Source organism: Coregonus lavaretus, assembly GCF_964263955.1.
Source record: "Coregonus lavaretus genome assembly, chromosome: 24".
Classification (NCBI taxonomy): Eukaryota; Metazoa; Chordata; class Actinopteri; order Salmoniformes; family Salmonidae; genus Coregonus; species Coregonus lavaretus.
The window spans coordinates 23078679-23144154 of NC_140011.1; the positions used below are offsets into that span (position 1 = coordinate 23078679).

General features: G+C 44.0%; 5 protein-coding genes across 6 annotated transcripts in view; 4 read left to right on the plus strand and 1 right to left on the minus strand.

Annotated features, from left to right (window-relative positions):
• The window catches only part of LOC311099348 (cip1-interacting zinc finger protein-like), a gene marked incomplete at its 5' end in the record, with an annotated part of 4588 nt that extends 2160 nt beyond the window's left edge, over window positions 1-2428 (plus strand). Inside the window, one exon of the mRNA XM_084140066.1 lies at window positions 1-2428. This exon is cut by the window's left edge and continues 649 nt beyond it.
• Window positions 2266-3992, minus strand: LOC311099496 (bublin coiled-coil protein-like). 2 transcript variants are annotated; one of them, XM_084140197.1, is made up of 2 exons: window positions 3627-3992; window positions 2266-3403 (listed from the first exon to the last, which is right to left on the minus strand). In XM_084140197.1, exons 1-2 carry the CDS (start codon window positions 3703-3705, stop codon window positions 3171-3173), a joined length of 312 nt encoding a protein of 103 aa, XP_083996323.1. In that variant the 5' UTR covers window positions 3706-3992; the 3' UTR covers window positions 2266-3170. The 2 variants fall into 2 exon arrangements, with proteins under 2 accessions (XP_083996323.1, XP_083996322.1); XM_084140196.1 differs by having other exon boundaries at window positions 3618-3992.
• Window positions 3993-4724: 732 nt separating this feature from the next.
• Window positions 4725-6531, plus strand: LOC311099494 (surfeit locus protein 2-like). The gene is made up of 6 exons (XM_084140194.1): window positions 4725-4876; window positions 5070-5221; window positions 5519-5622; window positions 5822-6007; window positions 6166-6290; window positions 6424-6531. The coding sequence occupies exons 1-6, from the start codon at window positions 4799-4801 to the stop codon at window positions 6514-6516; spliced, it is 738 nt and encodes a 245-aa protein (XP_083996320.1). The 5' UTR covers window positions 4725-4798; the 3' UTR covers window positions 6517-6531.
• Window positions 6532-11978: 5447 nt separating this feature from the next.
• LOC311099493 (surfeit locus protein 4) lies at window positions 11979-18261 on the plus strand. Its single transcript, XM_084140193.1, has 6 exons — window positions 11979-12215; window positions 14592-14778; window positions 15136-15212; window positions 15371-15414; window positions 16539-16725; window positions 17031-18261. The coding sequence occupies exons 1-6, from the start codon at window positions 12168-12170 to the stop codon at window positions 17295-17297; spliced, it is 810 nt and encodes a 269-aa protein (XP_083996319.1). The 5' UTR covers window positions 11979-12167; the 3' UTR covers window positions 17298-18261.
• A 592-nt stretch (window positions 18262-18853) lies between these two features.
• Window positions 18854-53954, plus strand: LOC311099489 (argininosuccinate synthase). Its single transcript, XM_084140189.1, has 15 exons — window positions 18854-19253; window positions 19851-19999; window positions 24817-24885; window positions 31153-31341; window positions 31859-31915; window positions 32060-32134; window positions 34224-34294; window positions 34710-34740; window positions 40972-41062; window positions 44417-44501; window positions 44741-44805; window positions 47580-47711; window positions 50314-50470; window positions 53532-53597; window positions 53728-53954. Exons 2-15 carry the CDS (start codon window positions 19898-19900, stop codon window positions 53774-53776), a joined length of 1239 nt encoding a protein of 412 aa, XP_083996315.1. The 5' UTR covers window positions 18854-19253; window positions 19851-19897; the 3' UTR covers window positions 53777-53954.
• The last annotated feature ends 11522 nt before the right edge of the window (window positions 53955-65476 follow it).

Genomic DNA, 65476 nt, shown 5'->3' on the forward strand with positions numbered 1-65476 from the left:
CCAATAGTTCCTAGGTGTTTTGGTGTTGATTTTTTTTTTATAACACAACCACAACTAGATACAGATCTATTTCTAACAGGCATTCAGTTAAACCTGATTGAAGAGGAGAACCATGGGGAAACAAATTGTGGATGTGTGTGTTGCTATTATAAAGTGTTAAAAGGGTCAAGTGAAAACAAAGGTCAATTGTAGTTCAACAACACGTTGTTGTGTTCAATCTATCTAACTCAATAACATATTGTAGCCAAGTTTATGAAGGGAGTGGTGTTGTTTTAGTCCAGGCATTTCCCACAAAGCTAACAACGGTAGCTCAAGCTTTTAGTGAGACTTAGAATGTAGCATTTTAGCAGGTGACTTTTATCTGGAAGAAGAAAAAATGTGATGGGGTGGGAACTAAACTGTACTTTTGTTTGAATGTCAAGTAACGATGAACCTTGATTTGATTCTAGCTTTGTTGAAGTGTTACTGTCTTTGACATTTTATTGTCTAAGACATTTTTCACACAAACTCTGACCTGTTCTGCAGTTGTCTTGGGATGTGTTCGCAGGTGAGGGGATAGGATAGAGGGGGGTTTCAAAGGGGAAAAGTCCTAACTGCTTTGTCTGTTTTGCTCAGATACGTCCTGAGCTACTGGTTTCCCCTTGTCACTGTATTACTAAAGTCATTCTAACTGACTTGTTTAGCTCTTTAACCCCTTGGTTGCTGAAACTCTGCCTAAATCCCACTGGTATTGCTCCTAAGTCGCACTTGAACCTCCAAAAGGCTCTGCTATAAGCTCATATGGCTTTGTCAAGACTGGAAGAATTTTAGATCAGTAGTGTTTGTGCAATGTTAGGAAGCAGTGCATGCTTTTAGTGAGCCTTAGAATGTAGCTGCTCTTACTGCAACTCTCATAATGTTGTAAAACTGCTGGACTAGACAAGTCCTAAGACCATAAAACTTTCCTTTAGATGTGACTCAGATAGGGAGAACACGTTGGCCTAGAACAGATCCTCTTTGCCATAGTTTGTTCTCAACAGAGATAACCAGTTTTATGTAAAGTTAAGTGATCACTTATATTTTTCCTCACAGTTGGAAGCATTAGGCTTACCTATGGCCAGTTGATACAATTAGTGGATTTCCAAACCCTTTCACCCCATTAATATTTATCATTTCAAATGTCCTGCAATGTTGCATTAACAAGCTTACACATCACAACACAAACATGACACTGTAAGAGTTTAGTAGTTTTGTGCCTGTTTTCCAACCTTTTCAAATGCGTTGTTACTTCATTCTTTTTTTCACACATCTTGTACGCTCCAGTACACTTGACTAGTAGAGTAACTTTCATTGAGTAGAATTGTCTGTACAAGAATTGCATGGCAGAGTTGTCACCTTTCAACTGGGTAACATAATATCAAGGTTATTATCAACACCAATGAAGTGGAACGATAGGACCATGAGACATGACTGGTCAAAACCCAGGGCCCTAACTGGTCAGGAAACAATCTTGGCCCAAGGCATGGAGAATTAAGTGTATTTTCCCCAGTGATAGTCAATGAGTGTAGCAGACTAGCAAAGAAACTGATAACCAGCAGCTCTGCTTTTGAAGAGCACCAATAGAAGGAATGGTATGATTCACCAGCTTGTGATTTCAAATCAAATTTTATTTTTCACATGCGCCGAATACAACAGGTGGAGACTTTACAGTGAAATGCTTACTTACAAACCCTTCCCAACAATGCAGAGTTAAGAATAATAATAATAAAAAGAAAAGTAACAAAAGAATAATAAAATACACAAGAATGGAGATCTATTCATGGACCATCACAAGACATGGATAAGCATTTGTCACTGATCTCCTGGTGAGAGGATACTTCTCTACCTGAATATAGGATCATGTTTATTAAGTTGTAGACAGAACTACACAATACTAAATCAAGTAATGTAACACTCCACAGATAAGTCACCAATCACAGCAAATAGAAATAGCCACCTTATTTTCTTCTTTCAAGGAAAATGTAAGGAATCAATCTTTCCCTCTCCCTGATTATACTTTTAAGTTAGTCGCTCTGGATAAGAGCGTCTGCTAAATGACTTAAATGTAAATGTAAGTGAATGGCCAGTTGTTTTATTAGTTAACTTGCAGAGGAAGAGCAGATGAATATTGGTTTTGATGAAGGCATGCGCAGTTGTCTTCTAGTTCAGCTGGTTCCGGTCCCACTGAAATATTAGAGGACCAGAGCGTGACGAAAGTGGTCATTTAAGAGAAATTTCAAACAAAGCTGTATGTTTCTTAATGTATTTTTATTCAACAAATGACAAACTGAGATGAACAAAATAGTTGTTTTCTAGCAGCTAGAAGTTTAATGTATTTTTTTTGGGATGTTTGTTTTCTGTATTGGGGTCATTTTAATTTATAAATAAAATATTTGACTATTGCCTCACATATTGAATATATCACACCTGTACATTGTTTGAAATGTTTTAGAGAGCTAGTGCTTTAAGTTAGCAATTCTCAAGATGTCACACTCGGTAACATTAAATATACTGTATTTATACCTGGCTAAGAAAAACTGAATAGGAAAAAGTGGAACACAGCACAAAACATAGAAAACATTACAATCTCTTGCACATCACAGAAGAACATTGACCAATGAAAGTCATATGATTTGGAATATTGCATTATTGCTGTATAGGTAGTTGCTCCACAAATATGTAAATATTGATGACTACAAACCACCAGTTATGTCAATCGCTGAGCTCATTCCGCATGCTTTCACCCCATACCAAGCACAGAGATAAATAAGTACTATTGTATCAATTGAGGACTGTATACAGGTAACTAAGCTGAAACATTAGTATACATAGTATGTGGTGGTGGATATGTGTTGGCATAACCTAATCACTTAAACACACAGAATGAACTGTCAGCTTTAGGCTCATTTACTTCACTTAGCAGGAACCATCTAAAGATTTCAACAGCTGAGTATGGATTCAAACTGTATAGTTCAGTGGTGGGGGTTCATAATCACTACATGTAAGGGACAGAAAAGGCCAAACCCCTATTCACTCCTCTTATCTAAGTGTCAACACACCACACAGGAACACTTGAGGAAAGATGCTCATATAGATGGAAGGAATGTTGTTGATTTGTATGAGAAAATCTCTAGTAGTCAAGCTCAGTCCTCTCACTCTCCCTCTTCGCCCTTCTCCCCTTCAGTGGCTGGAGAATCCTTGTCTGGGGAGGGTTGCTCCTCTCCTGGGGCTGTAGCGGTGCTGAGCTGGACTCTAAACTCCTGCCTGGCCTGCAGGTTAGACTCCAACAGTTCATGTAATTTGCCATTCAGGGAGTCGTTGCGTTCCTCCAGGTCATCCAGGCAGGAGTTGATCTGATCCAGCATAGTGTTGATGGCTGCATACTCTGCCAAACGAGAGAGATGTGAGAACAGAGACGATGTGCAAGTCCTAACAGACAAATATAGACACCCTTTTGACTTACCTATGTAGACAGCAGAGAATGAGAACACACACACACACCCACCCACCCACACCCACACCCACACCATGTATCCCTTAGTCACAGCTGAAGAGATGACGCTTCCAGATGGTGCATGACATTGACATCTGAAACATACCAGTATTACCTTCTTCGTTGAATTCATCTTCATCCTCAATGATGCCATCGTCACTTGGGATGTTAGGATCTCCATTTGGTCCAGACATATTGTTGCTTACGTATAATTAACTACACTAAAATGAATTAGGGTAGGATGCGTTAACTAGCTAGGCATTGCCCATACCATAGATAGTAGCTAACTTAACAACAGATGGTAGTTGACTTAAATTACTATGTTCATCACCAGAGCACTTGACATATAAGAGAGGGTTCTAATAGAAAATTCCGCTGAAAAACGAAAAAGTAAAAATGACTAAACCGTAATGCACAAATGTGATTTTTCTTGACTGCTAGCTAACAACGACTAGTGTCTTTGGTTTAACTCTATCCTGTCACGCACTGTCAGCTGACTGATGACAACATTGAGAAATAAGCTGTCGTCACTAGTTACCACAGCCATAAAGTCATAAACCCCTCCCATTTATATGTAGCTTCTTAAAAAGTGATTTTAAACCTAACCTTAACCACCATGTTAACCTTATGCCTAACCCTAACCTTAAATTAAGACCAAAAAGCAAATGTTTGTTTTCATACATTTTTACGATATAGCAATTTTTGACTTTGTGGTTGTGGTAACTAGTGGAAACCGAAATAAGCTGTCAGAAATGATGCCTTGACGCAATGTCCAAACATTGCTTTACAAATACTTCCAACAAATCTACATCTACAATATATTCGTTCTTGTAATTATGAGTTAAAAATCGTCTAATTGTGCATGTGTATCAGATTGGAACACAATATGAGGATCTAAACATTCACATCAGGCAGTTTTGTGGCCAGTTTCGTGATGTAGTTTATCTTGTGATTTATATTAGTATATTATATTTGGCAATTCCCCTCTATCATTCATTCCAACGTCAATGTTTAACTTTTCAGTGTTTAATTTGGTGAATTTTAATGTCACATTTCTATTGATATCTATGCATTACAGACAGTTTTCTTTATTTTGTATTGAGTACTAGGTCCTATCTCAGACTGCTTCATACTGTAATGAACAATAGGTGGCGCCAAATTACTACACATCTGGAAGAAATACGCCAGGGTACCCACGTGGCTCGGACCCTGCATACATGACAGGGACAGTCAGCTAGAAGCTAAAATAAAATAACCTTACCTAGCTAGCCACTTAATTAATCGACCATGGAGGATCTACCTGCAGATATCAAAGCGTTCCTTCTGAATCATCCATTTCTTGAATTTACGGATGACAGTAGAAAGGTTAGTTAGAACCTTTTTATACAAAATATTGTATAAACTAGCCAGCAAACGTTAGCTAGCTAATAATAATAGGCTGCGCAGCTAGCTTGTCAGCTACTAGCTTCTGCTCTGTGAAATGGCTAGCTGTATATGTGAATGATGTGAGCAAGAAGACGTAAAAAATGACAGCGTTTTGTTTTACACCTCTTTTCAGATTAAATGCACACTCAATGGACATGATTTACCTTGCAACCTCAAAGAGCTCCAGAACTTCACGAAAGGGAAGAAATATCAGAAACTAAGTTCTACTGCAGAGTTCAGCTATAGTCAATATGAACCTCATGTTGTTCCCAGCTCGAAGCAACCGTAAGTATTCCCCAAGAGTCATACTTTCAGTAAGTGACCGGTTTAGTGATTGATGGGGAGTGGGGGTTGAGCGCATGCACCACAAAGGTGCATGATCTCTGGACAGAATCCATTGTACACCCAAATACAAGGAGGCTGAACACCCCTCCTCCCCCCTCCTCCAGGTCTGCCCAGAGGTTCTCTCACTGCTACCACCAATGCAACATGGTTACATGACTTGGGTGATTATCAGCAGCCTGTCTGCCTCAACCAGTTATTTTAATTGTTACTGACCAATTCTGTATGTCTGACCTACAGCAATCATCTCTTCTGCAAGTTAACACTCAGACACATCAATCGCCTGCCACACCAGGTCTTACGGCATGTCAATGGCAAGCGGTTCCAAAAAGCAAAGAAGAAATGTCAGTACTTTTCGCCACCCAAAATGTCCTTCCTCCTACCTACACTCAAATGTTGATGCTTCCTTTCCACTTAAAGTTTTAGAGGGTTTTCCATTTAGATTTTTGTTGGGAGAGGTAGATTAGAACTACCTGAAACACCACAGATGGTTGTTTTCACTATTGTCAGTACAGTTCATGAATTGTCTAATCTCTCCCCTAGATGAAGAGTGTGTACAACAGGGGGTGGAGTACATTCCAGCGAGCCTCCGACAGAAGAAGCCCAGAGATAGAGGTGGGGAGGGGGAGAGGGGACGCAACACCCAGAGGGGGAATGGAGCGTGGGCTCCTGACTCCAGCAACGAGGGTGGCAGCGACTCAGAGGACAGCATGAGTGACCTGTACCCATGTTAGTACCTCAGTCATTGAATGTGTAAAACAGTCAATGGTGACAATGTCTGCTGTGGATGAGCAATAACCTGATATGTTGTACATTTTATTTATTTGATCAATCTCCTTCCTTTCTGGAAGGTGAAAACTGATTTCTTGCTTTTTCTTTCCCTACAGCCTCTTTATTTTCTCTGCAAAAGGAGACTGAGGAGGGTATGGAAGAGGGAAAAGAGGTTGACTTTAAAACGGATGACGATGAGGAGATGGAAGTTGATAAACAGGCGCCACAGAAACGCAAGAAGGTCAGACGGCTTAACTCTCACAGCACTGTCTTTACACCAATAGTGTTGAGCGGTCTTCCACACAAACAGGTCTGAATATGTGGTTGTTGAATTACTGAAATTAGTAACACAGCTCTCTTTGTATCCTCAACAGGTTCAGGCTGGTGGTTTCCAGAAGAAATCCAAGAATCATAACTGGAAAAGAAAAGGTTTAAAGACCAATGTGAAAGTAAAAAAAGTAAAATAAAGGTGAATATAAAATGCTGTGTTTCTCAATTCGTACTTTGAATTTGTCGAGTGCTGATAAGTAGATGCAAACATGATAAAAGTCTACTTCTAAAAGCTAATTAACGATTTGTAGATCCTATTTTGAGCATGAGTTGACAGATCAACACTAAATCTGTAATGTTCCACACAAAAGCATTTTCCAGTTATGGCATGGATTCTGCTAATGCCCAGAAGTAAATGTAGTCCTGTTAATCATCTCAACTACAGCATTTGATCATCATATAGCTCCAATTATGAAAACGTCCCAAACGTGCTAGAGTATTCATTTTACCATAGAAGAGATTATGGAAAAGTTTGATACAGTAACTGCCAGCTAAGGTATTTAAGAACTGGGTTGTATTCATTCCGCCGATTCTGTTGCAAAACATTTCTTAAACTAGCAAACGAAATGGAGAGGGACTTACCAGGGGTGTATTCATTCCGCTGATTCTGTTGCAAAATCTAAGCAAACAGAACAAAATGGAGGGAATTAGCTGAATTTGTCTAATAGAAACTCCAAACAGTTGCAAATCTGTCTCTGGACAGATGACATGGTACACCCAAACATGATTACAGGGCTTGTGTGATTATCAGCTGCCTGTCTGCCTCTAAACCAGTTATTTTAATTGTTACTGACATTTACATTTACATTTTAGTCATTTAGCAGACGCTCTTATCCAGAGCGACTTACAGTTAGCACATACATTATTTTATCGAACCCACAACCCTGGCGTTGCAAACACCATGCTCTACCAACTGAGCTACATCCCCTGCTGGCCATTCCCTCCCCTACCCTGGACAACGCTGGGCCAATTGTGCGCCACCCCATGGGTCTCCCGGTCGCGGCCGGCTACGACAGAGCCTGGATTCGAACCAGGATCTCTAGTGGCACAGCTAGCCAATTCTGCATGTCTGACTTACAGCAATCATCTCTTCTGCAAGTTAACATTCAGACACATCAATCGCCTGCCACACCACATCTTACGGCATGTCAATGTCAAGCGGTTGCAAAAACTGAAGAAGAAATGTCAGTACTTTGCCACCCAAAATGTCCTTCCTACACTCAAATGTTGATTAGGCCTATACTGCCATTCATTCCAATTAGACTGGTTTGGATATCTCCATGACTAACATGGCTGCTATTTTCACCCCATTCTGGAACTTTGAGGATTTAGTTTTGTAACTAAAACAAGAGTTTATTTTAGACAAATTCAGGAGTGTACTCATTCAGCTGATTCTGTTGCGCAACGGAATGCTTTGCAACTGTTTGGAGGAATGATTACACCCCTGATGATTGATTGAGAGGAGAACTCATTAGAGATCCTATAAAAATAAAAGTAAGGCATGTGATATATCAGAAATTGTGTAGTAGAACTATTGTCAACCTTAAAGATTCACTATACAGAAATAGCTGCGCCATTTCCTGGTTGCTAAAATTCAAATAGTTCGCCTAGTAGAGTTTTTGTAACAAATCAAGCAAATATAGTGTAGATAATCATTGTACCAGCTAAACCTCTGTGAAATATATTTTCCATAACCAAAAATATTGTATTTTCAGCTGTTTGAAGCTGGTGTACAAAACCGAAAGTAAAAGATGCTAAAATGAAACTTATAAACGGGAAGCATAGAACAGATCTACTGCTTCATGGACTTGTTTTCAATGATAATTACAGATCTATAGCTCACATTTGTTTTCTTGGAATTATTGCTATTATTTGATACAATATCAGTAGTAGAATTTACAACTTGTCCTATCATCAACTGATTTCAGCCAGTGTATGGCTTTGGATTGACTGCATAGTTTGAATGGAATGTTGGTATATTGGCAGTTCATTTGAAAAATTTATGGAATCATTCCTCTAAAACTGGCTGGCTAGCTAACAAACATACAGTGCAGATAAATTAAAATGCATTATTTTACACAATATCTTATCACAGCACTGGCAGGTTGACCAACTCCCTGACCAAAATGGCTGATCTTTATACCATCATAAAAGGTTCATGGGCATTCTAGTATTCTAATTCCTAATTATTCGAGAGACCGTGCAATCGTGGGATCTGGTTGTTACTACAGGATCTTTGCTCTTTAGCTTCTGTCGGACAGAGTATGACGTAGGAGCAACTTTGCAGGACATCTCTACACATTTCCTATATCTTTGCAGATCATAATTTCGAATTAACAACAAAGCAACCCTTTTCAGATTCGATTGGGGTAGGTGTGCGTTCATTGTTCTTGCATATATGGTGTCAAATATGCATAGCTACGTTTTCAATGCATTTTTGTTTACCTTCTAGCTAGCTTGCCTGGCTGGTCTGTGCAACGTCAATATACAAATGGGTGAAGGACCACACAAAGAACACAGTTTAATGAAAATTGTATTCGCATACTGCCTAGTCTACTTTCTTTTCTAAGTGATGTTTATATATATATATATTTTTAAGTATTCTGCCATTTCTTGATAAAATATTAGTGCTTTTGCTTTGCTGCGATGTACTAGCTCTCGAAGCCAGCAGTAGCTCATGACAGCTAGCTAGCTACTGACCAAGCTAGTGAACTAAAAAAATTTTTAAAATATGTGCAATGATGATTAACGTTGATGACCTATGTTGGGCTCATATGGCTATTTATTGTTACAGGGGAGCCAACAATATCAGCCCCACAAATGATCTCCTAAACTGAGAGCATTGGCAGGAGGCATCTTGGGGTCCTTGCTCTCCTCAACAGTTGTTAGCCATGACAACTTCCTCCCTAAGGTTCACGTGGTGTGACTGTGGCAAACACAAGATTCCTGTCAAAGACACCCATGAGCTGTGCCTTCACTGTCTGGGCATCCAACATGCCAAGGAGGCTGTGCTGGAGTATGGCAAATGCCCCCAGTGCTCCAAGATGGACTGGAGCACCTGCATCAACCGCCTTACCAAAGTTCAGAAGATAATGCACTGTGAAAGCCAGCAGAGGACGCACAAGGCAGCACAGTCTGAAGTTCAGCCCAAGCCTGAGACCTCCTCCGCTCCCATCAAGGAACCAAAACCGGAGGAAGACCCAGTCCCCACTCTGCCCCCACCTCGGCTCTCTACTACCACACCTGTCTATTCATCCACCATGCCAGTGTTGTTCACCATTCTCTCCCCGCCCCCAGCGCAGACAGGGCCCAATTCCAGCTTCCCAAAAGACACGTTCCTCACAACTTGCTATTCAGCAGTCAGCTGACTCCACCCCATCCATGAGCCAATCAGGTTCCCACATGCTGACTTCCAGCTCCCGCAAACGACACCATTTCTCATCATGCTGCTCCAAGCACTCCAAACGGAGCCGCAGTAGCCACCGGCGGAGGCGCTCTCCATCCTCCTCGTCTTCCTCCTCCTACTGGACCTCTGAAGATGGCTTCTGCCCCTCGGGAAAGTGGAGGAGGTCTCAGAGGGAGTCGCGGCAGGCTGTCCGGTCAGAGAGGAGACATGGGGAGGTGGTTCAACAGAGACTAGAGGCCCAGCAACAGGCCATCCAGCTACAGTGGGCCATTCTGGAGAAGCGCATTGAGGCTCTGGAGAGGAAAGGTGCAGAAGCTGTTGTGTCGTTCCCCACTTCAGCCCAAACTATACATCTTCATGCCTCCATCCCTCAGGCATCCACCTGCTCTCAGGAAAGCGAGCAGAGAGACTTATCTGGCTCTGTCAGCAAGCAGCTGGTGACTGAATCTATCTCCCGTAACATTGTGAAGCAGGAAGAGGAGCCTTCCTCCATCTCATCTGCCATGAGACCTCTCAGTGATGGAGATGGTGAAGGGGAGGATGCCTCTCTGTCAACTGTAGCCCCCTGTAGCTCAGTTGGTAGAGCATGGCGCTTGCAACGCCAGGGTTGTGGGTTCGTTTCCCACGGGGGGCCAGTATGAAAATGTATGGACTCACTAACTGTAAGTCGCTCTGGATAAGAGCGTCTGCTAAATGACTAAAATTTAAAACTGATGGTCCTATCTCGAAACAGGACTTACTGGCAGCTAAGGAGCTTCAGAGCCTCATAGCACGAGCCGCCAAGTATCTTGTATCTTGGCATAGACTTCATCAGCACACCAACCAGCTCCAGCCCACCAGACCCTACCATGGTTCCATAGTTTGAGGACCTGGTCTAGAGCTCTTGGCCAAACCCTGCCAGCTTGAAGCCGTACAGGGAGCTGTTCTCCAAGATGTACAGGCTTCACGACTGCCAGTCTCCAGCCTACAACCAGATGCCTCAGGTCAACTGCTTTACAAGGAGGCGCCGATCTCGGCTGAGCGATGGTGTTTCCCTGAGACTCTAGTAGAGAGGATGTACCAGACTGCTGGCATGCTTGCCAAGATGGCCAACTACCTGCGCTACCTATCCGACTACCAGAGGAGGCTGCTGCTGGAGATCACTGAGGATCGTTCAGCACAGAGTTTTGTGGCGGTCCTCAATGAGCTGAAGGTCATTGGCCAGTTCACCCTCCAGCTGTCCTCCCACCAGGCTGAACTGTCTGGAAGGGTCCTGGCTTCTTCTGTAGCCATCAGAAGACAGGTCTGGATGGCCAAGAACAACTACACAGACTCTCTGAAAGCCACTGTGGCTGACCTTCCACTTGTGGTCAGTCACACCTTTGGGATCAGCTCAGCTTCAGGCTCTAGCTCGACTGGAATGTTGTGCAAACAGGAACCGTAGTAATGGGTACTTGTTACATGTGTAAAAAGTGTGAGAAGTATGAACTTTTACCTGTGCTAAATGGGTTGAGACCACTAAATGGTTCACTTCTAGATATGCAAATAGGGAAATATTCTCTATAGTCTTAGATAGAATGTTTACTTTATCAAGGAATTTTGCAACTGTTTTTGAACAAAGGTAGTGTAGTGTTTGTGCATTGACTGCCTGTTTGGTACATTTTTTAAAAACTTTTTCCGAGATTATATTGGAAAGTATGTTTCTTGTTCAACATGAGATTTAAGATATCATGCATTATTTTTCTGCCCACTTACTACTTCACTCTTCTCCAGAAATTCTGTGATTAAACAGTACCAATATTCAAAATAGTCCATATTTAGTAACTATAGAATAGTAAAATGTGATCTTATCCTCATAGAGCATGACAATAAAAATCAGTCTGTAACATGCCAATATTGAGTCACATTGAAGATGCTGCATGATACATTACAGTAGGCCATCGTATCTAATGTCAATTAGGAATGGTCTCAGCTAATTGAGCCTACTTGGGTTTACATGCAGACGGACTAACAAATACATTTCATAAAGTCATTTTGCATTACTGAGAACTGTTCTTTTGAAAGTGGGTAACTTTTCCTGGCGTGTGTTGTTGAAAGCTGATGGGTGCCTTGCTGTTGTCTTTGGTGATTATCGGCGTAGTGGGATGCAGGGGGACTGTGCGATGGCACTGAGCAAACATGGCATAACGTCGAACCACCTGGATCAGTATACGTGGCACACAGCGGTCGGTAGAGCAACTACCGGGGCTATCATCGCAACGCGAAGCATTGTGGGGCAGAGGCGGCCTTCTCTTCATTGAGACCGGCAAGAATTGCTGAAGTAAATATCGGAGGCAGAGGACTTCTACATTAGCTAATTAATATTCCCTTGACTTATAGAACTAAGCCTCCGTTTCGTTAGACATGGGGCAGGAGGAGCTCATGAGTCGAGCCGAAGATGTGGCGGACCAGGTAGCTAACTTCGTTGTTTCACAGGCTAAAGTTAGCTAGCTAACGGCTTGCTAGGTTGCTAACTTTTCAGACTGATTCAGAGGAACAGCGGGTTCTAGCTAGGTAGCCACAGCTACTTGAGTTATTAATTTATAGCTTGCTAACTGGCTAATTTACTTGCACAATTAGCTAGTTACACGCATTATTAGCTAGATAACGTTTGGTAGACATTGTTTGCCAACTATCAAACGTTAGCTAGCATGATGTAGTTAGCTAATAGCTAATTACTGCAGCAGAATAAATCCACAGATAATTGCAGTGCTTTCCCTTTTGTGCTTTACCTAGCTACTTGTATTTAGGTAGCTCACTAGCATGCTACATAGTCAGTGAATTTGGAAGCAATGATTCAAATTCATAATTCCCGGTTAACTAGTTAATGATGCAACTCTTGCCACACAGTAGCTGAGAATTCTCAACTCCACGATATATAGCTAGCTAACGTTACCGTCCTAACCACTTCACATCTCATTCTCAATGGAGTTGAGTGGCGTTGAGTTTTGGTGGAGTTGAGAATTCTCAGCTAGCCACACAGTAACACACTATAGTTGACTGTGTCTTTGCAAAGACCTGTGCAAATTCACTCCCCCACAGAGACACCACACTCAACTCTTATAATGAAGTGTGTGTGTAAGAACACAAAATAATAGTGTTGTGTAATGTACAAGACAGAGGCAGAAAATGTGAACATATGTTCTTGTATGCCCCTTTGGTAAGTCTAGCTTTTTGCCCTGTGGTTGAAATTGCAATCCCCTTGGAATTCCGATCTATAAGTGGAACGTGTCAAGAACCCCATAGTTCAGGTTACAGAGCTGTTACCCAGTTTGAAGATTGGACTGGAAGTCATTAATACAAGCCTATAGTGCTGTATTTCAGTCAATAGGAATTCACAATATTTCAAGACCGGGGCTATTTCCTCTCGTTCTATAGCCCAGCTCTATCCATGTGAGCTTTTCTGTTTGCACAGTTTACATACCCTCAGGACAGACATTAAGTAAGGGTGTAACATAGGCCTGCTGCTTTATCGAAAACTGTCTTGAATAAACCCCAGCTGATACCAAATATGTAGTTCACCCCTAGCTGTAAAATAGCAGTTTGGAAATTTCACCTCTTAAATTGCTTTGCCATGAAACATGTCTTAAGGTAGGCCTGTCCTATATGTTAAAGGCACATTTTAACAAGACAGTGCTGAAAATTCCTCACTAATAAGCTGTAGCAAACAGTTCTGATCTAATGTTGGCTACTCCACTAGGCTGTAGCAGCACCTTTTAGGTCCTCTCTGATTGGCCGCTCGGCCCTCCCATTTGTGTGCCTCTATGAATGACGTGGGAGTTGTTGAACTGTGATAGGCCACCTCGAACCAGGCAGTGCTGATGTGGACTGTGTGGTGGGAGGTGTTGTGGGATGGTTACTGTTCTTCTGCTGTACTTTAGTAGGTAGACGATGATCAGTTCCAATGTATTGGAGCGAAGCCAACATATGGAGGTTTAGTGAATGTAGGGCAGTTGGTTAAAGTAAGTGAGTAGGGATTGATTTCACACACACGGTAATTGCAGGTGCTAATAACCTGAAACAGGAGGTATTTCCATTATGCAGAATTGAAAGAATCTGCAGATGTTTGTAACCTAGTACTGTAGTACTTTGAGACTGACACAAAGCAGGGTGCTTTTCTATGAGAGCCTGTATTTGTCCAACTTTCCATTTAAATATACCATCTTCTAGGGCCTCCCGAGTGGCGCAGCGGTCTAAGGCACTGCATCGCAGTGCTAGAGGCGTCACTACAACCGGCCGTGATCGGGAGTCCCATAGGGCAGCGCACAATTTGCCCAGCGTCGTCCGGCTTAGGGGAGGGTTTGGCCGGGGGCCTTTACTTGGCTCATCGCGCTCTAGCGACTCCTTGTGGCGGGCCGGTCGCCTGCAGGCTGACCTCAGTCATCAGGGTGAACAGTGTTTCCTCCAACACATCAGTGCAGCGGGCAGGTGTTAAGAAGCGTGGTTTGGCGGGTCATATTTCGGAGGACGCATGACTCGACCTTCGCCTCCCGAGTCCGTTGGGGGGTTGCAGCGATGAGACAAGATCGAAATTGGGGAGGAAAGGGGGGTACAAAAATATATATTACCTCATTCCCTACTGCAATGCCACCAGCTGGCCTACTCTCTGTCTCTTCTCCCAAATTGCTTCTGGAATGACCTTTCATTTAATATCCTGTAGGTTTTCAGTATATTTATTTAAAGGTCCTCATTCACCCTCTTTTACTGTCAATGCTAGTGTCTTCTGAAATGTAATTGTACTGTATGCCAAATGTAGGCCTAAATGTCCCTTTCCCCTCTCTCTCCCAGTTCTTGCGGGTTACGAAGCAGTACCTGCCTCACCTGGCTCGGCTGTGTCTAATCAGCACCTTCCTGGAGGACGGCATCCGCATGTGGTTCCAGTGGAACGAGCAGAGGGACTACATTGAGGGGACGTGGGGCTGTGGCTACTTCCTGGCCACCTGCTTTGTGCTGCTTAACCTCACAGGACAGCTTGGTGAGCAAGGCTGGGATCATTAGCCTGTTTGTTTCATCAATATAAACATAAAACAATCTGCATGGGTCCATGCATGGATTGAAAAAGCCTGTTCAGTAGAGAGTCAATCTGGGTTTGTGCCAAAGCCACATGATTTGATCATTAATTCACTATCAACTAATTTGAGTGGTTAGTGTGGTGTGGACCTAAGACCGTAGAATGATGACCCCATGCTGTCTTTGAAGGCTGGGGAAAGATACAGGAGTTGTAATAAGTGGGAATGCCACCCCTTTTGGGGAAGATGGGGTACAGTTGTGCCGGTTCAATTGGACGAGTTTCTGCAATCCTAACCTTCTGTTATTTTATTCACTCCAACAGGTGGCTGTGTCCTTATCCTCAGTAGAAATTTTGTACAGTATGCCTGCTTTGGATTATTTGGAATCATAGCTCTACAGGTAAGGAAATATCTAATCTATTGGCATTGCATTTCATGTACCTTTCTGTGATTTTTGGCTGACAACTGAAATGGCTGACAGCCGGACACTGGCTATGTTCATGAATTTCTGGCTGTGTAATATTTAGTGCTGAATTTCTTATACTTTATTTTTTCCAGACGGTTGCGTACAGTATTTTATGGGATATAAAATTTCTGATGAGGTAGGTCTCTTCCAATAAGTTTATGAATAATATTTGTACATATTAAATTGAAAATATGCAATTGACTTTAGTCTGTTTTACATGACCAATTATATTAGTTGTTTTTAAGTGTCTTAAAACCTTAGGTACATTTTCCACTGTCCGTCTGTCCCATTAATTTTATACCCCTATACATTGAACCAGTGTTGTAGTTGAGTCACTAAACCTTGAGGTTGAATCCCAAGTCCCCTATGCTCGAGTCCGAGTCGCGTCATTAGCCCCTATGGCTGAAGTCCGAGTCACCAATGGTCGAGTCACGAGTCCATCAATTTATAGTAGGTCTTATGCAATTGTGTCTAGTAACCACCAGATGACCACTCCCTCATATATTTGTTGCTATTCATCACTAGCTCACAAGTTCTACTCAATACCTGTGTGTCACTACTTATTTACTACATCAATTAATGTTAAGTCAGGCTTTCAGATACCTTTTTTTTTTTTTTATCGGCCACTGATAGTGTAGATTTTTTATTGCAAAGTGAAACCTAAAGGGAGGCTTATCAGAACCTGGCTATGGGATGCAGGGGGGAAAGTGGGCGGGTAGAGCGAGGCAACAAATTCAAAGATGGACTACTTTTCTATACTCAAGGCCAGAGAGAGACAAATGGCTAGACTGTTATTTTACTATTAAACTCAATACTAGTGTTTTCAATTTTGTAAAGCAGTTTGTGTTTCTTAACCAGGCAAAGCTAAATAGTAGACTGGTGGTTACGGGGAAGCAAGAGAGTCGCTTGTGCGATGTGTAGCCTATGATCGGAGCGGAGTCCGCCTGCCCACATTCATCGCTTGCTCTCCCGCAGCTCACCAGCAGATGTAGGCCGGGTGTGGCGCTTCCTTCCCACTGCTACAGAACAGAACCCTCGCTGCTGTGCGCACCCAGTGCTGCTAATATTCTGCTTATCATAGTAGCCTATTCAGTCCAAGTGCAAATACAAGTCACAAGTCATGAAAATTAGGACTCGAGTCGGACTCGAGTACTGCAACACTGCATTGAACTAAGTATGGATCTTATTTCCCCTCTTCTCCTACACAATGTCGTCTCCTCACCTCCCCCCTCCCCCTCCCCTCCTCCATTCCTCTCTCAGGAACCTTGCTCTTGGCGGTGGACTCCTGCTATTACTAGCGGAGTCACGTTCAGAAGGGAAGAGCATGTTCGCTGGCGTCCCCTCGATGGGGGAGAGCTCACCAAAGCAGTACATGCAGCTGGGAGGGAGAGTCCTGTTGGTGCTCATGTTCATGACCTTGCTGCACTTTGACCCTAGCTTCTTCTCGGTGAGTAGCCCACCACCCTGCCTCTATGGTGCCACTCAGGAGGGACTACAGTTAGAGGGGAATAAGCTGTGTAATGCATTTTCTCATGTAAATATGCGGAGATCAAGCTGAGTTTGCATGTGGGGTGTTGACAGTTTTTGTTAAGATTACGCACAATCATGTTAGTATTGTATGGTATTTAGAGATTTGACGGCCTAAGTGCTTCATTCGATTAGACAGGTTCTGGTGCAACAGTTGTACAGTAGCATTGGTGGTTCAGTCTGCAGTCTGAATCCTGACCCATGTGTCCCTCTCCACTCCCCCAGATCCTCCAGAACATGGTGGGCACGGCTCTCATCATCCTGGTGGCCGTTGGCTTCAAGACCAAGCTGGCCGCCCTGACCCTGGTAATATGGCTGCTGGCCATCAACGTCTACTTCAACGCCTTTTGGACGGTGCCCGCCTACAAGCCCATGCACGATTTCCTCAAGTACGACTTCTTCCAGACCACGTCCGTCATCGGAGGGCTGCTGTTGGTCGTAGCACTGGGGCCCGGCGGGGTGTCCATGGACGAGAAGAAGAAGGAGTGGTAGGGAGAGAGAGATACACAAACACCTCTAACCCCAGGACACACAAGGACCCCCAGGGTACACGTCATTATTCTGACCATCCACAGCAACCTCTCCCTCCACTATTCTCTGTCTCGTCCTTTCTTTTCTTTTTTCACATTTTGTTTTCCAGCTGCTGTTTTGTTTTTGAGGTCAATATGGTCGGTACTGAATTATTTTATACACCTATTTATGTCCCCTTATTTTGGTGCCAAGAAAAAGTCAGATTTTGATTAAACTGTGTCAAAGTGCAAAGTAACTCATTCATGAGTGATGGGTGGATAAAAAACATATCTTGGTTCTGTGTTGCAGAGGTATGAATATCACAATGTATTTATGGATGTTACCATAACCTTTCAGAAGAAGAAAAAAACAATTTTTTGTGAACAAGCAAAATGGTGAGTAGGTGTATCAGTTTGGTTGCCAATGAAGACGCTAATCTTTCCCTGCTTGTGTTGGATGTTGGACCATCTGTGACTTGCTCATTATATCAATCCTGAGACCTCAGGCACTGAATACGATACGATTCTCCCTCACTCTCTAGGTTGCCATCTTCCCCGCTTTTCAGAAGCCCCAGGCCTCATCCTTACACACATCCAGTCCCATGGCTGTGACTAATGGATTGTATATTGAGATGAGTTGCGGGGGACGTGTGCATTGTATACTACTATTCAAAATGTTTGATTTTAAGTTGTGCTTGATTGAATATTGAAACAATTGTTAGCACCAGAACTCTTTTTGGGCACTTTGTACTGTACATCTAGGGCAAATGCCTAACTAGTAACTGTATTTTAACAGGGCAGTAGGGGGAGCTCGACATTTATGAAACGCCATATTCTACAATCTAAAGAAGCAAGCAGAACTGGACAGAGTCTGCGATCACCCTGACTTTTTCTTTGCTCAGTGTTTTTGCTCTATACTGAATAAGAAAATAAAAATCTTCAGATTATTGATTTTCAGAAGTTTATATTGTATTTTTGATTATTTGTTTTTCAGAGATCATGGCAAATTGCAAGAAAGCATCTGCTTGCTCTGTCATGTTGACGTCAAAATTGGTATTTTATCGTGTTATCATTCCAATGGATGTATTAGTGTTATTCTTGATGTATTCATCTTTGGCTAAACTCACAACCAGGGTGGGACTTCTTCCCCTTCTGACTCATCACACCCATTCAACACACCCCTCGAAAGGTGGTCGAGTTTTGATTGGCTGTTGGTTGACCCGAATTTTGCAATCACTGCTGCCCTGCAGCAGTCTGTGAGTAACACTAGCCTGTCACTAAAACCAATACTATTGCCATCTACTGGCTGTGTTTAATCCCCACCACATACATGTGAACTTTTCCTTTCCTTTTCTACCTCCCTTTCCTCTCCTCCATCCCTATCTCACTTTCCTTATCTCCTTTCCTAGTTCCTTTCCACCTTTCTTAGCTCCTTTTCCTTGCTTCCTCGTTAATTTTCTTTCCTCTAAAGGGAGTAAAGGAATAAGGAAAGGAACCTAGGAAGGGCATGAGGAATGGAGATAGGGAAGTAGGGAATGAAATGAAATTAAGCTTGTAAAGGAGAAAAAGAAAGGGAACAAGGAAGGGAATCTAGGAAAGGAGTTCGCATGTATGTGTTAGGGATTAACCACGGCCAGTAGATAGGACAGGAAAGGAAGTTAGGAAAGGAATCTAGGAAAGTAAAGGAGTTCACGTGTACAGTATGTGGTAGAGATAAACCACGGCCAGTAGATGGCGATAGCATTGGTTTTAGTGATAGGCTAGTTTTATAGTCACAGGCTGCTGTGGGGCTGCAGCTGTACACATCTCGAATGTTGAGCAAAATCTTGGCCACTGCACAATATATTTGGACACGCGTTCCATACATCGTGGAGACTGGACTGGAGAGAAGACTCGAGAGTTAGAGACCTCTTTATTTCGCCATCAAGCTTTTAGAACGGTAAATACATATATAATTGTAAAATGGCGTCACTATATTTTACATTTATGTGCAAATTTAACTTTACATTTGGCTCGCTATCAAAACATCAAACGAGATAAGGGTCACATCGTGATTGCTGCTGATTATTGAGAAGTCCATTGGCAGCTAACTACTGATTCGAATGCAACAGTTGGCATTTCAGTGAAGCATGTTAGCTAGCTCGCTAGCTAGGTAACAAATAATCAAATGTTAAGTAACATGATTCTTAACAACAGGTGTAGACTAACAGTGAAATACATAGTAGTATAACATGCGTGGTTTACATGTGTGCAGTTATTGAGCGCAAGCATTTGGAACCTGCTCTCCATTGAATTATTTACAGGTGTTTGTAACCATAGTCATTGGAGATTGATACTAGTTTCCATAATGATATTCTTACAGGAATATGGATGGATATCAACATCCTTCCACTTTCCACCCTGCATCCAGTCACAACCTTATGAATAAGCCAGTGTGTTCAGGATAGAAGATGATTGGAGATTTCCGTAACTGTATTACTCCAATGTATTTTCTAAATGAAAGATTCTCTATTTTCTTTGTATAATTCGACCCCAGATACAACAGACCCCTTTGACCGGCATCATTTGGACATAATCCTCATTATGTCTAAAGGCACAGTGGTTCTGGCCTACAGTGGAGGACTGGACACCTCCTGTATCTTGGTGTGGTTGAAGGAAGAAGGATATGATGTCATCACATACTTGGTAAGGAACACACACAAGTAAGAACCTATACTGTATGTGGGACAAGTCTGTGTGTGGGACAGGTGGGGCCAATATAACTTGAGTTCAGACAGCACACAGCCATCCAGTTGGTGCTCTCCTTTATTGTACGTCAACCTGTTAGAGCCTAAATGTGTCACTTGTGCAGCTGAAACCCCAAAGAATGTTCATTTTATGCAGTTTTAGATATTTGTAAAGAAGGGATTAATTCTCCCGAGCAATCAGTTAACCCCCCCAAAAGTGCTATCTGGCTGCATAATGCTGGTGAAAAGCAGTCTGGATTAACTTTTTGCCCATAGGCCAGTTCAGAACTGCACATGATGCAGATTTTTCTCTTGTCTAACTGTTTATTCATTGTCTGGCTAGAGAAAGGGGTGGGGGTGGGGATGCTGAAGGGCTATGGCACGGTACTGTGCCTCCTGTTGGTTTTGGGGTTAATCATTCGGAGGGTGGGAGGGAGGGATAATAACTTTAATAACTCACTTACACTTTAATAACTCTACCTAAATGTACATATTACCTTAATTATCTCGACTATCTGCACATTGACTCGGTACCGGTACCCCCTGTATATAGCCTCGCTATTGTTATTTTACTGCTGCTCTTTAATTATTTGTTACTTTTTTTTAAAATAATTAAGGGCTTGTAAGTAAGCATTTCACTGTAAGGTCTACACCTATTGTATTTGGCGCATGTGACAAATACAATTTGATTTGATTTGAGGGACAACAGAAAGGCACTGTCCCAATCGGCAACCTGTTTTTCTTGTTGAAATCACTGTCTGCTCTTGTGTTATGTTGTGATAGAAAAACCTCTGCCAAGCAAGCATTCAGAATACCACAGAGGCAGACAGACAGGAATAGCTACCTCATTTATGTGGAAGAAGACCACAGAGGCAGAAAAAAACAGGCACAGCTACCTCAGTTGAACCATTTGCATTCTTCAGTTGATTTAATGAGAGAGAGAGAGAGATACAGTGCCTTCGGAAAGTATTCAGACCCCTTGACTTTTTCCACATTTTGTTACATTACAACCTTATTCTAAAATTTATTAAATTGTTTTTTTCCCTCATCAATCTACACACAATATCCCATAATGACAAAGCGAAAACAGGTTTTTAGAAATGTTAGCACATTTATTTTAAAAAATACCTTATTTACATAAGTATTCAGACCCTTTACTCAGTACTTTGTTGAAGCACCTTTGGCAGCGATTACAGCATTGAGTCTTCTTGGGTATGACGCTACAAGTTTGCCACACCTGGCACATCTGCCACGCTGATCCTCAACACGGGGGCACCTCAGGGGTGCGTGCTCAGTCCCCTCCTGTACTCCCTGTTCACCCATGACTGCATGGCCAGACACGACTCCAACACCATCATTAAGTTTGCTGACGACACAGCAGTGGTAGGCCTGATCACCAACAACGATGAGACAACCTATAGGGAGGAGGTCAGAGACCTGGCCATGTGGTGCCAGGATAACAACCCCTCCCTCAACGTTATCAAGACAAAGGAGATGATTGTGGACTACAGGAAAAGAAGGACCGAACATGCCCCCATTCTCATCGGCGGGGCTGTAGTGGAGCAGGTTGAGAGCTTCAAATTCCTTGGTTTCCAAAACACCAACAAACTATCATGGTCCAAACACACCAAGACAGTTGTGAAGAGGGTGCGACAAAGCCTATTCCCCCTCAGGAGACTGAAAAGATTTGCCATGGGTCCTCAGATCCTCAAAAAGTTATACAGCTGCAGGCACTACAAAGGGTAGTGCGTACGGCCCAGTACATCACTGGAGCCAAGCTTCCTGCCATCCAGGACCTCTATACCAGGCGGTGTCAGAGGAAGGCCCTCAAAATTGTCAAAGACTCCAGCCACCCTAGTCATAGACTGTTCTCTCTGCTACCGCGCATCAAACGGTACCGGAGCTCCAAGTCTAGGTCCAAAAGGCTTCTCAACAGCTTCTACCCCCAAGCCATAAGACTCCTGAACAGCTAATCATGGCTACCCGGACTACCCCCACCCCCTCTTTTACGCTGCTGCTACGCTGTTTATTATCTATGCAAAGTCACTTTTAACTATACCTACATGTACATATTACCTGCACATTGACTCTGTACCGGTACCCCCTGTATATAGCCTTGCTACTGTTATTTTTAATGTTATTTTACTGCTTTTATTTTTTACTTAACACTTATTTTTCTTAAAACTACATTGTTGGTTAAGGGCTTGTAAGGAAGCATTTCATTGTAAGGTCTACTACACCTGTTGTATTTGGCGCGTGTGACAAATACAATTTGATTTGATTTTGGGAGTTTCTCCCATTCTTCTCTGCAGATCCTCTCAAGCTCTGTCAGGTTGGATGGGGAGCATTGCTGCGCAGCTAATTTCAGGTCTCTCCAGAGATGTCTGGATCGGGTTCAAGTCCGGGCTCTGGCTGGGCCACTCAAGGACATTCAGAGACTTGTCCCGAAGCAACTCCTGCGTTTTCTTGGCTGTGTGCTTAGGGTCGTTGTCCTGTTGGAAGGTGAACCTTCGCCCCAGTCTGAGGTCCTGAGCACTCTGGTGTAGGTTTTCATCAATGATCTCTCTGTACTTCGCTCTGTTCATCTTTGCCTCAATCCTGACTAGTCTCACAGTCCTTGCAGATGGAAAAACATCCCCACAGCATGATGCTGCCACCACCATGCTTCACCATAGCGATGGTGCCAGGTTTCCTCCAGATGTGATGCTTGGCATTCAGGCCAAAGAATTCAATCTTGGTTTCATCAGACTAGAGAATCTTGTTTCTCATGGTCAGATGCCTTTAGGTGCCTTTGGCAAACTCCAAGCGAGCTGTCATGTGCCTTTTTACTGAGGAGTGGCTTCCGTCTGGCCCCTCTACCATAAAGGCCTGATTGGTGGAGTGCTGCAGAGATGGTCGTCCTTCTGGAAGGTTCTCCCATCTCCACAGAGGAAATCTAGAGCTCTGTCAGAGTGACCATCGGGTTCTTGGTCGCCTCCCTCACCAAGGCCCTTCTCCCCTGATTGCTCAGTTTGGCCGGGCGGCCAGCTCTAGGAAGCGTCTTGGTGGTTCCAAACTTCTTTCATTTAAGAATGATGGAGGCCACTGTGTTCTTGGGGACCTTTAATGCTGCAGACATTTTTTGATACCCTTCCCCAGATCTGTGCCTCGACACAATCGTGTCTCGGAGCTCTATGGACAATTCCTTCGACCTCATGGCTTGGTTTTTGCTCTGACATGCACTGTCAACTGTGGGACCTTATATAGACAGATGTGTGCCTTTCCAAATCATGTCCAATCAATTGAATTTACCACAGGTGGACTCCAATCAAGTTGTAGAAACATCTCAAGGATGATCAATGGAAACAGAATGCACCTGAGCTCAATTTCGAGACTCATCGCAAAGGGTCTGAATACTTATGTAAATAAGGTTTATAATTTTTTATTATTTTAATACATTTGCTAAAATTTATAACCATTTTTTTCGCTTTTTCATTATGCGGTATTGTGTGTAGATTGCTGAGGATTTGTATTTATTTAATCCATTTTAGATTAAGGTTGTAACGCACAAAATGTGGAAAAGGTCAAGGGGTCTGAATACTTTCTGAAGGCACTGTAAGTTGATGTCAGAAACCCTCCGGTTGCCGGCTCACTCCACACCTGATTTTCCCCTCTGAGCTGGGTTTTGTTAAGTCTTAGTTTATGAGTTACCGTTCAAAAGGAAAAAGACATGGTTAATCAACAATCTGTGAATAAATCCCTCTATTATATTCATGGAGCAGCAGTGCACTGCTAGACTGTGCGGAAGCATGTCGGTGTTATCAGGTCATGGATGTGACCTGAATGTTAAAATGGTGGGCAATGGGACTTCAGCAGCCAATCCGTGACAAGCAATGGCTTTGGTCCCTGGCGAGAAGGACCGGGGATGAAGACGTGCCTTTTTTCAATTAGATTTGCTCAACTCCTACGTCCTCTCTCCTCCGTCCTCTCTGGCCTCCTTTTGAAAAAGGTCAAAGGTAATCGAGGAGAGGGAAAGTGGACCAAATTATGCTTGGAATCCCAAAATAAATGTATAAAGTGATCAAAAACTAATTTAGCTAATTGTGCAAGACATTCTATAGATAAAAGGATAAGTAGCATATTGTTTTTAAATGTTTGCATGCTTTTCTCCTTCCAGAAAACAATAGCTGATTCAAAGAGGGTATGGCAGAATTCAAAACAATCTTCCGCAGAGGACTCGGTTAGGATACACTTGTGCTTCCTCGCCAAAAGGGGGCTATCGATGAGGGTAGGACCGTCTTCCGTTTTGGATGACCACTTATTAGTTTCCAGGTCACGGAGTAGAGGGGGCGGGGGATGGACTTTTGCCCAAAGAAGCAAAGGCCACAGGAAATTGTTTGGAGGAGACAGGAAATGAATTATGAACCATCTCATTACGTTTCCGTGCGAAGCTGTGTTGCACAGATGGCGTTTTTGGTTTGCTTTCATGCCAAGAGCACTTAACACCTTACTGGTAATTGGTATTACGGATGCATTTTGGTGCATAGCTGGTTCATGGCTCTTGACAACAGGCTCTTGGGATGTTGACAGGGTTTGCTTTCGATTGAGGCCATGACAAGGTATGGTTCATTAGCATGTTTTCATGGCAACCAGGGTTCTGATGATTTTCTGACTAAGTGCTCTCATAATAAACATGCTAATGAAGTTTGGAGAACATGAAACATTTTCACTGAAACACTGCTGTAGTATGCTATTTTAGGCACCAGTTGATTAGATGTAACTAAAACTCTCTTGCAGGCCAATATTGGACAAGAAGAGGACTTTGATGCTGCAAAGAAGAAAGCAGAGAGTCTTGGAGCAAAGAAGGTAAAAAGCTGAGTCTAAGCGTCATGACATTGGTAAGACAAGGTAGCATAGTGGTGTGGAGGACACGGTAGACCACATTTTGCAATAGCAAAGTTGACTTTGAAAAGGTAAAAGAGGAGGTCCAGGATCTGGTTGAAGTAACAGTGTAGTAGAATCTCTTGCGAATACAATACATATACACAAAAAATATAAACAAGAAATACATAGGCTAATAGTACCAGAGGCTAAAAAGCCAAGGCCAATAGCATGGTGGCTAAAATAAAACATGGCTAAAAGGAGCAAATTCTTCTTCTGAGTCTCAAGATTAGTCATTCTGAATTACATACAGTGCCGTGAAAAATATTTGCCCTTTTCTGATTATCTCTATTTTTGCATATTTTTGATACTGAATGTTATCAGATCTTCAACCAAAACCTAATATTAGATGAAGGGAACCTGAATTTACAAATAACAAATATATATACACTACCGTTCAAAAGTTTGGGGTCACTTAGAAATGGCCTTGTTTTCCATGAAAACATACATCAGGGTTCTTCAATTCCGGTCCTGGAGGGCCGAAACACCTCTGTTTTTCATCCTCTCCTTCTAATCAGGGGCTAATTCAGACCTGGGACACCAGGTGAGTGCAATTAACTACCAGGTAGAAATAAAAAACAGAAGTGTTTTGGCCCTCCAGGACCGGAATTGAAGAACCCTGACATACATGAAATTAGTTTCAATAGGAAATATAGCAAAATGCATAGGAAATGTAGTCATTGACAAGGTTAGAAATAATGACTTTTAATAGAAAGAATAATTGTATCCTTCAAACTTTGCTTTCGTCAAAGAATCCTCCATTTGCAGCAATTACAGCCTTGTAGACCTTTGGCATTCTAGATGTCAATTTGTTGAGGTAATCCGAAGAGGTTTCACCCCATGCTTCCTGAAGCACCTCCCACAAGTTGGATTGGCTTGATGGGCACTTCTTACGTACCATACGGTCAAGCTGCTCCCACAACAGCTCAATAGGGTTGAGATCCGGTGACTGTGCTGGCCACTCCATTATAGACAGAATACCAGCTGACTGCTTCTTCCTTAAATAGTTCTTGCATAGTTTGGAGCTGTGCTTTGGGTCATTGCCCTGTTGTAGGAGGAAATTGGCTCCAATCAAGCGCCGTCCACAGGGTATGGCATGGCGTTGCAAAATGGAGTGATAGCCTTCCTTCTTCAAGATCCCTTTTACCCTGTACAAATCTCCCACTTTACCACCACCAAAGCACCCCCAGACATCACATTGCCTCCACCATGCTTGACAGATGGCATCAAGCACTCCTCCAGCATATTTCCATTTGGTCTGCGTCTCACAAATGTTCTTCTTTGTGATCCGAACCCCTCAGACTTCGATTCGTCTGTCCATAACACCTTTTTCCAATCTTCCTCTGTCCAGTGTCTGTGTTCTTTTGCCCATCTTAATCTTTTCTTTTTATTGGCCAGTCTGAGATATGGCTTTTTCTTTGCAACTCTGCCTAGAAGGTCAGCATCCCGGAGTCGCCTCTTCACTGTTGGCGTTGAGACTGGTGTTTGCGGGTACTATTTAATGAAGCTGCCAGTTGAGGACCTGTGAGGCATCTGTTTCTCAAACTAGACACTAATGTATTTGGCCTCCCACTCCTCTTTCTATTCTGGTTAGAGCCAGTTTGCGCTGTTCTGTGAAGGGAGTAGTACACAGCGTTGTACGAGATCTTCAGTTTCTTGGCAATTTCTCGCATGGAATAGCCTTCATTTCTCAGAACAAGAATAGACTGATGAATTTCAGAAGAAAGTTATTTGTTTCTGGCCATTTTGATTCTGTAATCGAACCCACAATTGCTGATGCTCCAGATACTCAACTAGTCTCAATAAGGCCAGTTTTATTGTTTCTTTAATCAGCACAACAGTTTTCAGCTGTGCTAACATAATTGCAAAAGGGTTTTCTAATGATCAATTAGCCTTTTAAAATGATAAACTTGGATTAGCAAACACAACGTGCCATTGGAGCACAGGACTGATGGTTGCTGATAATGGGCCTCTGTACACCTATTCCATAAAAAATCAGCCGTTTCCAGCTACAATAGCCATTTGCAACATTAACAATGTACACTGTATTTCTGATCAATTTGATATTTTAATGGACAACAAAATTGCTTTTCTTTTGAAAACAGGGACATTTCTAAGTGACCCCAAACTTTTGAACGGTAGTGTGTGTGTGTATGTATGTATATGTGTATATATATATGTATATGTGTGTATATATATATATATATATATATATATATATATATATATATAATTTTTTTAAAAGTTATTTTATTGATTTAATTAACAAAGTTATGCAACACCCAATTCCCCTGTGTGAAAAAGTATTTGCCCCCTTAAACTGGTTGTGCCACCTTTAGCTGCAATGACTGCAACCAAATGCTTCCTGTAGTTGTTGATTACCGTATTTTCCGCACTATAAGGCGCACCGGAGTATAAGCCGCAGCAGCTAAATTGAATGATATTGAATGATGTGTACATATATAAGCCGCACTGGACTATAAGCCGCAGGTGTTTTAATGTTTAATTACCATATGTAAGGGTTCGTGCACAGAGGGGATTGTCGGGAAAGAGACAAACTGTCTCGCTCTCGTAATGTCTGTCTGTCTTGCTCTCGTTCTGTCTCTCGTTCTGTCTCTCGTACCACTCTCGGTTCCACTTTTACTTTTGCGCGCTACCTGTCTCACTCTTTTCCGGCCTCCAGCTTTTCCTGCTGGAGCCCGCCGCTTAAAGGTGGGGGGCGCGGACCGGTCATAGAGCCCATAGAGTTCAAGTTGGTGGACTGTAACCTGTAAAATCCATAGATTTAGGAGGTCTTCTAGTGGCCGTTAGCTGTAAAAATCCATAGATTAGCCGCACCGTTATATAAGCCGCAGGGTCGAAAAATGGGGAAAAAGGCGCAGCGAATTTTGGCCCACTCTTGCGTGCAGAACTGCTTTAACTCAGCGACATTTGTGAGTTTTAAAGCATGAACTGCTTGTTTCAAGTCCTGCCACAACATCTCAATTGGGATTAGGTCTGGACCATTGGTACAAGGTTCTTACTGTGGAATGCAGTGTTTGGTTTTCGCCAGGAATAATGGGACCCATGTCATCCAAAAGGTTGACTGATGTTTGCCAAAAAGCACCTGGATGATCATCAAGACTCTTGGAAGAATGTTCTATGGACAGATTCAAAATTATAACTTTTTGGACAACATGGGTCCCTTCATGCCTGGCGAAAACCAAACACTGCATTCCACAGTAAGAACTTTATATCAACGGTCAAGCATGGTGGTGGTATTGTGATGGTTTGGGGATGCTTTGCTGCCTCAGGACCTGGACGACTTGCCTTAATAGAAGGAACCATGAATTCTGCTCTGTATCAGAGAATTCTACAGGAGAATGTCAGGCCATCCATCTGTGAGCTGAAGCGCAGCTGGGTCATGCAGCAAGACAATGATCCAAAATGCACAATCAAGTCTAAATGAAAATGGGAAAAAAAGCAACAAATTGGAAGTTTTGGAATGGCCTAGTCAAAGTCCAGACCTAATCCCAATTAAGATGTTGTGGCAGGACTTGAAACGAGCAGTTCATGCTTGAAAACCCAAAAAATTGCTGATTTACAGCAGTTCTGCTTGGAAGTGAGCCAAAATTCCTCCACAGCGACGTGAGAGACTGATCAACAACTACAGGAAGCGTTTGGTTGAAGTCATTGCGGTTAAAGGTGGCAGAACCAGTTATTGAGTGTAAAGGGATAATTACTTTTTCACACAGGGACATTGGGTGTTGCCTAACTTTGTTTATGAATTAAGTATGTACTTATTGTGTTATTTGTTCACTCAGGTTCCCTTTATCTAATATTAGGCTTTGGTTGAAGATCTGTTAACATTCAGTATAAAAAAATATGCTAAAGTATAGAAAATTAGGAAGGGTGCAAGTAATTTCACGGTACTGTATGTATGCATCATTACAGACGCTGGTTGATATGAAACTGATATCTTTCAATTGAACAGTGAGAACAGTGAGACATTTGATACTTTGGGTACAGAGTGATGTTGAGCAGCTTGAGTCAGTTCAAGGTTGGATTGTCACTCCCTGAGGTCTAGAATTATGTGTCCTGACATCTGGGTCACAGAGTTATAGGAAATGATTATGCAGGCAAATCGTATTACGTATTATGTGAGGATATGACATCTGGGTTGTCGTCTTCTTAGCAGCTAACATAGCAGGTCCTCACTCTTTCTGCCTTTCTCTTGCCATTTAAGATTTGGAAGCAAAAGTTTGTCAACACAAAGCAAAGCCATTACAAGTGAACTAACTGACATTGCTTGTGTATTAGGATTGTCAAGGGAGCATTTAGTGAAATATTGTTGATGTAAGCTTTAATATGAATGGTTCAAGTGTAACCTCCCTCCATGTAAACAGTGAGGGAAAAAAGTATGTGTTCCACTGCTGATTTTGTATGTTTGCCCACTGACAAAGACATGATCAGTCTATAATTTTAATGGTAGGTTTATTTGAACAGTGAGAGACAGAATAACAACAAGAAATTCCAGAAAAACGCATGTCAAAAATGTTATAAATTGATTTGCATTTTAATGAGGCAAATAAGTATTTGACCCCTCTGCAAAACATGACTTAGTACTTGGTGGCAAAACCCTTGTTGGCAATCACAGAGGTCAGACGTTTATTGTAGTTGGCCACCAGGTTTGCACACATCTCAGGAGGGATTTTGTCCCACTCCTCTTTGCAGATCTTCTCCAAGTCATTAAGGTTTCGAGGCTGACGTTTGGCAACTCAAACCTTCAGCTCCCTCCACAGATTTTCTATGGGATTAAGGTCTGGAGACTGGCTAGGCCACTCCAGGACCTTAATGTGCTTCTTCTTGAGCCACTCCTTTGTTGCCTTGGCCGTGTGTTTTGGGTCATTGTCATGCTGGAATACCCATCCACGACCCATTTTCAATGCCCTGGCTGAGGGAAGGAGGTTCTCACCCAAGATTTGATGGTACATGGCCCCGTCCATCGTCCCTTTGATGCGGTGAAGTTGTCCTGTCCCCTTAGCAGAAAAACACCCCCAAAGCATAATGTTTCCACCTCCATGTTTGACAGTGGGGATGGTGTTCTTGGGGTCATAGGCAGCATTCCTCCTCCTCCAAACACGGCGAGTTGAGTTGATGCCAAAGAGCTCGATTTTGGTCTCATCTGACCACAATACTTTCACCCAGTTCTCCTCTGAATCATTCAGATGTTCATTGGCAAACTTCAGACGGGCCTGTATATGTGCTTTCTTGAGCAGGGGGACCTTGCGGGCGCTGCAGGATTTCAGTCCTTCACGGCGTAGTGTGTTACCAATTGTTTTCTTGGTGACTATGGTCCCAGCTGCCTTGAAATCATTGACAAGATCCTCCCGTGTAGTTCTGGGCTGATTCCTCACTGTTCTCATGATCATTGCAACTCCACGAGGTGAGATCTTGCATGGAGCCCCAGGCAGAGGGAGATTGACAGTTATTTTGTGTTTCTTCCATTTGCGAATAATCGCACCAACTGTTGTCACCTTCTCACCAAGCTGCTTGGCGATGGTCTTGTAGCCCATTCCAGCCTTGTGTAGGTCTACAATCTTGTCCCTGACATCCTTGGAGAGCTCTTTGGTCTTGGCCATGGTGGAGAGTTTGGAATCTGATTGATTGATTGCTTCTGTGGACAGGTGTCTTTTATACAGGTAACAAACTGAAAATTAAGAGTGTGCTCCTAATCTCAGCTCGTTACCTGTATAAAAAGACACATGGGAGCCAAAAATCTTTCTGATTGAGAGGGGGGTCAAATACTTATTTCCCTCATTAAAATGCAAATCAATTTATAACATTTTTGACATGCGTATTTCTGGATTTTTTTGTTGTTATTCTGTCTCTCACTGTTCAAATAAACCTACTATTAAAATGATAGACTGATCATTTCTTTGTCAGTGGGCAAACGTACAAAATCAGCAGGGGATCAAATACTTTTTTCCCTCACTGTACATGGACTCAAATATGAATCCTTAAAGAGATGGGTGGGGCTTAAGAGGGTGTGAACGATGCTGAATGGGTGTAGACACAGAAGAGCTCTCCAGTAGGTGTACCAAAACATTCAAAGGCCATTTTCTCAAAAGTGAGGTTACAAGTTTATCAACTTTCAAAGCAGAATTACTTTCCCATTGTTCTTCAATCAAATACTTTTTTCCCTCACTGTAGGTGTTCATCGAGGACCTGAGGGCAGAGTTTGTGGAGGACTTCATCTGGCCGTCGGTCCAGGCCAACGCCATCTACGAGGACCGCTACCTGCTGGGCACTTCAGTGGCCCGGCCCTGCATCGCCCGCCGCCAGATCCAGATCGCACGCCAGGAGGGTGCCCAGTACGTCTCCCATGGTGCCACGGGAAAGGTGAGGGGTCAATCAACAAGGGGAGAGCAGAGAAGAACCCGGAAGGCTACATGGAACCATTAGCATATTGTTGACATCTGTCAAGGTTCATTTTAGATGTTTGTCTGTTTGTAGAAATCTAAATGGTTTCCCAATTAGCTTTTGGAGTGAGTGGAAAGGTCACATTCAAATAGCCCTCAGCTACCACAATGGCATTCATTAGTCAGCCACAAGTGAACGATACTGTGGGGAGACTGAACTGTGGGGAAATGTAGTGTCCCTGCTCCAACTGTTGATGGAGACAAATGCCACTGAAATGAGCCTTCAACCAACAGTAACTGCAAGAAGTCTCTCACTGAAAGTTTATATCAGTTTATATGCTTTTTCAACTACCATTGGAAGTGATTTTAACCTTACCTTGTCTTGGGTGAGTGAGAAATTACCTGCTTGATTATCTCTGTCTTTGCTAGTAGTTTTCAGATTGTTTCTGGACATGTTACTAGGGTTTTGTGGCTGAATGGTTAACTGTTGCTTTCAGGGCAACGATCAGATCCGATTCGAGCTCACCTGCTATGCCCTCTACCCTGAGGTTGAGGTGAGTTCTGTCTTCCACAGTTCCTCTGCATTAACACATCTGTAACTACACTACATGACTGTCCCATCATCCAATATTACTTCAGATAATGCGCCATACAAAGTACATGCATTACCCTCCCTCCTCTCTCTGTCTCCCGCTCAGATTATTGCTCCATGGAGAATCCCTGAGTTCTACAATCGCTTCCGTGGGAGGAAGGATCTGATGGAGTATGCCGAGGTAACACTTCCACATGATAGGATCACTTCATAACATGTTGCCTGGCAGTGAGTGTGTGATAGGATCTCTTCATACACATTAGGGATGTGACAAATGTAAACATTTTATAGTTTAAACTGCCATTTAAAAAAATGTTTAAATAAGACAGAAAATCATAAAATGACGTGAATTCACAATTCACCTATGGTCCTGTGTGTGACCGCTAGGGGGCAATGCCGTTCAATTTACCGTAGTCCTGGCTACCTAGCAGACCGCGCTCACCTTACTGCTGTCCCCCACCCACTCAACGTTGACGGTAGTTAATGCCATTTTAGGTTGTCTGCTGTGTCCCTCTCCTCCATGTTCTCAGTTGTCAGTACATGGGACTTCATGTCCCACTTCTCATCAATGTGTTGGCTCGCTGCAGTGATGTGTGACAGCGTGTTCATAGACATCCAACAATCTGTTGTTAACGCCACGTATGGTGTTTGAATGCTCGCGCTTTGTACTTGCAGAGCAATCGTACAATTTCTCCATCCGGGCCATCACGTTTTTTTGACTTGGCATCTTGTAGTCTGGTTCTAGATATGCCATCAGTGCATTGAAGCCAACATCTTCTACCATTGACAATGGCTGCATATCAACTGCAATCATTTCTGTAATCAGCGCTGTGATTTTCTCACTGTTCCTTATCGCACTGCTGCCAGCAACGGCTTGGGTCTCACGATGCCTCCCTTTCAGATGGTTAAGCGTTGCACCTGTACTGCCACTGTAGCTCAATTCCACCTCACATTTATTTGCATTTATTTTACCACCTCATTAAACTTCTCAAAGTGTTGCCATACAGGGCTTCGCTGCTGTCGCTTCCCTGTCTCACTCTCTGCCACTTTCCCAACTGTTAACAACGATGACGTGCTGAGCGCATCATATCCGTGGCAAATCATTTGAAAGATGCATATATCCTCCAACAAATGTTACAGCATCGTTGCATTAGGCATTTGTTAAATTGTTATGTTTTCCTTTTTATAATGATGATCGGGACCTGTTAGTGGTAGTTCTCTGTGATAACTGCACTGTGATTTCAATTTTGTTAAAGATGCACTATGCAGAAATTGCTCCGCCATTTCCTGGTTGCTAAAATTCGAGTAGTTCGCCTAATTTCAGTTTAAGTGACAAAACAAGCAAATATAGTGTAGAGCAGGGTTTCCCAAACTCAGTCCTCGAGACCTGAAGGGGTGTATGTTTGGGTTTTTGCCCTAGCACTACACAGCTGATTCAAATAATCAACTAATCATCAAGCTTTGATCATTTGAATCCGCTGTGTAGTGTTAGGGCAAAAACCAAAACGTGCACACCTTGGGGTCCCGAGGACCGAGTTTGGGAAATGCTGGTGTAGTGAATCATTGTACCATCTAAACCGCTGTGAAATATTTTTTTGCATAACCCAAAATATTGTGTTTAAACCTGTTTGACACTGGTGTACAAAAGTGAAAGTAAAAGATGCAAGAAAGAAACTTAAAATGTGAAGCATAGAAATAGCGCACATAGACTTGATTTCATTGAGAATGAAAGACCTATAACTCCCATTTCTATGTGCATTTTGTTGGCTTGCCCAAAAAATTACATATTGTAGCTTTGGAAAAAAAACTGCTAGGGATTTTTGTAAAAAAAAAGTAAGATCCCAATGTCATTTAAACGTTCACACCCCTAATACACATGTTGCCTGGCAGTGAGTCTATGATAGGTTGTCTTCATAACATGTTGCCTGGCGGTGTTTGTCTTTGAGGTGGTGTTCTCCACCCTGCCCACTAGAGGGGGATCATGGCCTTTTAGTGAGCTGAAAGTCCCCTGTGTGCACCACTTTATCAAGCTTTTCTCCCTTCCCATTATTTTATTATACAACGTTGAACTCAAATAAATAACGGAATGACCAGATTTTAAGTCAAATCAACAATCACAATTGTTAAAGAACAGTTGGAGGTGATATGATTGGTTTAACTGTTCAGAACTTAGCAGATAAACATGTATTGCTCAGAGCGGGCTAGGTTAATATTCCCCTATCTGTTCAATGTTGTCATTGACTCTTCTCTGACCTTTCCATCACCCCCAGAAACATGGCATCCCTGTACCCGTCACCCCTAAAGCACCCTGGAGCATGGATGCCAACCTCATGCACATCAGGTGAGAAAAACACCAATGATGCTCACAATACTTCCTGGTTAAATTAAGGTTGAAGAAAATAAAGTTTTACATTCTTCTACAAAAAAAGTTAGTAACTTTAAGGCGCTATTGGCCCTTTTTGGTCATTTGTCTCCCACATTAGCTATATCCTGTAGAGCAGTGCATCCCACCTCCGTTCCTCGATTACCCCCAACGCCACACATTTTTGTTGTCTCCCCGGACAATAAGGCCTGATTCAACTTGTCAAGGGCTTGATGATTAGTTGAAAAGTAGAATTAAGTGTGCTTATCCGGGTCCACAACAAAAACATATACTGTTGGGAGTACTCGAGGACCGGAGTTGCGAACACTGCTGTAGAATGACAAAGGGAATGAATGTGTTCACCAACATACCTTCTCATTGTCTGTTTCAACAGCTACGAGTCTGGAATACTGGAAAATCCCAAGGTAAGATCTTGTTCCTGCTACAGTGTCAGAAACCTAACACCCAACACATTGGTGAATAATGCATGCATGAGCAGGCTGAGGAATCAATTAGGACAATGATGGCACCTTAACCTAACATCTCACCATTCGTCCCAGTGCCAGATTCAACAGGTTGTTACTCTCACCTCCTGCTGTCTCTGAATCACAACAGGAAACTCCTCAAGAGTTCACATTCTGTCTAGGTTCCATTTCATTGACCATACAGTATCTATCACATCCTTTGTCCACCTACTCATATTCAACATTTCTCTCCATAGTCAACCTGCCTGGTAGTTTATAGATTATCCCTGTTTCACCTTCTCTCTTTTTTTTACAGTATAGATTATTGTGTTGTAATATGTACAAAGCAATAGCTGATAGGAGCAGAGTTGTGAAATTCCGCTAACTTTCCCAAAATTCCAAGGTTTTCCAGAAATCCCGGTTTGGGGACTCACTGATTTCCTGCTTATTCCCTCCTGATTCCATGATAACCTCCAACCAGGATTTCTGGAAAACCTGGGAAATTGGGAAAGTTACTGGAATTTTGCAACCCTAGATTGGAGAGTGTATTAAGATAAAGTTAACACAGTGGAGAGCGCAGAGTTGTCGTCGTCCCCCATCTCTTATATTGGCTCCAGCACAGACAAACCAAACCCTGAGCCCACAGTGAGACAGAGATAGTTTGATCTCTTCAGGGGTCAGAGGTCAAGGCTGTACACAAAGGTCACCCTTGACGACTCAAACCTCATCCCTCCTTGTTGTCTCCTCTCACCCTAAACCTTGCCGAGCCTGGGAAGAGCCTTGGACACACAGACACTGACTTGTCATCAGAAACGGCTCGCATAATTCCCGATTTCATGGGAGCCGGGGGAAGGGTTAGGGCAGCGTGCCCAGCTGGGCCTCCTTGGGGGACCATTGTTTCTGGTTGCGCCGCCGCAGGCTGCAACGTGGGAGGGACCCATTTCACCGTGACACCAGAATGTCACCAGTAACAGTAAAGTACAAAGGCGGGCAGACAGATGAGATGGGTGTCAGGGAGGCGAGGGGTCCCCCGCTTTTGGATTGGCGGTGCAGGGGCAGAACTATAACGCAGGCTTTTCTCTCTCCGCTGCTCGCCCTGTGGAGAAATTCATCCTGAAAAGAAACAACTCAATAGCATAGCGATGTGTAGTATGACAGTATTGTGTAATTGATTTAATTCATGGTTTTAGTCCCATTTTACTTTCACAATGAATTTATCAATGGAATTAAATACGATTAAATATTTATGGTGGAGGAGATACAAGTGATAAAAGGGATTTGAATACATTACTCGGGGCGTGTTATGATCCATTTAAGATTGAACAAACTGTAATAATTCTGTTTTTTGCTCAGTTTCTGCTCCCATAGTTATTTTAGATAATACCATTTTTCTAAGTCTACTTTAAACATTTTACTTTTGATTTGTGCCTCAATTTAAAACCATTTCAGGCTTCTAAGAAACCTTACTGTAAATTGAATGTAAAACACTGATGTAATACTACATCACTGTACTATGTAATTATTAACCTCTTATCAACATAAGCACTCAAACATGACAGTCAGTGAGTAGATATTGAAAAGGTAATCGCAACCTTCTAGTTCTCAACTGTGCATCTGCCTCCTAGGAGTCCAGTTACCCCCCAAGGCCTGAGCAGACTCCCTCCATTCACAGTGCCTCTCCGCCCACCTGTAAACACAATGGCTCCACTCTCCCCACACACAGATTAGGAAATGTCCAAATGGTCGCTCATATGTTCCTTCTGAGATAAGGCAGCCAGGGTCAGGTTGCACTGTGATTATTACCACTAGCTGGATTCTCTCCCATTACCCCAGAGGTTAGCCTTTAGCTACACCACTAGACTACATTGTCTTTATCCGCTCACATTTTACATTGTTCTTCTAGCTAGTTTTACTGGATTAGGAGCAACCGGTGGATTGAAGTTTCTATGAATTATGGAATTTTGATGATGTATTTTCTTTAAACACATTGCAATTTAAGGGCAAGCATTTCAACTCTGTAAGTTTAAACCCTATGTAACATATCTATCATTTGCCTTATTGATAACATGTTTTAGCTGATCTGATCATACTTGTATAAATAATGTGAAGCTATTTAACTTGAGAAGGCTAGCTAGTTGTCCTGAAACACAACCCAATATCCTCTGTGTGGTCAGTTGACCGGTCAGGGGCCAGGTCCCTGGGGCAGTGTGACACTCGTCAGCAGTCATTAAAACATCACCTCTGTCTAAATGATAGTCCCTGGCTGTGGCTGGACTTCCCCTGGCCCAGTAGCCCAGTAGGAGTGAAGGCCAACGATGTTGTGTGGGAAACCCTGAGCCCCTTTGATCAGGCCCAGGGCCCACTGGTATTGACTAAAGAGGTAGTAGCGGAACAGACAGGAAATGAAACTTGTTTTCTGTTAGTTTGGGGATGACCCGGCCCATGGCGCAGCTGCCTAGGGGGAAGGATGCCTTGGATGGTGTGTGTGGGTGTCTTTTCAAGCACAGAGGGTTAGATTTGTCATGCAACCTTCTCGCCCCTTGGTCAGATGGATGGGTCTGACCTATGATAGAGCTCTCTGTCAATCAATTCATCTCTACGTTTAAGTTGCTATCTTATAGTTTGTGCTTGTTACTAGTATTGCCTTTTAGGCAAAGCTGTTGGTAGATACTGTAGACAAAGGTTAAGATCGCTTTATTGGTCAATTGCACACAAGTTTCAACCCAAATTTGACTTCTGCTTCCAACCCCCCTGAAATGCACACATACACACACAGATTTTGGAGAGGTGCGGGGGCTGCCACACTGGATGCCTGGGGAGCTGTTGTTGTGAGGGTTTAAGTGCCTTGCTCAAGGGCACAACTGCAGGCAATGGCGTCTAAGATTTGATACAGCAACCCTCCAGTTGTCAGCTCACTTCCCGACAGATTTTTCCCGTCGGATCCGGGATTTGAACTGGCAAGCCTCTCTAACCGCTAGGCTACCTGCCGCCCCATGATAAGGCCAATGATAATGTTAACCAAATGTAGCTGGGTGTTAAACATAAAAAAATGGTCCACACAAATCACTTGTAATACATTCTCAATGTGCCATGTTTGCAAATGGCATTTTAAAGACAAGGCCAGACTTTAGACGTGGTGATTTAAGTGTCAGTTCCAAACCAGTGGGCCAGAGGTTTTTTTTCCATCCTCCTTTCCCCTCTCTCTCCCCTCCTTTGCCTTTTTCTTTGGATGCCACCGGACTCGATTGAAAGGCAATGAGGCAGCTAACGTGTGGAAAGATAGAAATTTACTCACTTTAAGTTCATGCAGCCACAGCCCTCTTTCTAGGGGCCGCATTGAGTGGGACCACAGCAGCACCACAATATGGCAGAACTGGAGAATGGCTGCAAAAGGGAGCTATGCACAGCGACATGATGGCTGAGCTTCACGCCCCATTTGATAGCATTGCTCTCTCTTTCTCTCGCTCCATTTCTATATTTTCCTCTCTTTCAGGGCCAGGGGCTTTGGGACAGGTCCACCTGCGGGGGGCTGGAATTGAAATGCATTGATCTTTAAGTACTGGAAACGATTCCCTCGCTCTTTCCATTTCTCTCTCTCTCACTTTCATTCACTCGCGTCTCGTGAGCATACATGTTTGAATTGATATTCCATGTATTTCCATGTGATGTTGTGTCTGTGTAGAGGTAAGAAGGATAACAGCTTTATCATATAGTGAACTCTTGCCGGCAGAAACAATGCATCTTCATTGGTTAGGATTGTGTAGGCTTTAAACCACTGTAGTAGGTAAGGCAACTCTGTAGAACACTATAGTAACCACTCAACCATACCCAGATTCACAGAGCAAGGCCTACTCAGTCTTCTGTTGTTCAAATGAAATCACGCCATCTTCCTCAGTTCTGTCCCCTTTAATAGTATGCATCAAATGGGTTTTTAGGGGAGTCATTTTGCCCCACTCCTCCTTCCTCTCGTTTGTCGTCTTGGGCGCTGAGGCAGAAAATTAAAAGGGAGAGACGGGAGCCTTCAAAGTCAATGTTGGTGTTTAGTTAAAAGGAAAGAAGCGATTGCACTCGTTCCCTGACGTGAGCAATCTCTCTGCGGCTGAGAGAGATTAGTTATCGTATGATGATTTTTTTCGTCTGGTAAAGGTTTTCATTTAAATGCACCCAGTGGTTATTTTGCATAGTTCCCCTGCAATTTGCCTCAGCTCAGGGGACATTGGCCATCGTCTGGTTGTAATGTGAGGTAATTGGCAGGGGTGTCAGCCCGATTATTCAACAACCAACTCCCCCCAACTGGAAAACAACAAACGTCTGTCTCGCCTCCTACAACTTCATATGGCTCTCAGGATAGGAGGGGTAGGTTGTTGTTGTGTGGTTCCCAGAAAGATGAATTCTTCATCTGAAAATAAATAAAGGAGAAAATGTCAGTCAAAGTCAAGTCCAGAAGATGTGGAAAAGCTTATGGGGAGGGGAGGCTGGATGGCAGAATTGGGAGATTTGCTTGCGCCTTTCCAAACAGCCGGTGAATATTGTGTGGCAGTCGCTTGAGTACATCCTGTCATAGTATCAGTTGTGTTTTGACTTATGAAGTGTCTTCTTTTAGTGGATTGGGGTCTGCCTCACTTTCTCTCTTTGTCTCTCTCTCTCTCTCTCTCTCTCTTCCACTTCTCTCCACCCTCCCCTCTGTGGTGAAAGGCCAAGCAGGGAAAATGAAACCAAATAGAGGAGATAAATAGGACATTGATTTTTGTCTTTTTCTCTCAGATCCTGACAGCTTTTGAAGGTTCTTTTTTTCACGCATCATCCCAGCCCCCCTCCTATTATATTTAGGCCCACAGTACATTTACATTTTAGTTCCAAACTCTCCACCATGACCAAGACCAAAGAGCTCTCCAAGGATGTCAGGGACTGGAATGGGCTACAAGACCATCGCCAACAGCTTGGTGAGAAGGTGACAACAGTTGGTGCGATTATTCGCAAATGGAAGAAACACAAAATAACTGTCAATCTCCCTCGGCCTGGGGCTCCATGCAAGATCTCACCTCGTGGAGTTGTAATGATCATGAGAACGGTGAGGAATCAGCCCAGAACTACACGGGAGGATCTTGTCAATGATCTCAAGGCAGCTGGGACCATAGTCACCAAGAAAACAATTGGTAACACACTACGCCGTGAAGGACTGAAATCCTGTAGCGCCCGCAAGGTCCCCCTGCTCAAGAAAGCACATATACAGGCCCGTCTGAAGTTTGCCAATGAACATCTGAATGATTCAGAGGAGAACTGGGTGAAAGTGTTGTGGTCAGATGAGACCAAAATCGAGCTCTTTGGCATCAACTCAACTCGCCGTGTTTGGAGGAGGAGGAATGCTGCCTATGACCCCAAGAACACCATCCCCACCGTCAAACATGGAGGTGGAAACATTATACTTTGGGGGTGTTTTTCTGCTAAGGGGACAGGACAACTTCACCGCATCAAAGGGACGATGGATGGGGCCATGTACCGTCAAATCTTGGGTGAGAACCTCCTTCCTCAGCCAGGGCATTGAAAATGGGTTGTGGATGGGTATTCCAGCATGACAATGACCCAAAACACACGGCCAAGGCAACAAAGGAGTGGCTCAAGAAGAAGCACATTAAGGTCCTGGAGTGGCCTAGCCAGTCTCCAGACCTTAATCCCATAGAATATCTGTGGAGGGAGCTGAAGGTTCGAGTTGCCAAACGTCAGCCTCGAAACCTTAATGACTTGGAGAAGATCTGCAAAGAGGAGTGGGACAAAATCCCTCCTGAGATGTGTGCAAACCTGGTGGCCAACTACAAGAAACGTCTGACCTCTGTGATTGCCAACAAGGGTTTTGCCACCAAATACTAAGTCATGTTTTGCAGAGGGGTCAAATACTTATTTCCCTCATTAAAATGCAAATCAATTTCTAACATTTTTGCCATTCGTTTTTCTGGATTTTGTTGTTGTTATTCTGTCTCTCACTGTTCAAATAAACCTACCATTAAAATTATAGACTGATCATTTCTTTGTCAGTGGGCAAACGTACAAAATCAGCAGGGGATCAAATACTTTTTTCCCTCATTGTATGTCTGCTATGTTCTCAACTGAATCTCCTCCTAGTCCCATACTAAGTGATATAATGAGCATGAGATGTCACAGTGAAATGTGAATGTCATTGTGTGTATATTACAGAGCCATGCTCCAGCTGACCTGTACCTGATGACCAAGAGCCCAGAGGACGCCCCCAACAGCCCAGATGTGCTGGAGATCGAGTTCAAAAAAGGTGCGTGTGTGTGTGTCTGTCTGAATCTCCTCATCCCATGTAGTGTGACTTTTTAGTCCTCTAGCTCAGCCAGGGTTTATGATTCAAAGTCCAGTCCTGACCTGTTAGTCCGTTCGTCCTGTCCACCAATGGCTTGGCCTAACCACAGCCCCAGGGCTGCTGTAGACCCCGTGCTACCCTGCCCTCCCTGGCTGTGTTTATCACTCTGACCACCCAGACCCAGGACAGCCCAGCCTCACACCCTGGAACAGACTGTCTAAACTAAAGCAGCCTGCCTGGGGGCATGGAGGGGACGGAAGCATTAAGCCAGCTAATACAACTGACTGAGGGAGGCCCAGGAAAGTGTCACATTTGCACAGTCACAGAAAAGAGACACACATCCCAGCCTGGGGCTAGAAGCACAGATCCCTCTAATCTAGCTCCTGGTCACAAGTGTCTGTGTGTATAGATTGGGCTACAGGCCACTGAGGCCCGCTGGGACTTCAAAAGACATGGCAGGACATTAGCCTCTGATCAAGGTGATGACCAGTGACAGTTTTATGACGTTACTACTACATTGAAGCAGTTCAGAGAGGAATATAAAAGAAAGGAGGTTTCAACTGTGATTTACGTTTGTATCTGGGTGCTGTTTTATGCAACTTTGAAGGTTTGTGGGGTTTATTTGAGATGTATATCTAAAATAAGTGAAATTGGAGGGAGCGGGGCAATGATAAAGTTTATAGACAACTGTTAAATCCTCATTTGAAGGAAGGTTTAAAAAAAAAAAAATTGTAACTGGTAATGGGAATCTGAAACTGTGATGTCATCGTATAACCTGGTTTCGCCTCTGCCCTTTGCTCATTTGCAATCAGTTTTCATTGTTTTTTTCTCTCCCCTTATTGAGTGACTATGACAAAAGCTGTTTTAGTGCCTCACACAAAGGCTTTAGCTTACTCCTCCTCCTCAAGCACAAGATCAGCGCAAGAATGTTTCATTTCATTCTCCATCTTTTCATCTCCCACCAGCCTTTTTTCACCGGGCTTTCTTACTGATTAAAAAGAAGAACGAAACTTTTTTCTTCAGCAGCAGTTTTCCCCTTCTTTCTTATCCCTCTTCCTTTCATTGAAAGAGGGGGAAAGGAAAAAGAGAGAGGAAAAATTTAAAGCAGTAATTTTTCCTACAACTGTGTCTGCTGTCCCATTGTTTGCACTGTTCATTTCAGCGCTGAAGAAAAGGGCGGGGAGGGAAAGAAAGGCCCAGTGAATGATAGACCCCGCGAGATGGAGGAGAGGAGGACGAGAGGCCCGGCCCTGCTCCCGCATTCACACCCTCACTTAATTTATTTGAACTTTTAATCTAATTATTAACTATTTGGGGGATCAGGGGGCTTTGTCGGAGCGCTATCCGTGTGCCCTCTCCGGCTCTGGGAGTTTTCCTCAGGGGCCGAAGTGACAAAGCCCTTGTCTAAAAATATTTTGTCAAGTCCTTTACGTGTCATTCGAACAGGGCTTACATTGGGGCCCATTGAAAGGCAACCAGGAGTGCTGCTTTTTTACCGGGACTTGATTGGCAACTGCAAGCATGCTAAATGCTAATGAGCGCCGGATGGATAGGGGAGTGACTATCAGCAGATTTATTTTTCTTTATTTTTTCTTCTATCCTCCATGTGTCTTCAAAAGCTCTTTTAGCCCCTGCCCCCTCCCCCGCCCATGTCCCAGTCTATTGCACCTCCTCCACCTTTGGCCTCTCTGTTGCTCATTTTAACCTATGAATACTATGAATAAGCAAGTAAATGACAGTGATTTATACACTCAGTGGCCAGTTTATTAGGTACACCACCCCTTTCATGAAGATGGTTCGCTGCTACATACAGTGAGTCACGTGGCCGTGGATTGCTATAAAGCAGGCAGACAGGCACCAAAGCATTCGGTTACTGTTCGATTTAACGTTATTATGGGCAAAACGAGTGACCTAAGCGACTTTGAGCGTGGTATGATCGTCGGTGCCAGGTGTGCCGGTTCCAGTATCTCAGAAACAGTCGGCCTCCTGGGCTTTTCACGCACAACAGTGTCTAGAGTTTACCGAGAATGATGCGACAAACAAAAAACATCCAGTCAGCGGCAGTCCTGTGGGCGAAAACAGCTGGTTGATGAGAGGTCGAAGGAGAATGGCAAGAATCGTGCAAGCTAACAGGTGGGCCACAAGCAGGCAAATAACGGCGCAGTACAACAGTGATGTGCAGAACATCTCGGAACGCACAACTCGTCAGTCTTTGTCATGGATGGGTTATTGCAGCAGATGACCACACCGGGTTATACTCCTATCAGCAAAAAACAAGAAGAAGTGGCTCCTGTGGGCACCCAATCATCAACACTGGACAATTTAGGAGTGGAAAAACATTGCCTGTTCTGACGAATCCCGGTTCCTGTTGCATCATACTGATGGCAGAGTCAGGATTTGGCGTAAGCACCGTGAGTCCGTGGCTCCATCCTGCCTGGTGTCAACGGTACAGGCTGGTGGTGTAATGGTGTGAGGAATGTTTTCCTGGCACACGTTAGGTCCCTTGATACCAATTGAGTAACTTTTCCATGGAGAATCCCGAAGAAGTCAGGCTGTTCTGGAGGCAAAGGGGGGTCCGACCTTGTACTAGATAAATCTAATAAACTGGCCACTGAGTGTATATATTGGTTTAGTGAGTCTTTGTAGAGAACGTTGGGGATGGAGATTGATTGGGGAGCACCTAGGCATGTGTGCTTATTAGGAATGGTCAATGCATTATCCCATGCCTCTCCAACGCGCGCACACACTCATACCGCAGTGCGAGACTATTGGTAGAAAAGGTATGGGTGACACAAAGCCCGGGTGTGTAATTCAATTAGGAAAGGCCTGTCTGTGATTTCACAGCCTTCAAATGAGCAGGGCTTTTGAATTTATTAGTACTTCACACCACATCCCATTGAAGTATTCTACCATTAACACCCCTTATCCTCCCTCCTCCCTCCACATTCCCCCACATCCAAATCTCTCTTTCTCAACCTCTACTCCCTCACTCTTTTCATGGTCTCTCCCATCTCCCTTGTGAACTGTGCCTGGGAATCAGTCTCTTCACTTTGTTCATTTTTAGTGAACAATAGGTGTAAATGGAAATGTAATAACAATTTTGCCCATATATATTGACTCAGTCAGATTCATCCCAGATTCACAAATACTGCCCATGTCCAAATCCAAAATTAGCTGAATGTGATGAGATCAGATCTGAAACAGTAAGAGAACAGTATTGTTAGCCTTAATGACCTACAGTATTATGATGATGCAGTATCTCTCCAGGCTGTTGCCGTAACTGAGTGTCTGACTGTTCCATTCCAACCCATACAGGTGTGCCCATCAAGGTGACCCACGTCAAGGAGGGGAAGTCCAAGGATACACCGCTGGACATCTTCTCCTACCTCAATGAGATTGGGTGAGTCTGACTTTCTCTTACGTCAATGAGATTGGGTTAGTCGGACAATCAGTAGGGAGAGCCAAACTGAATGAGATTCCTTTATTGGCTGCATGGAACCTCCATTAGAGGGCAGTGTGTAAACCCTTACTGCTGTGTTTTGAGCAAAGTGTGGGTGTATGTTGGCGAAAATACAGAAATATTGACTACTGTACTTGGTGTGTAAGACTTCCATTGTGGTTTCCATTGTGGTCTCTCAGAGGGAAGCATGGAGTTGGGAGGATCGACATCGTGGAGAATCGCTTCATCGGCATGAAGTCCAGAGGTAAGGCAATGACAAGGTGTAATGAGAGAGCCTATATGTATAAAGAGCTCCTGAGAGAATAAATAAAGATGTATTGAATTGAAAATAATGTATACTGTATCTCACTAGCTTTGGTTAAAATGTACTTATCTTTTATAGAGATGGACAAATACATACATTCATAGATAAGCTAGCACAAAGACACAATACCTACTCCACCATAAGTGGCAACACTTTCATGTCCTATCCATTTGTAAAGCTTCCTGTGACATCTAGTGCTTTCAGGCAATTGCAGTCATTTTATGTCAGTGTTAAAAGGAGACACTTGCTATTCCACTTGCATAAAAGTGTTGTGGAGGAAAAGCATGACCATGAACAAACAAATGATGTGCCTGTCTCTTTCCTTTCAGAGGAGATGTTTCTCTGGTTCACCTGTAAAATGAGGTTTCTGATGTGACCCACTTTCACATGCAGACTGCCCTCACATTTCTCTTTTTGCAGCCTCCCACACACAGACACACACTGTTGTTCACAGATACACGCTCCATCTCGGCAGTCAGCCACTCCTCCGCATTACTTCTAATTCCCCTCTCTCCGTCAACAGAACTTCTCAGAAACTTCCTTATTTCTGCTCTACCTGTATCCCACAGCATGCTTAAGGGCCGTGAGGGGCCAAGATGTTTGTGGTCACCATGTCCCATGTCAGACAGCACGTCACTGACTCCCTCAGTGGCCCCGGCCTCCTGCCACACTGCATTTCTACTCCTCACAATAACCTGACCAGCAAATTGACTCGCCAACACACTCCGTCTCTGGCGTAGAGTGGCAGGTAGAAAATGAAAAATGGGAAGCCCACTTTTCTCCCCCTTGGCTGCACAAAAGATCAAGGCTCATCTTTTCTACAGAAATGGGAGAGAAGTGTGAGGTTTGACGGCAGTGAATAACTAGTAAAGATTGTGTGTTGGTGAGGAGGAGGGGGAATTGCACAAAAGATGCCAGGGAGGGTTGAAGAGTTGACAGACTGAATGTGTCATTTATTTGTATGTCTTGGGGAGGTGGGGTCAAGAAGGCGGGGTATGGAAATGGTTGTCAAGAATGTTGTCAGTTCTCGGCAAAACATTCAATGGTGTATGTAAGTGGTGTACACCTGTCAACCCTTGTCTGAGCTCTGAACTCTCCACTATGTGACGAACCATGTTGTACTGAGGATTTGTAGAGAACTTTATAGTGATGATTAACCTGTTTGATTGGTATATTAATGGGGGGGTGGGGGAATCTTGTTGTTTTTCAGGCTTTTTAGATTGCTATCAGACCAACTTCAACTTTTCTTGTTTCAGGAATATAGGCCTAGTTGAATTGAAGAACCACAATTCTGAAGTCTGTATGTTTTGGTTCTTGATCAGAGGAACCTCAGGAATGCAAAGCAGGAAGCAGGCTTAATGTGTGTATGCCTGCATTCGTGGGCTGTACGCCCAAAGGGGTGCATCAGCTCAGCCCAGGTGGGGTTAATGCTTAGTCTTAACCCCTCTACCCCCTCTAGCAGAGTTGGCCTACCTACAGATAAACTGTTTAAAAGATTAATACCTGGAAATCACTGGTGTTTTTGTCTGCCTAAGCTTAACGAAGCCACAGTTGATTTAGCAAAGGTAACATAGCCTTTTATTGTTCATTTGTCTTTCTAATCTATCTTTGGGGTGCTTAAAGTAAATTAGGTTAAAGGGCAGTTTTAACAGTTTTATCAGATAGTGACAGTTGAAATATCCCTGTTTTGCCCACTGTTGACTTGTCTTAGTAGCTCAGATTGCCACTTTTTGAGGTTTAGATAATTAGCAGATTTGCTAAGTCCTGTTTTGGGCAGCCGGTGCTTTGTAAGTGCTTCTCAATTTTCAGATTATGTTTGGGTCCCCCCCTCACCTTCAGGTAGGCTACATCTAAGACAAGAATTGTATAGGACTTAGAAAGGTGCCCCTTCTCCTAACAGTGAATTGAAGTCCCAACACAAGACGCCCATCCGCAGAGTTTAAATCCCAGAGACTGAATGGAAAGGATGAAGGACTTCCGCCACAGGAATATCCTCCTTCAATCTATCCTGTTAATGCTGCCCACACGCAACCGTAGTCGATTAAACAGAAATGGCCCAGTGTTTAGCGTATTTGAATGGAATTATTTGAACAGAGAAACACTATCTCTTCTTCTCTCCTCTGCTCTGCTCTGGTCTCTTTTCGGCCTTCTCTTCTTTTCTTCTCGACCTCATAAGACAGACAGCTGAGTGACAGCTTCATTTCTCCTGTCATCCCCCCCTCTCTCCGGGGGCCTCCTACCCTGTCATTTGCCCGCGACAGGCTCATTCTGACTGGGGTGATATACTGTGGTGCTGGCCTGTCTGTCAGCCACAGTGGAGGAGGAGGACGGTGAAGATGGCTGGTGCCTAATAGAGCTGTCTGAGTTTAGTTGGTCCTGGAAGGAAGTACACTGAGGTTGTCATGGACACAGGACCAACAGGGACCTCTTCTGATCAATTTCAAATAAAATTGTATTGGTCGCATACACATATTTAGCAGATGTTATTGCGGGTGTAGCGAAATGCTTGTGTTCCTAACTCCAACAGTGCAGTAATATCTAACAATACACACATCTAAAAGTAAAATATGTAAATATTTTGTTTGGGGTGTGGGGGGGGGGGGGGGGGGGGGAGCCACTTCAGACTATTTTGAAATGCAACGCAACCTATGTGCTTAATGTGTCTCTACACCTTTCGTTCCTCACCTAGTTGTGTGTGTTTCTGTGCTCCCCAGGTATCTATGAGACCCCAGGAGGCACCATCCTGTACCAAGCTCACCTGGACATTGAGACCTTCACCATGGACCGAGAGGTCAGGAGGATCAAACAGGGCCTGGGGGTCAAGTTCGCTGAGATGCTCTACAACGGTACGTTTGGCGTATAACGCAAAAAACACAAACATTAAAAACAATGCTCATACAGCATTCAGAAACTGTGCATTCACTTCATATGGAGTGCATGATCATTTTCTCTCCTAGAACACACACAAAATGGTTAGTCAAAAACTATTCCGCCTCAAGATAATATATTTGATAGCAACTGCTCAAAAAAATAAAGGGAACACTAAAATAACACATCCTAGATCTGAATGAATGAAATAATCTTATTAAATACTTTTTTCTTTACATAGTTGAATGTGCTGACAACAAAATCACACAAAAATTATCAATGGAAATCAAATTTATCAACCCATGGAGGTCTGGATTTGGAGTCACCCTCAAAATTAAAGTGGAAAACCACACTACAGGCTGATCCAACTTTGATGTAATGTCCTTAAAACAAGTCAAAATGAGGCTCAGTAGTGTGTGTGGCCTCCACGTGCCTGTATGACCTCCCTACAACGCCCTGGGCATGCTCCTGATGACGTGGCGGATGGTCTCCTGAGGGATCTCCTCCCAGACCTGGACTAAAGCATCCGCCAACTCCTGGACAGTCTGTGGTGCAATGTGGCGTTGGTGGATGGAGCGAGACATGATGTCCCAGATGTGCTCAATTGGATTCAGGTCTGGGGAACGGGCGGGCCAGTCCATAGCATCAATGCCTTCCTCTTGCAGGAACTGCTGACACACTCCAGCCACATGAGGTCTAGCATTGTCTTGCATTAGGAGGAACCCAGGGCCAACCGCACCAGCATATGGTCTCACAAGGGGTCTGAGGATCTCATCTCGGTACCTAATGGCAGTCAGGCTACCTCTGGCGAGCACATGGAGGGCTGTGCGGCCCCCCAAAGAAATGCCACCCCACACCATGACTGACCCACCGCCAAACCGGTCATGCTGGAGGATGTTGCAGGCCAGCGTTCTCCACGGCGTCTCCAGACTCTGTCACGTCTGTCACATGTGCTCAGTGTGAACCTGCTTTCATCTGTGAAGAGCACAGGGCGCCAGTGGCGAATTTGCCAATCTTGGTGTTCTCTGGCAAATGCCAAACGTCCTGCACAGTGTTGGGCTGTAAGCTCAACCCCCACCTGTGGACGTCGGGCCCTCATACTACCCTCATGGAGTCTGTTTCTGACCGTTTGAGCAGACACATGCACATTTGTGGCCTGCTGGAGGTCATTTTGCAGGGCTCTGGCAGTGCTCCTCCTGCTCCTCCTTGCACAAAGGCGGAGGTAGCAGTCCTGCTGCTGGGTTGTTGCCCTCCTACGGCCTCCTCCACGTCTCCTGATGTACTGGATCAGCAGGAAGCATAGGAACTGAGAAGTGGTCTGTGGTCACCACCTGCAAAACCAGTCCTTTATTGGGGGTGTCTTGCTAATTGCCTATAATTTCCACCTGTTGTCTATTCCATTTGCACAACAGCATGTGAAATTTATTGTCAATCAGTGTTGCTTCCTAAGTGGACAGTTTGATTTCACAGAAGTGTGATTGACTTGGAGTTACATTGTGTTGTTTAAGTGTTCCCTTTATTTTTTTGAGCAGTGTAATTTTCACTTGCTTTCAAAGCACTTTACATTGATGAGAAATTGGTAAAATTATGCAAAATACGTTACACTGAACTGGGTAATAAATTATGCATGGCAGAGGGCAGCCATTTTGTGCCAGAACACCTCACACAGTAGCCATCTCTGTGATTGACAGGTGAGGAGTGACTGTTACTAGTTCTCTGCCTCTCATAGAGGTAATGTGTATCTGTGTGACTGAATGACTGGGGCCTAGGCCTCCTGTCCGCCTGGCCCTGGCTCAGGTGTCCTAATCCCCCAGGCCGGCCTTCCTTCATCCCTATAATAGGATCACAGCCGTTAGAGACTGATTACTGAGCCACTGCAATTAAACCCTCATGAGAGGAGAGAGCTGGCCAGGCAGGCAGAGAGACCAGGGAGAGAGAGCAAGACACAGAGGTACAGGCGCTAGCTAGCTCCCTCCAGGAGGGGGGCAGAGATTAAACTCATTATAGTCTTAAAGCGTGAAATACCACTGTCTCTGCTTGGTCTCTGCCTGGCCCACTGCATGGTCTAAAGGCACAGGGGATTCTCTGAACAGAACACAGTACGGAGAGAGAGAGAGAAAGAGGACAGCTGTGGCTGGATCCATCCACTCAGCCCTGGCCTGACTGTATGATATTCACACACCAGTGCAGATTCAGTGGAAAGGGAACGGGGGAGAGGATTGTTCTTGGGATTGGGAGGTGGAAGGGCATGGAAGAGAGCGAGAGCCACCCCATGGAGATGGGCATCGTTGCCCTCTATCTCCCAAGTCCAGCTGTCCCCCAGACAGACAGCAGGTCACCTGGGTGAAGCAGTTGAGTGGGGAGGAGGGGAAGGGGTCTGAGCCTCACCTGGAGCGATGGGACAAGCGCTTGCATGAGGAGTGGGATGGGAGGAGGAAGTGGGGTGGGTGGGGGGGGGGGGTCACATATATGCACAATTGTGCCACCCTTCTAATGGAGGCTTAAGGAGGATGTCCATAACATCCCCGTGCGCTGGGGGTGGTAGTAGTATGTATACATCTATTTCCTTGTTGTCCCCAGGTTTCTGGTACAGTCCGGAGTGCGAGTTTGTGCGCCACTGCATAGACAAGTCCCAGGAGAACGTGGAGGGCAAAGTGCAGCTGTCTGTCTTCAAAGGCCAGGTCTACATCCTGGGCCGTGAGTCGCCCAAATCCCTCTACAATGAGGAACTGGTCAGGTAAGGACCTATAGCATTGTGTGCATGTGACTAATCTCTGACTCTGGGTACAGTATAATCCGTTCACTGCATATATGCAGTATCCCTATTGTTTGCTCAGGTCACTTCATTCTCCACTGACCCCACACCAACATTAAATGGACACTGGCTCAAAAGACATCAGTGTGGAGCAGGGGTGTCAAGCTCAATTCCTGGAGGGCTCTCTCCCCATTGGCCTCTTAGCTGTGGAACAGTGAGTCCATTCAGGCCCCTGACCCCCAATGCCCTCAATGCCCTCTGGGCTGGCTCAGTGCTGACCAAAGCAAAGCCTCCATATGCCCCGTTCCATCTCCCTGCCACCGCTAATGGCATTTCCAGCCAAAGGAGAGGAGAGCGCTGCTTTTAGGGCCCAAGCACAGGTTTCATGCTAGTTAAGCAGGGGGAGCTGTGCAGCTGAGAGCTCAACCTCTCTCGCGTTCTCTGAACACACACACACTCCTGTTGGTGACCGAGTGTTGGATTGCACTGGAGGATAAGTTCTTAGGGGCGCTATTCTGAGGTTAACAGATGTGCTGAGTGTCCTGTGAAGGATCCCATTGTGGCCCAAAGTCCACTTATACCACCTGAAGAACTGCCCCCACACACACACACCATTTCACCCTCCAACCCCATGCTTAACTGTAAGACCCTGGTGGGCAGCTAGCTGCGTCTTTTCAACAGGCTCCAGTAAACAGTGTCATTAACACAGTGGTATAGCATCACACACAGGCTGCATTGATCTGGGACAAATGTCAAAATGTTGCCTTTGGCAGTCAATTAGACCACATGGTTTTTCCTGTGTATTCACCTTCTGGAAACCTGCTTCCACAGCCATTCAACACCTCATAGACAGCACTCATAAGATGGCAGGTAGGCCCTTGCCTTTCTCTCCACGGAGTCATTTTTTTTTTCTGGCGTTCTTTGATTTCCTCCAGCCCAGTGTGTCTGTGAAGGATGAGTGCACGTCTTAGATTAGCAGCTGGGGCTCAGTGGAGGAGGAGCGGAGGGTGTCAGCACTGCAGGTAGAAACTACTGTAATTAGGTCCTATTCCCACTACGAGATATGAAGGCGAGTCTGAGTAGCGGTGTGGCGAAAGATTATTCTACTTTTTAATTCACATTACATCCTTGCCTTACATTTTGTTGTGGCTGGCAACGCGACATTCTTGGTCCGCAGCTCAAATTGAGCGTAAATATAACAGTAGCCAGTAAGCACAAACTATTCAGCAATAACCAGGTTTCCATCCAGCCTTTCTATGCGAGTAAAGTACATGTCGGATAAAGTTCACAACAGGCCTGCTGGAAACAGCTCATTTGTCGGCAAACTTTCCAAATGTCGACAAAACAAAATACACTCAACAAGGTGGGTTCATTTTGTCGGTAAAATGAATTATGCGAGAAATGGCGGTGGAAACACGTTTATACGCAAATATTTATATAATAACCATCATATCAAAGTAAACTTGAGTCATGCAATGACTCGTGTGGTCCTCCCACTACGACTTGGGAAAGCATGCAGTTATTAGGCTACAGATTAAATAAGTTATGATGAATTTTAAAGGGGGGTGAAAGTGCATGGTGATGAGCTTGATGCTCCTTTCAATAAATATCGAGGGTCTTATTCTGGTTACATGATGATCGATGCTTGGCTGCCATTTGACAAATAGAAATAATATCGCTCTGTCCATAATAATCTCATCATGTAGGCTTTACCCGGACTGTATCTACGAGCTGTTGTCTAGAGCGCACGTGCCGATACCAGAGTGGGCACATTCGCTATACAGTATAACGCACATTTATTTTGTGAGAACACCATCAGCAGAGTTGAAAATGCGATGGAACCCCATTTAACTTGTACTTTTAATTCGGTGGTCCTCTGTAGCTCAGCTGGTAGAGCACGGCGCTTGTAACGCCAAGGTAGTGGGTTCGATCCCCGGGACCACCCATACACAAAAAAAAAAAAAATGTATGCACGCACGACTGTAAGTCGCTTTGGATAAAAGCGTCTGCTAAATGGCATATTATATTATTATTATTATACATGGGAATTTAACCGCACAAATTATATTTTATGTGCACTACGTCATCAGCACAGTTTTTTTTTATCAGCAATAAGTCAATTTGAAGGAAACATCTCTGGTGGGAAAATGCGTGTATTGTTTTTATGCTGATTTTAGAATATTTGCATGAAAATCTGTCGCCAATTGGATGGAAACCTAGCTTTTATTGAATAATACAACAACCATATTACACTTAAGCAATAAGGCCCATGGGGGTGTGGTATATGACCAATATACCACGGCTAAGGGCTGTTCTTATGCATGACATAACGCCTTAGCCGTGGTATATTGGCCATATTGCACTCTTGGATAATACAACAACCATATTGCACTCTTGGATAAAACAACAACCATATTGCACTCTTGGATAAAACAACAACCATATTACACTCTTGGATAATACAACAACCATATTGCGCTCTTTGATAATACAACAACCATATTGCACTCTTGGATAAAACAACAACCATATTACACTCTTGGATAAAACAACAACCATATTACACTCTTGGATAATACAACAACCATATTACACTCTTGGATAATACAACAACCATATTACACTCTTGGATAATACAACAACCATATTACACTCTTGGATAATACAACAACCATATTGTACTCTTGGATAATACAACAACCATATTGTACTCTTGGATGATACAACAACCATATTACACTCTTGGATAATACAACAACCATATTACACTCATTTACATTTTACATTTTAGTCATTTAGCAGACGTTCTTATCCAGAGCGACTTACAGTTAGTGAGTGCATACATTTTCATACTGGCCCCCCGTTGGAAACGAACCCACAACCCTGTGGGTAATGTTATTCACTGTCCTACCTCTCCTGTGTGCTATACGGGTGTTGGAATAACTTCAGCTTAGAATGAGCAGTCTCTGTGACTGCCAAAGACCTTCCCCAACCACATAGGCCTACACAATAACTTGACTTACTCCCCTCTTCTTTTGCCCAGTATGGACGTGCAGGGAGACTATGACCCATGTGATGCCTCTGGGTTCATCAAGATCAACGCTGTCAGGTCTGTGTCCTTCATAAGCAAACTCAATTGTCAAAAAAGTTATATTTTCAAGAAGGCTTCTTGAGCGTTAACCATCTTTTTTTTGTTTTTTGATAAATGTGCTAACTAACTCTCTGTTCTCTCACTGCAGGCTAAGGGAGCACCACCGTTTGCAGGGTGAAGCTCGCTCCAAGCACTAGGGCTTGGCGGTCAGCCTTGGATCATCTTTCTCTCCACTGTGTCTTCAGCAGCTTTAGACTTCCCAAAGTTTACTCTCTCACCCCTCTTGCCTTACCAGAGTAGTTTTCTAGTTTAATATTTCATATTAGGAGGTGTTTGTTACCGTATGTTCTAATAAAACATATTTGGGTCATTGAAGTGTATTGCTGTCACACTTAATGTTGTGCTTAAGAGAGTAAATGAAAATGCTTACATTGATTTAGTATATTTGATAGGTGTCCTTTTGGCACAGAACAGTCGTATCTAGGCGCTGTTCCGTCAGAGGGTTAAGGGTATCAGGGAAGCTGTATCATGTTAACAGTACAGGGAGGGGAAAAAGTATTTGATCCCCTGCTGATTTTGTACGTTTGCCCACTGACAAAAACATGATCAGTCTATCACTTTAATGGTAGGTTTATTTGAACAGTGAGAGACAGAATAACAACATAACAATCCAGAAAAACGCATGTCAAAAATGTTAGAAATTGATTTCCATTTTAATGAGGGAAATAAGTATTTGACCCCTCTGCAAAACATGACTTAGTACTTGGTGGCAAAACCCTTGTTGGCAATCAGAGGTCAGACGTTTCTTGTAGTTGGCCACCAGGTTTGCACACATCTCAGGAGGGATTTTGTTCCACTCCTCTTTGCAGATCTTCTCCAAGTCATTAAGGTTTCGAGGCTGACGTTTGGCAACTCGAACCTTCAGCTCCCTCCACAGATTCTCTATGGGATTAAGGTCTGGAGACTGGCTAGGCCACTCCAGGACCGTAATGTGCTTCTTCTTGAGGCACTCCTTTGTTGCCTTGGCCGTGTGTTTTGGGTCATTGTCATGCTGGAATACCCATCCACAACCCATTTTCAATGCCCTGGCTGAGGAAGGAGGTTCTCACCCAAGATTTGACGGTACATGGCCCCATCCATCGTCCCTTTGATGCGGTGAAGTTGTCCTGTCCCCTTAGCAGAAAAACACCCCCAAAGTATTCCACCTCCATGTTTGACGGTGGGGATGGTGTTCTTGGGGTCATAGGCAGCATTCCTCCTCCTCCAAACACGGCGAGTTGAGTTGATGCCAAAGAGCTCGATTTTGGTCTCATCTGACCACAACACTTTCACCCAGTTCTCCTCTGAATCATTCAGATGTTCATTGGCAAACTTCAGACGGGCCTGTATATGTGCTTTCTTGAGCAGGGGGACCTTGCGGGCGCTACAGGATTTCAGTCCTTCACGGCGTAGTGTGTTACCAATTGTTTTCTTGGTGACTATGGTCCCAGCTGCCTTGAGATCATTGACAAGATCCTCCTGTGTAGTTCTGGGCTGATTCCTCACCGTTCTCATGATCATTGCAACTCCACAAGGTGAGATCTTGCATGGAGCCCCAGGCAGAGGGAGATTGACAGTTATTTTGTGTTTCTTCCATTTGCGAATAATCGCACCAACTGTTGTCACCTCACCAAGCTGCTTGGCGATGGTCTTGTAGCCCATTCCAGCCTTGTGTAGGTCTACAATCTTGTCCCTGACATCCTTGGAGAGCTCTTTGGTCTTGGCCATGGTGGAGAGTTTGGAATCTGATTGATTGATTGCTTCTGTGGACAGGTGTCTTTTATACAGGTAACAAGCTGAGATTAGGAGCGCTCCTATTCTCAGCTCGTTACCTGTATAAAAGACACCTGGGAGCCAGAAATCTTTCTGATTGAGAGGGGGTCAAATACTTACTTCCCTCATTAAAATGCAAATCAATTTATAACATTTTTGACATGCGTTTTTCTGGATTTTTTGTTGTTGTTATTCTGTCTCTCACTGTTCAAATAAACCTACCATTAAAATTATAGACTTATCATGTCTTTGTCAGTGGGCAAACGTACAAAATCAGCAGGGGATCAAATACTTTTTTCCCTCACTGTATATGTAGATCAGTAGATGACGCTGTTGCCTAGTGGAAGGTTGGTTGGTTGCACTTGTGTGTTTGGGCCTTGTTGCTAGGCTAGCTGTCATCTACTGTAGTGGAAGTGATGAGGCTATTTCAGGTCTGTGACGGCACAACTGGAGTGAAAGGACAGGCCAATTGGGGGTAGACGTATATCATGCTCAGCATGTGTGCTCTGCTTTGTTCATTATTATCCAAACTGCATATGGACAGAGACAGCCTGGAAGGGACAAACTTATGAAGCTTTTGTATTGCAGTTAAATGATACCTTCTCTTTTGAGTCTCTCCATTGACATAGATGTGTGTCTCACTGCAAAATCAATGTTAAATGATTGAATTTAAACTAACTGTTTTTAAAGTGTTTTTAAATCCAGGCTCTGTCGTAGCCGGCTGCGACCGGGAGACCCATGGGGCGGCGCACAATTGGCCCAGTGTCGTCCAGGGTAGGGGAAAGAATGGCCGGCAGGGATGTAGCTCAGTTGGTAGAGCATGGCGTTTGCAACGCCAGGGTTGTGTGTTCGATTCCCACGGGGAGCCAGTATGAAAAATAGAAAAATAAGTAATGTATGCACTCACTCTGAATAAGAGCGTCTGCTAAATGACTAAAATGTAAATGTAAAGTTAGTGTCTTGTTATTTTTCATTCTTCCACTCACACTATATGATCCAAACCCCCTCCAGGTCTTTGGGTGTCCCACACCGTTGAAGAGGGGGATAGGCTGGATGAGGGGTGATTGGCCGCCCTGAGCCTGAGGTGGACCCAGGCAGGAGCCCTCCTGCTGAGCTTAATGGCCGGTGGGGGATCCCCAGGTGCTTTCAGTCCCACCAGAACCCCTCAACCCTGCTCAATTACACCGCAGGCGTCTCAGTCTGCCTGGTCAATTACCAGCTAGCCCTGGCATTTAGAAACGCGTGCATACGTTCAGCAGGTCGCCTGTAATCACTGGCCTTTTGGGGGGGGGGGGGGGATTGCTTGTGCAGAAAATGAGTGATTCAGATTAGCCAGTGAAGCTGAAGGAGAAAGGAGGGTAGGGTAGTACGACTGTCACTCTCAATCTGTGTTCTGTGGTGGGGGCTCAGTATAGCTCTGTGTAGGGGGAAGATAGTTATGACCTTTCACCTTTGTGTCTTACCCCAGGTCATTAGCCATATAAATGAAGCAGACTGATATGTGAACACTGCTAGGTGTGTGTGCGTGCGCACATTAGTTTGTGTATGCGTGAGAGAGTGGTGGAGAGCTGTGGTCTGTGGCAGCAGTCAATGTGCCACAGTTCAGAGCATTAAACGCTAGCCTGTGCAGGGATTGGATGACATCATGAGAACGGCCTCTGCAGTGTGTACCATGTGTGTTGCCGGTGTCGTCTCGTGTTCCAGCGCCAGCCAGCCTCCTGCTCCGCTCTGCCCGCCTGCCTGTGGCTTCACGGCTACCTGCGTCTCGGCCAGGTATGAAAGCGGGGACACCTGACCAAGGGAATTAATCATCCTTGACCCTGAGTCAATTACCCCTCATTACCCACTCTGTGTCGGCCTCTCCAGGGAGCAGTGCCACAATGGGACAACATGAAAGTCAACGGCGTCACTGAATGGAGCCCTAATGGATGCTCTTCTGTCTGTCTCCGTAGGAGCCGATCTTCACTCTCTGTCACTCTCTCACTGCACACAAAGGACACCATTGTTCCCAGGTTACTGTGGCCTCTTGAGACGGAGCCTCTAGTATTCTGTGACAGAGAGGGTGCACTGGTGCAGGTGATTTGTCTCTGCTGTAGCGAAGATTCTGAACTACATGGACTGTAGTCCAATTTGTAACTGCAATATCTCAAATTGTGAATTACTTCAGTTCAAATTATAAAAAAATTATTTCTCTCGGAATTCATCTGTACCTGCTCTTCAGTATATAACTGAACGAGAAACGGTATCTTCAATCAAGTCATCCTCATAACGTTTTCTATAAACCAAAGTTAATGGCAAACATCGTAACAGTAAAGGAGGGAGAGCTGGGAGTCTATTAAACACATACGATGAGTCTATTCTCTAACATCAGAATGTCGTGGGTCATTTAATCCTAGCCTACCTGTCTGATGGAGTCTGGGGTCCCAGGTTCACTGACCTCTGCTCTAAACGTCAGACAGCACAAAAGAAGCTGGAACAATAACAGTCCGCAGGAGGTCAATTACCTGCAATTAGAATGCAAGGCAGGTCCCGTCATTATGGTGAACCTGTAACCTAAGACCACAGCCCCATAAGCTTCCTCTATTATGTCTGTAGTGCACTTCACCCTGGGATTGGGAGTGTAGACTGCATCACCTGTGTCCACCGTTCCCAGCTATACACCTGGAAGGGTGGCAGTAAGGCATGAGCGCATTCCTTCCCTGTGTTCTCTCCATCTGCACTGAGGTAGTCTCTCGTGACAGATGGAAACATTAAGAGTCCAGTTCTTACATGAGCTTTGGTTCTGGGTACCGAGTAGATTGGCACTGAGGAAGGAACTGGATGGGTGAAATCAAATTCACAGTATGCATTTACAGTACCTTATTGCCTTCAACTATCCTGTGTTTACAGATCAGTGCAAACGAAGATGTGTGGGGAGGCAGACATTTTTGACTGTTGAAATGCACCCAAATAATATGTATACTACCGGTCAAAAGTTTTAGAATACCTACTCATTCAAGGGTTTTTCTTTATTTTTACTATTTTCTACATTGTAGAATAAGAGTGAAGACATCAAAATGAAATAACACAATGGAATCATGTAGCAACCAAAAAAGTTTTAAACAAATCAAAATATATTTTATATTTGAGATTCTTCAAATAGCCACCCTTTGCCTTGATGACAGCTTTGCACACTTGGCATTCTCTCAACCAGCTTCACCTGGAATGCTTTTCCAACAGTCTTGAAGGAGTTCCCACATATGCTGAGCACTTGTTGGCTGCTTTTCCTTCACTCTGCGGTACGACTCATCCCAAACCATCTCAATTTGGTTGAGGTCAGGGGATTGTGGAGGCCAGGTTATCTGATGCAGCACTCCATTACTCTCCTTGGTAAAATAGCCCTTACACAGTCTGGAGGTGTGTTGTGTCATTGTCCTGTTGAAAAACAAATGATAGTCCCACTAAGCCCAAACCAGATGGGATGGCATATCGCTGCAGAATGCTGTGGTAGCCATGCTGGTTAAGTGTGCCTTGAATTCAAAAAAAATCACAGACAGTGTCACCAGCAAAGCACCCCCACACCATAACACCTCCTCCTTCATGCTTTATGATGGGAAATACACATGCAGAGATCATCCATTCACCCACACCGCGTCTCACAAAGACACAGTGGTTGGAACCAAAAATCTCAAATTTGGACTCCAGACCAAAGGACACATTTCCACCGGTCTAATGTCCATTGCTCGTGTTTCTTGTCCCAAGCAAGTCTCTTCTTCTTATTAGTGTCCTTTAGTAGTGGTTTCTTTACAGCAATTCGACCATGAAGGCCTGATTCACACAGTCTCCTCTGAACAGGTGATGATGAGATGTGTCTGTTACTTGAACTCTGTGAAGCATTTGTTTTGGCTGCAATTTCTGAGGCTGGTAACTCTAATGAACTTATCCACTGCAGCAGAGGTAACTCTGGGTCTTCCTTTCCTGTGGCGGTCCTCATGAGAGCCAGTTTCATCATAGCGCTTGATGGTTTTTGCAACTGCACTTGAAGAAATGTTTAAAGTTCATGAAATTTTCCGTATTGACCTTCATGTCTTAAAGTAATGATGGACTGTCCTTTCCCTTTGCTTATTTGAGCTGTTCTTGCCATAATATGGACTTTGTATTTTACCAAATAGGGCTATCTTCTGTATACCCCCCCCTACCTTGTCACAGCACAACTGATTGGCTCAAATACATTAAGAAGGAAAGAAATTCCACAAATTAACTTTTAAGAAGGCACACCTGTTAATTGAAATGCATTCCAGATGGCTACCTCATGAAGCTGGTTGAGAGAATGCTAAGAGTGTGCAAAGCTGTCATCAAGGCAAAGGGTGGCTATTTGAAGAATCTCAAATATAAAATATCTTTTGATTTGTTTCACACTTTTTTGTTTACTACATGATTCCAAATGTGTTATTTCATAGTTTTGATGTCTTCACTATTATTCTACAATGTAGAAAATAGTAAAAATAAAGAAAAACCCTTGAATGAGTAGGTGTTCTAAAACTTTTGACCGGTAGTGTATGTAATTCTCGATGTTATGAAACCAATGTGTATTACAATGTGACATTATCTGCATAGCATGTAGAGCAAATTAGTCCATCAATATTTTAGAATATGAAACCAATTTCACCTGGTTGGGATGGAGTGTAATGCTGCCTAATCCAGCACCAGAGGGTTTAACAACGGTCCCCAGAGGATTTCCCAGAAAGCTAATGGGCCTGGAAAAGATGATGAGGTCATCCTCTCACTGCGGAGTGAGGCGGGGAGATTTACGACAGGCCGAGACACACCACAGATTGGTTCTGACTATTACTATGTACTGTTCTACTGTGTAAAGTGGAACCACTGGGATTAATGGATGTAGGCACTACGTGACTTAATCCCACTTTACTGGGATGAGATGTGAGGACGGTACAAGGATGTTTCACAGACAGTGACATGTGACACCAAAGATGTCTTGCCAAGTCCACCACCATGTTCGACAAATCAAATGTTATTTGCCACATGCGCCGAATACAACAGGTGTTGACATTACCGTGAAATGCTTACTTACAGCCCTTAACCCACAATGCATTAATTTTTTTTATAAAAAAAGTTAAATAAAACAACAAAAAAAGTGTTGAGAAAAAAAGAGCGGAAGTAAAATAAAAGAACAGTAGGGAGGCTATATACAGGGGGGTACCGGTGCAGAGACAAGGTGCGGGGGCACCGGCTAGTTGAGGTAGTTGAGGTAATATGTAAAGTGACTATGTATAAATAATTAACAGAGTAGCAGCATCGTAAAAAGATGGGGTGGGGGTGGGGGGGCAGTGCAAACAGTCCGGGTAGCCATGATTAGCTGTTCAGGAGTCTTATGGCTTGGGGGTAGAAGCTGTTGAGAAGCCTTTTGGACCTAGACTTGGCGCTCCGGTACCGCTTGCTGTGCGGTAGCAGAGAGAACAGTCTACGACTAGGGTGGCTGGAGTCTTTGACAATTTTGAGGGCCTTCCTCTGACACCGCCTGGTATAGAGGTCCTGGATGGCAGTAAGCTTGGCCCCAGTGATGTATTGGGCCGTACGCACTACCCTCTGTAGTGCCTTGCGGTCGGAGGCCGAGCAGTTGCCATACCAGGCGGTGATGCAACCAGTCAGGATGCTCTCGATGGTGCAGCTGTATAACTTTTTGAGGATCTGAGGACCCATGCCAAATCTTTTCAGTCTCCTGAGGGGGAATAGGCTTTGTCGTGCCCTCTTCACGACTGTCTTGGTGTGTTTGGACCATGATAGTTCGTTGGTGATGTGGACACCAAGGAACTTGAAGCTCTCAACCTGTTCCACTACAGCCCCGTCGATGAGAATGGGGGCATGCTCAGTCCTCTTTTTTTCCCTGTAGTCCACAAATGAGTTGCAGTATGTTTAATGTGAAGCAAACCCAGGCTGTGAAAGTATATCAGAGAAACATATAACAGCCTCTCCTTTTGCAGGCCAACCTAGCTGTCTAATATGTATGGATCCTGTGTTCACAGCGGTTGGGACAGACTTATTTCTGGTGTCAATGGACACTGGTATGTTACTTCCTCTCCCCACAATCTATAAACAGATGGAGGGCCATTATGGTCAAAGCCTTGTCTTTGTTTGGACCCAGCCAGTGATGAAATATTGATGGAAAATTAGAAATATTTTGCCTCCTGCTTAATGTTGCCCATCTGAGAGGGTTAATGAGTGTTTGGGATTCCCTATCTCCTGTTACAGCTACTAGACTTATGGGGTCTGTCCCTCTGGGGCCAGGGCTAATCGATAGCCTTTTACAATGCCAGATTAAGTTCCCTGACTATCTATTGGTCTAGTTAGGTCTTTGTGGCCAGGCTGAATCTTGTTCACCAAAATACAATATATAAATATGTTGGGAAGTTTGGTAGATTTACAATGTGGTCCCTGCACAGACATATGGTCCCTGCACAGACATTCAATTTCATCATCGGCAAAATAATATCCAACACACTTTCTTAGCTTTTCATATTCACAATAGTATTATAACAGTATTATGTTACCTGCTGTCTACTCCACTCCATTCATACCTCTCTTTTCCTCTTTGTCACAACAGAGTGTTGGTGTAGGGATAGATGTGAATGATTGTTTTCCCTGTGCCCCATTCAGACCAATACAAATCAATAGATGACAAATCCATGGGGTTTAAAGCTTCTCTGAGAGGGGCTTTCCTCCCCCAGCCAGTCCCATAGAGGGAGTGGGCAGCCAGGAAGTCTTCATAGATCTCACCAGGGAGGAGCAGCCAGGATCAGAGGGGTCTGGTCTCTATCTATCCCATAACCAGCTGCCCTGTGGTCTCAGACCAGCCCCAAAACCCACCGCCCCCACCAACTCCCCAAGGCAGCAGTAATGTAGTATGTTTATCTCAAATCAATAGATTTATCTCCCTTGCAGTGACTACGCTCTCTGGCTCCCTCCCTGGAGTCTGCTGGTTTGTTTGCAGGCCCACTCATTATGTCCTTCGATTTGTTTCTGGAAGAGGTGGTGAATGGATGAGTGGCCTATCAGGTTCAAGGTGGTGATCCTGCTTGAGTGTGAGTGTATCGCTAGGAAGCTGATTTTAATGTTTAATGGCCCTGTTTACACTGAGTATACAAAACATTAGGAACACCTGCTCTTTCCATGACAGACTGACCGGGTGAATGCTATGATCCCTTATTGATGTCACTTCTTAAATCCACTTCAATCAGTGTAGATGAAGGGGAGGAGGCAGGTTAAATAATGATATTTAAGTCTTGAGACAACTGAGAAATGGATTGTGTATGTGTGCAATTCAGAGGGTGAATGGGCAAGATAAAATATTGAAGTGCCTTTGAATGGGGTATGGTAGTAGGTGCCAGGCACACCGGTTTGTGTCAAGAACTGCAACACTGCTGGGTTTTTCACGCTCAACAGTTTCCCGCGTGTATCAAGAATGGTCCACCACCCAAAGGACATCCAGCCAACTTGACAGAACTGTGGGAAGCATTGGAGTCAACATGGGCCAGCATCCGTTCGACACCTTGTAGAGTCCATGCCCCGACGAATTGAGGCTGTTCTGAGGGCAAAAGGGGGTGGAACTCAATATTAGGAAGGTGTTCCTAATGTTTACTATACTCAGTGTACTGTATATGTGCATATGGTGTGAGTAATGATTGATGCTGATTGGCAGTGGTCGGTTGGAGTGGGACTTGTTAGGCATTAGCATCTTCGTACATTCTGAAATCTTCATCAGAGCCACTTAGAGCCACTTTTTTCTTAATGACCACTTTACACTGCTACTCTAATCAGGGAAATACACAGTGCAATGGTAAAGTATATAAACTCAGCAAAAAAATATTATCTGTCTTTCAAAGATAATTTGTAAAAATCCAAATAACTTCGCAGATCTTCATTGTAAAGGGTTTAAACATGCTTCCCATGCTTGTTCAATGAACCATAAACAATTAATGAACATGCACCTGTGGAATGGTCGCTAAGACACTAACAGCTTACAGACGGTAGGCAATTAATGTCACAGTTATGAAAACTTAGGACACTAAAGAGGCCTTTCTACTGACTCTGAAAAACACCAAAAGAAAGATGCCCAGGGACCCTGCTCATCTGCGTGAACGTGCCTTAGGCATGCTGCAAGGAGGCATGAGGACTGCAGATGTGGCCAGGGCAATAAATTGCAATGTCCGTACTGTGAGACGCCTAAGACAGCGCTACAGGGAGACAGGACAGACAGCTGATCGTCCTCGCAGTGGCAGACCACGTGTAACAACACCTGCACAGGATCGGTACGTCCGAACATCACACCTGCAGGATAGGTACAGGATGGCAACAACAACTGCCTGAGTTACACCAGGAACGCACAATCCCTCCATCAGTGCTCAGACTGTCCGCAATAGGCTGAGAGAGGCTGGACTGAGGGCTTGTAGGCCTGTTGTAAGGCAGGTCTTCCCCAGACATCACCGGCAACAACGTCGCCTATGGGCACAAACCAACCGTTGCTGGACCAGACAAGACTGGCAAAAAGTGCTCTTCACTGACGAGCCGCGGTTTTGTCTCACCAGGGGTGATGGTCGGATTCGTGTTTATCGTTGAAGGAATGAGCGTTACACCGAGGCCTGTACTCTGGAGCGGGATCGATTTGGAGGTGGAGGGTCTGTCATGGTCTGGGGTGCTGTGTCACAGCATCATCGGACAGAGCTTGTTGTCATTGCAGGCAATCTCAACGCTGTGCGTTACAGGGAAGACATCCTCCTCCCTCATGTGGTATCCTTCCTGCAGGCTCATTCTGACATGACCCTCCAGCATGACAATGCTACCAGCCATACTGCTCGTTCTGTGTGTGATTTCCTACAAGACAGGAATGTCAGTGTTCTGCCATGGCCAGCGAAGAGCCCGGATCTCAATCCCATTGAGCACGTCTGGGACCTGTTGGATCGGAAGGTGAGGGCTAGGGCCATTACCCCCAGAAATGTCCGGGAACTTGCAGGTGCCTTGGTGGAAGAGTGGGGTAACATCTCACAGCAAGAACTGGCAAATCTGGTGCAGTCCATGAGGAGGAGATGCACTGCAGTACTTAATGCAGCTGGTGGCCACACCAGATACTGACTGTTACTTTTGATTTTGACCCCCCCCCCCCCCCTTTGTTCAGGGACACATTATTCAATTTCTGTTAGTCACATGTCTGTGGAACTTGTTCAGTTTATCTCTCAGTTGTTGAATCTTGTTATGTTCATACAAATATTTACACATGTTAAGTTTGCTGAAAATAAACGCAGTTGACAGTGAGAGGACGTTTCTTTTTTTGCTGAGTTTACATTTGGATAACCTTCACCACTAGAGGGCTAGATGAAGCACATCATATTCTGATATAATCCCTGTTGAAGAGCAAATGGAATCAAACGAGAGAATTCAACTGTAGATCCATGTCTTTCTCACACAATGAGAGAGAATAATCAATCGGAACAACTTGCATTTTATAAATACTTCCTTGACGTTATTTTCGTTTCCATGTGATATTCATTTTCATTGTTGTGGAAACAGACATACACATTAACCAGGGTTGTAAACTGTGAGCCTGAAGGGAAATGTCTGTTGCTTTTAAAGTATCAAGTATATTCTGTTTACTATTCCTGCTGATGTGGGTTTTTATTTCTGTCTGGGTGGGTTTGAGTGGCTGTAAGCACTGTGGGCTCCTGTCATCGGAAAGGATTCACTTTAGACTTTGACTTATGCAGTGATGACAGGCGAAGATTTAGCTGCTGGGAAAATGGCAGCCAAACACCCTCTCAGTCGCAGATAGACATACACAATAAAGTGAATCTTTTCAGAGGAAAGAGCTGGGGAAAGAAGAGAAGAATAGGACAGGTGGGGAGGGAGGGCAGGAGAGAGTGGTGGAGGGAAGAGGTGGGGTTGATTGGTGGCAGGGAGGGGTCATGCTGTCCCAGAGGAGAGAGAGAAATAGTGGAAAATATCCGTAATTTTCACCACAGGATCCGATGTAATTGAGCCATTTAAAATACAGATACAGAGCTGAATCAAAGCAAAGTGGCTGGGGGTTGGGGGCT

What these genes read in the sequence shown, in the direction of transcription:
- LOC311099496 (XM_084140196.1), bottom strand. Translation starts at nt 3,705, where the DNA reads ATGTCTGGACCAAATGGAGATCCTAACATCCCAAGTGACGATGGCATC. An exon ending in CAACGAAGAAGGTAATACTG is followed by an intron (nt 3,404 to 3,617) that starts GTATGTTTCAGA and finishes CTCGTTTGGCAG; the next exon opens with AGTATGCAGCCATCAACACT.
- LOC311099494 (XM_084140194.1), top strand. Translation starts at nt 4,799, where the DNA reads ATGGAGGATCTACCTGCAGATATCAAAGCGTTCCTTCTGAATCATCCA. An exon ending in CCAAAAAGCAAAGAAGAAAT is followed by an intron (nt 5,623 to 5,821) that starts GTCAGTACTTTT and finishes TCTCTCCCCTAG; the next exon opens with ATGAAGAGTGTGTACAACAG. An exon ending in CATGAGTGACCTGTACCCAT is followed by an intron (nt 6,008 to 6,165) that starts GTTAGTACCTCA and finishes CTTTCCCTACAG; the next exon opens with CCTCTTTATTTTCTCTGCAA.
- LOC311099493 (XM_084140193.1), top strand. Translation starts at nt 12,168, where the DNA reads ATGGGGCAGGAGGAGCTCATGAGTCGAGCCGAAGATGTGGCGGACCAG. An exon ending in CCGAAGATGTGGCGGACCAG is followed by an intron (nt 12,216 to 14,591) that starts GTAGCTAACTTC and finishes TCTCTCTCCCAG; the next exon opens with TTCTTGCGGGTTACGAAGCA. An exon ending in GATATAAAATTTCTGATGAG is followed by an intron (nt 15,415 to 16,538) that starts GTAGGTCTCTTC and finishes TTCCTCTCTCAG; the next exon opens with GAACCTTGCTCTTGGCGGTG.
- LOC311099489 (XM_084140189.1), top strand. Translation starts at nt 19,898, where the DNA reads ATGTCTAAAGGCACAGTGGTTCTGGCCTACAGTGGAGGACTGGACACC. An exon ending in CCCTCTACCCTGAGGTTGAG is followed by an intron (nt 31,916 to 32,059) that starts GTGAGTTCTGTC and finishes TCTCCCGCTCAG; the next exon opens with ATTATTGCTCCATGGAGAAT. An exon ending in GAATACTGGAAAATCCCAAG is followed by an intron (nt 34,741 to 40,971) that starts GTAAGATCTTGT and finishes TGTATATTACAG; the next exon opens with AGCCATGCTCCAGCTGACCT.